The sequence below is a fragment of the Triturus cristatus genome, chromosome 7 (assembly GCF_964204655.1).
Source record: "Triturus cristatus chromosome 7, aTriCri1.1, whole genome shotgun sequence".
Lineage (NCBI taxonomy): Eukaryota > Metazoa > Chordata > Amphibia > Caudata > Salamandridae > Triturus > Triturus cristatus.
The window spans coordinates 1209394479-1209466567 of NC_140590.1; positions in this window are offsets into that span (position 1 = coordinate 1209394479).

Here is a 72089-nt window from a genome sequence, read left to right on the forward strand (position 1 = left end):
TGTGCTTGCGGGTTAGATGACTGTGCAGTAATATTTGTCTTTCTGAAGCAGGGTGTACCTTGTCCCTTTTTGGTGATTTTTGTACTGTGTTGCTTTTGTACCTGGTGGTGCGAATGGTCTTGTTTGTATCACGTATGAAAGGTGTGTGAATGGCCTGTAAAGCGGTTGGTGCCTTGATGTGGCTTTACAGCTCACGAGCTGCAAGTCATTGGTTTGGTTTTTTGTGAATTTAATTATTGACAGTGCATTTCATTTTTGTGAAATCTCTTGTTAATAAAATTTAATACACTGAACCATGACTTGCCCTCGTGCCAAATCCAACCAGTATGTGTGTGTGTTTGAGGAATAGATGGTTGTGCAGGAATCTTTGTCTTTTGTTTCTCTGCCAAGGTACACTTTCCATGTAAGAATAACCCACCAACTGTAGATATTGTCGAAAACCCTTGGGAGTTCATGGTGATGTCTCTCTAGTGATTTGAAATTTTTTTTGTTTATCCCCATTGTCCTGTAAACCTCAAATTGTCTGCCACATTTTCTTTGCAGTATTATTCCTAAATTCTCACGCTGTAGTAACAATAGGTAATCTGGTTTTGCAAGGGGGGTTACTTTGGTTTTTTGCCCAGGGCTCGGCGGCCATCTAGGGAAACCTTTCCAACCCACGCATTTCTGAAAACTAGACACCCGGCGGCTTCCAGGGAGGTATGGCTTGCGTGGATCCCCCAACGTTTCCTTACCTAGAATCCCCTGCAAACCTCAATTTTTGCCCAAAAAATCACTTTTTTCACACATTTTGGGGTGGGAAAGTAGTGGCATCACCGGGCTCACACAAATTTACCACCACCCAGCGTTCCCCCAGGTCTCCCGGTAAAAATGGTGCCTCACTTGTGTGGGAGGCCCAAGTACCCGCGGCAGGCAAGGGCCCCAAACGTAGTGAGGCGACCTCAAGATGGCCTATCGCCAAACCACCTGGTTTTGCAAGGGGGGTCACTTTGGTTTTTGGCCCGGTGCGCGGCGGCCATCTAGGGAAACCTACCAAACCCAGGCATTTTTGAAAACTAGACACCCGGCGGCTTCCAGGGAGGTATGGCTTGCGTGGATCCCCCAACGTTTCCTTACCCAGAATCCCCTGCAAACCTCAATTTTTGCCCAAAAAATCACTTTTTTCACACATTTTGGGGTGGGAAAGTAGTGGCATCACCGGGCTCACACAAATTTACCACCACCCAGCGTTCCCCCAGGTCTCCCGGTAAAAATGGTGCCTCACTTGTGTGGGAGGCCCAAGTACCCGCGGCAGGCAAGGGCCCCAAACGTAGTGAGGCGACCTCAAGATGGCCTATCGCCAAACCACCTGGTTTTGCAAGGGGGGTCACTTTGGTTTTTGGCCCGGTGCGCGGCGGCCATCTAGGGAAACCTACCAAACCCAGGCATTTTTGAAAACTAGACACCCGGCGGCTTCCAGGGAGGTATGGCTTGCGTGGATCCCCCAACGTTTCCTTACCCAGAATCCCCTGCAAACCTCAATTTTTGCCCAAAAAATCACTTTTTTCAAACATTTTGGGGTGGGAAAGTAGTGTCATCACCGGGCTCACACAAATTTACCACCACCCAGCGTTCCCCCAGGTCTCCCGGTAAAAATGGTGCCTCACTTGTGTGGGAGGCCCAAGTACCCGCGGCAGGCAAGGGCCCCAAACGTAGTGAGGCGACCTCAAGATGGCCTATCCCAAATGTCGCCTCACTACGTTTGGGGCCCTTGCCTGCCGCGGGTACTTGGGCCTCCCACACAAGTGAGGCACCATTTTTACCGGGAGACCTGGGGGAACGCTGGGTGGTGGTAAATTTGTGTGAGCCCGGTGATGCCACTACTTTCCCACCCCAAAATGTGTGAAAAAAGTGATTTTTTGGGCAAAAATTGAGGTTTGCAGGGGATTCTGGGTAAGGAAACGTTGGGGGATCCACGCAAGCCATACCTCCCTGGAAGCCGCCGGGTGTCTAGTTTTCAAAAATGCCTGGGTTTGGTAGGTTTCCCTAGATGGCCGCCGCGCACCGGGCCAAAAACCAAAGTGACCCCCCTTGCAAAACCAGGTGGTTTGGCGATAGGCCATCTTGAGGTCGCCTCACTACGTTTGGGGCCCTTGCCTGCCGCGGGTACTTGGGCCTCCCACACAAGTGAGGCACCATTTTTACCGGGAGACCTGGGGGAACGCTGGGTGGTGGTAAATTTGTGTGAGCCCAGTGATGCCACTACTTTCCCACCCCAAAATGTGGGAAAAAAGTGATTTTTTGAGCAAAAATTGAGGTTTGCAGGGGATTCTGGGTAAGGAAACGTTGGGGGATCCACGCAAGCCATACCTCCCTGGAAGCCGCCGGGTGTCTAGTTTTCAAAAATGCCTGGGTTTGGTAGGTTTCCCTAGATGGCCGCCGCGCACCGGGCCAAAAACCAAAGTGACCCCCCTTGCAAAACCAGGTGGTTTGGCGATAGGCCATCTTGAGGTCGCCTCACTACGTTTGGGGCCCTTGCCTGCCGCGGGTACTTGGGCCTCCCACACAAGTGAGGCACCATTTTTACCGGGAGACCTGGGGGAACGCTGGGTGGTGGTAAATTTGTGTGAGCCCGGTGATTCCACTACTTTCCCACCCCAAAATGTGTGACAAAAGTGATTTTTTGGGCAAAAATTGAGGTTTGCAGGGGATTCTGGGTAAGGAAACGTTGGGGGATCCACGCAAGCCATACCTCCCTGGAAGCCGCCGGGTGTCTAGTTTTCAAAAATGCCTGGGTTTGGTAGGTTTCCCTAGATGGCCGCCGCGCACCGGGCCAAAAACCAAAGTGACCCCCCTTGCAAAACCAGGTGGTTTGGCGATAGGCCATCTTGAGGTCGCCTCACTATGTTTGGGGCCCTTGCCTGCCGCGGGTACTTGGGCCTCCCACACAAGTGAGGCACCATTTTTACCGGGAGACCTGGGGGAACGCTGGGTGGTGGTAAATTTGTGTGAGCCCGGTGATGCCACTACTTTCCCACCCCAAAATGTGTGAAAAAAGTGATTTTTTGAGCAAAAATTGAGGTTTGCAGGGGATTCTGGGTAAGGAAACGTTGGGGGATCCACGCAAGCCATACCTCCCTGGAAGCCGCCGGGTGTCTAGTTTTCAAAAATGCCTGGGTTTGGTAGGTTTCCCTAGATGGCCGCCGCGCACCGGGCCAAAAACCAAAGTGACCCCCCTTGCAAAACCAGGTGGTTTGGCGATAGGCCATCTTGAGGTCGCCTCACTACGTTTGGGGCCCTTGCCTGCCGCAGGTACTTGGGCCTCCCACACAAGTGAGGCACCATTTTTACCGGGAGACCTAGGGGAACGCTGGGTGGTGGTAAATTTGTGTGAGCCCGGTGATGCCACTACTTTCCCACCCCAAAATGTGTGAAAAAAGTGATTTTTTGAGCAAAAATTGAGGTTTGCAGGGGATTCTGGGTAAGGAAACGTTGGGGGATCCACGCAAGCCATACCTCCCTGGAAGCCGCCGGGTGTCTAGTTTTCAAAAATGCCTGGGTTTGGTTGGTTTCCCTATATGGCCGCCGCGCACCGGGCCAAAAACCAAAGTGACCCCCCTTGCAAAACCAGGTGGTTTGGCGATAGGCCATCTTGAGGTCGCCTCACTACGTTTGGGGCCCTTGCCTGCCGCGGGTACTTGGGCCTCCCACACAAGTGAGGCACCATTTTTACCGGGAGACCTGGGGGAACGCTGGGTGGTGGTAAATTTGTGTGAGCCCGGTGATGCCACTACCTTCCCACCCCAAAATGTGTGAAAAAAGTGATTTTTTGAGCAAAAATTGAGGTTTGCAGGGGATTCTGGGTAAGGAAACGTTGGGGGATCCACGCAAGCCATACCTCCCTGGAAACCGCCGGGTGTCTAGTTTTCAGAAATGTATAGGTTTGCTAGGTTTCCCTATGTGCCGGCAGGGCTAGGGTACAAAATCTACAGCTAGTCACTTTGCCAAAAAAAGGGTCATTTTGCACTCCAAAACCACTTTGCGTTTTGCGCCATTTCCTGTCGCGGGCACTAGGCTGACCCGCACAAGTGAGGTACCATTTTTCTCGTATGACTTTGGGGAACGCGGGGTGGGTGGAAATTTGTGGATCCACGCAGATTCCAGAACTTTCCATCACAGAAATGTGGGGAAAATGTGTTTTTTTTGTCAATTTTTTACGTTTGCAAGGGATTCTGGGTAACAGACCATGGTGGGAGGCAGTCAAGTCACCCCATCCTGGATTCCCCTGGGTGTCTAGTTTTCAAAAATGTATAGGTTTGCTAGGTTTCCTTAGGTGCCGGCAGGGCTAGGGTACAAAATCTACAGCTAGTCACTTTGCCAAAAAAAGGGTCATTTTCACTCCAAAACCACGTTGCGTTTTGCGCCATTTCCTGTCGCGGGCACTAGGCCAACCTGCACAAGTGAGGTACCATTTTTCTCGTAGGACTTTGGGGAACACGGGGTGGGTGGAAATTTGTGGATCCACGCAGATTCCAGAACTTTCCATCACAGAAATGTGGGGAAAATGTGTTTTTTTTGTCAATTTTTTACGTTTGCAAGGGATTCTGGGTAACAGACCATGGTGGGAGGCAGTCAAGTCACCCCATCCTGGATTCCCCTGGGTGTCTATTTTTCAAAAATGTATAGGTTTGCTAGGTTTCCCTAGGTGCCGGCAGGGCTAGGGTACAAAATCTACAGCTAGTCACTTTGCCAAAAAAAGGGTCATTTTTCACTCCAAAACGACGTTGCGTTTTGCGCCATTTCCTGTCGCGGGCACTAGGCCAACCCGCACAAGTGAGGTACCATTTTTCTCGTATGACTTTGGGGAACGCGGGGTGGGTGGAAATTTGTGGATCCACGCAGATTCCAGAACTTTCCATCACAGAAATGTGGGGAAAATGTGGTTTTTTTGTCAATTTTTTACGTTTGCAAGGGATTCTGGGTAACAGACCATGGTGGGAGGCAGTCAAGTCACCCCATCCTGGATTCCCCTGGGTGTCTAGTTTTCAAAAATGTATAGGTTTGCTAGGTTTCCCTAGGTGCCGGCAGGGCTAGGGTACAAAATCTACAGCTAGTCACTTTGCCAAAAAAAGGGTCATTTTGCACTCCAAAACCACTTTGCGTTTTGCGCCATTTCCTGTCGCGGGCACTAGGCTGACCCGCACAAGTGAGGTACCATTTTTCTCGTATGACTTTGGGGAACGCGGGGTGGGTGGAAATTTGTGGATCCACGCAGATTCCAGAACTTTCCATCACAGAAATGTGGGGAAAATGTGTTTTTTTTGTCAATTTTTTACGTTTGCAAGGGATTCTGGGTAACAGACCATGGTGGGAGGCAGTCAAGTCACCCCATCCTGGATTCCCCTGGGTGTCTAGTTTTCAAAAATGTATAGGTTTGCTAGGTTTCCTTAGGTGCCGGCAGGGCTAGGGTACAAAATCTACAGCTAGTCACTTTGCCAAAAAAGGGTCATTTTTCACTCCAAAACCACGTTGCGTTTTGCGCCATTTCCTGTCGCGGGCACTAGGCCAACCCGCACAAGTGAGGTACCATTTTTCTCGTAGGACTTTGGGGAACGCGGGGTGGGTGGAAATTTGTGGATCCACGCAGATTCCAGAACTTTCCATCACAGAAATGTGGGGAAAATGTGTTTTTTTTGTCAATTTTTTACGTTTGCAAGGGATTCTGGGTAACAGACCATGGTGGGAGGCAGTCAAGTCACCCCATCCTGGATTCCCCTGGGTGTCTATTTTTCAAAAATGTATAGGTTTGCTAGGTTTCCCTAGGTGCCGGCAGGGCTAGGGTACAAAATCTACAGCTAGTCACTTTGCCAAAAAAAGGGTCATTTTTCACTCCAAAACCACGTTGCGTTTTGCGCCATTTCCTGTCGCGGGCACTAGGCCAACCCGCACAAGTGAGGTACCATTTTTCTCGTATGACTTTGGGGAACGCGGGGTGGGTGGAAATTTGTGGATCCACGCAGATTCCAGAACTTTCCATCACAGAAATGTGGGGAAAATTTGGTTTTTTTGTCAATTTTTTACGTTTGCAAGGGATTCTGGGTAACAGACCATGGTGGGAGGCAGTCAAGTCACCCCATCCTGGATTCCCCTGGGTGTCTAGTTTTCAAAAATGTATAGGTTTGCTAGGTTTCCCTAGGTGCCGGCAGGGCTAGGGTACAAAATCTACAGCTAGTCACTTTGCCAAAAAAAGGGTCATTTTTCACTCCAAAACCACGTTGCGTTTTGCGCCATTTCCTGTCGCGGGCACTAGGCCAACCCGCACAAGTGAGGTACCATTTTTCTCGTAGGACTTTGGGGAACGCGGGGTGGGTGGAAATTTGTGGATCCACGCAGATTCCAGAACTTTCCATCACAGAAATTTGGGGAAAATGTGTTTTTTTTGTTAATTATTTACGTTTGCAAGGGATTCTGGGTAACAGACCATGGTGGGAGGCAGTCAAGTCACCCCATCCTGGATTCCCCTGGGTGTCTAGTTTTCAAAAATGTATAGGTTTGCTAGGTTTCCCTAGGTGCCGGCAGGGCTAGGGTACAAAATCTACAGCTAGTCACTTTGCCAAAAAAAGGGTCATTTTTCACTCCAAAACCACGTTGCGTTTTGCGCCGATTCCTGTCGCGGGCACTAGGCCGACCCGCACAAGTGAGGTACCATTTTTCTCGTAGGACTTTGGGGAACGCGAGGTGGGTGGAAATTTGTGGATCCACGCAGATTCCAGAACTTTCCATCACAGAAATGTTGGGAAAATGTGTTTTTTTTGTAAATTTTTTACGTTTGCAAGGGATTCTGGGTAACAGACCATGGTGGGAGCCAGTCAAGTCACCCCATCCTGGATTCCCCTGGGTGTCTAGTTTTCAGAAATGTATAGGTTTGCTAGGTTTCCCTAGGTGCCAGCAGGGCTAGGGTACAAAATCTACAGCTAGTCACTTTGCCAAAAAAAGGGTCATTTTTCACTCCAAAACCATGTTGCGTTTTGCGCCGTTTCCTGTCGCGGGCACTAGGCCGACCCGCACAAGTGAGGTACCAATTTTCTCGTAGGACTTTGGGGAACGCGGGGTGGGTGGAAATTTGTGGATCCACGCAGATTCCCGAACTTTCCATCACAGAAATGTGGGGAAAATGTGTTTTTTTGTCAATTTTTTATGTTTGCAAGGGATTCTGGGTAACAGACCATGGTGGGAGGCAGTCAAGTCACCCCATCCTGGATTCCCCTGGGTGTCTAGTTTTCAGAAATGTATAGGTTTGCTAGGTTTCCCTAGGTGCCGGCAGGGCTAGGGTACAAAATCTACAGCTAGTCACTTTGCCAAAAAAAGGGTCATTTTTCACTCCAAAACCACGTTGCGTTTTGCGCCGTTTCCTGTCGCGGGCACTAGGCCGACCCGCACAAGTGAGGTACCATTTTTCTCGTAGGACTTTGGGGAACGCGGGGTGGGTGGAAATTTGTGGATCCACGCAGATTCCAGAACTTTCCATCACAGAAATGTGGGGAAAATGTGTTTTTTTTGTCAATTTTTTACGTTTGCAAGGGATTCTGGGTAACAGACCATGGTGGGAGGCAGTCAAGTCACCCCATCCTGGATTCCCCTGGGTGTCTAGTTTTCAGAAATGTATAGGTTTGCTAGGTTTCCCTAGGTGCCGGCAGAGCTAGGGTACAAAATCTACAGCTAGTCACTTTGCCAAAAAAAGGGTCATTTTTCACTCCAAAACCACGTTGCGTTTTGCGCCGTTTCCTGTCGCGGGCACTAGGCCGACCCGCACAAGTGAGGTACCATTTTTCTCGTAGGACTTTGGGGATCGCGGGGTGGGTGGAAATTTGTGGATCCACGCAGATTCCAGAACTTTCCATCACAGAAATGTGGGGAAAATGTGTTTTTTTTGTCAATTTTTTACGTTTGCTAGGGATTCTGGGTAACAGACCATGGTGGGAGGCAGTCAAGTCACCCCATCCTGGATTCCCCTGGGTGTCTAGTTTTCAAAAATGTATAGGTTTGCTAGGTTTCCCTAGTTGCCGGCAGGGCTAGGGTACAAAATCTACAGCTAGTCACTTTGCCAAAAAAAGGGTCATTTTTCACTCCAAAACCACGTTGCGTTTTGCGCCGTTTCCTGTCGCGGGCACTAGGCCGACCCGCACAAGTGAGGTACCATTTTTCTCGTAGGACTTTGGGGAACGCGGGGTGGGTGGAAATTTGTGGATCCACGCAGATTCCAGAACTTTCCATCACAGAAATGTGGGGAAAATGTGTTTTTTTTGTCAATTTTTTACGTTTGCAAGGGATTCTGGGTAACAGACCATGGTGGGAGGCAGTCAAGTCACCCCATCCTGGATTCCCCTGGGTGTCTAGTTTTCAGAAATGTATAGGTTTGCTAGGTTTCCCTAGGTGCCGGCAGGGCTAGGGTACAAAATCTACAGCTAGTCACTTTGCCAAAAAAAGGGTCATTTTTCACTCCAAAACCACGTTGCGTTTTGCGCCGTTTCCTGTCGCGGGCACTAGGCCGACCCGCACAAGTGAGGTACCATTTTTCTCGTAGGACTTTGGGGATCGCGGGGTGGGTGGAAATTTGTGGATCCACGCAGATTCCAGAACTTTCCATCACAGAAATGTGGGGAAAATGTGTTTTTTTTGTCAATTTTTTACGTTTGCTAGGGATTCTGGGTAACAGACCATGGTGGGAGGCAGTCAAGTCACCCCATCCTGGATTCCCCTGGGTGTCTAGTTTTCAAAAATGTATAGGTTTGCTAGGTTTCCCTAGTTGCCGGCAGGGCTAGGGTACAAAATCTACAGCTAGTCACTTTGCCAAAAAAAGGGTCATTTTTCACTCCAAAACCACGTTGCGTTTTGCGCCGTTTCCTGTCGCGGGCACTAGGCCGACCCGCACAAGTGAGGTACCATTTTTCTCGTAGGACTTTGGGGAATGCGGGGTGGGTGGAAATTTGTGGATCCACGCAGATTCCAGAACTTTCCATCACAGAAATGTGGGGAAAATGTGTTTTTTTTGTCAATTTTTTACGTTTGCAAGGGATTCTGGGTAACAGACCATGGTGGGAGGCAGTCAAGTCACCCCATCCTGGATTCCCCTGGGTGTCTAGTTTTCAGAAATGTATAGGTTTGCTAGGTTTCCCTAGGTGCCGGCAGGGCTAGGGTACAAAATCTACAGCTAGTCACTTTGCCAAAAAAAGGGTCATTTTTCACTGCAAAACCACGTTGCGTTTTGCGCCGTTTCCTGCCGCGGCCACTAGGCCGACCCGCACAAGTGAGGTACCATTTTTCTCGTAGGACTTTGGGGAACGCGGGGTGGGTGGAAATTTGTGGATCCACGCAGATTCCAGAACTTTCCATCACAGAAATGTGGGGAAAATGTGTTTTTTTTGTCAATTTTTTACGTTTGCAAGGGATTCTGGGTAACAGACCATGGTGGGAGACAGTCAAGTCACCCCATCCTGGATTCCCCTGGGTGTCTAGTTTTCAAAAATGTATAGGTTTGCTAGGTTTCCCTAGGTGCCGGCAGGGCTAGGGTTCAAAAACTACAGCTAGGCTCTTTGCAAAAAAAGTGTAAATTTTCAGTGTGAAAATGTGGTGTGTTCACCTTAGGTTTTGAGCCACTTCCTGTCGTGGGCACTATGCCTACCCACACAAGTGAGGTACCATTTTTCTCGGGAGACTTAGGGTAGTTCAAATTTGTAAAGCAACTGTTATTACCTATTGATTTTTGATGCATTTCTCCCTTCCAAATGAAAGACATTGTGTAAAAAAAAAGTCATTTTGAAAAATGACCAATAATTGTCATGCAAATATGAGTATTCCCAATTTCGAAAATGTGCAAATATGCACTGTTTCTGAACTCTGTAATTTGTTCCCATTCCAGAAATACATAGGTGACTTTCATACCAATTTTTCCAAGTATACATTTTCCCACAATAATTGCTATATACCCGGACCAAAAAAAAAAAACATTACAAAATGCTGCTCATTTTTCTACTCTGGGTTCGTTGGGCTCTTGATGAACCTACAAGTCCTATATGTCCCCACAACCAGGAAGGTCTACCGAATGTAACGGCACATTGCTTTCAAAGAGATGTCATAATTCGAAGAAGTTACAGGTAAAAACGTTGACTCATGAGGCTGCTTTTTTCAACAAATTTTTAATTTTTCCTATATTTGCCTGTAAATTTCTATAAAGAAACCTTGATGGATCTACGCAAATGACCCCTTGCTGAATTCAGAATTTTGTCTACTTTTTAAAAATGTATAGCTTTCCAGGATCCATTATTGTTTTGTTACCCTTTTCTACCGTTAACTGGAAGGAGGTTGAAAGCACAAAAAATAGCAAAAATAGGGTATGTCCCAGAAAAATGCCAAAACTGTGTAAAAAATTTTGGTTTTCTAACAAAAGTCTGTCATTCCCTAAAAGCTGGAGAAATTGTGATTTCAGCCCCACAAACCCTTTTTTGATACCATTTGCAGAGAAAAACCCAGAAGCTTTCATTTGCAGCCCGTTTTTCACATTTTTCACAAAAAAAAAAAAAATTGCTGTATTTTGACTAATTTCTGGGAACCCTCTAGGAGAATCCACAAACCCTGGGTACCTTTAGAATCCCCAAGATGTTGGAAGAAAAGGACGCAAATTTGGCATGGATACCTAATGTGGTCAAAAAAAAAGTTACAGGGGCCTAAGCGCGCACTACCTCAAATAGCCCAAAAAGGGCTTAGCACAGGAGGGGAAAAGGCCTAGCAGCGAAGGGGTTAAACATCTCATTTTATCTTTAAAAGTGATTTTCCACGTACAAATGTGAATTGTAGTTCAAAGAGGCAACATTTGAAAACAGACCATTTTTTTCGTTTCTGAAGCATGTCGTAAGGGGAGGTGGTTATCTCTTTCATCAAAAATCGGACGTTTTTGATTGAACAATAAAGGACTCCAAATGTTATTTTATTCACTTCCCGTGGAGGAGAAACACTTTTTAAGGCCACAGAGTGAGTAAATTGGCCATTTTGATTCACTTTTACCCATTCCTCAAATCTCGTGTTTAAGGCCCCTGGAAGCATGAAAATCACTTTAAACATCTCATTTTATCTTTAAAAGTGATTTTCCACGTACAAATGTGAATTGTAGTTCAAAGAGGCAACATTTGAAAACAGACCATTTTTTTAGTTTTTGAAGCATGTCGTAAGGGGGGGTGGTTATCTCCTTCATCAAAAATCGGATGTTTTGAATTGAACAATAAAGGCCTACAAATGTTATTTAATTCACTTTCTGGGGTGGAGAAAAACTTTTTAAGGCCTCAGAGTGAATAAATTGGCCATTTTCATTCACATTTACCCATTCCTCAAATCTTGTGTTTAGGGCCCCTGGAAGCTTGAAAATCACTTTAAACATATCATTTTATCTTTAAAAGTGATTTTCCACGTACAAATGTGAATTGTAGTTCAAAGAGGCAACATTTGAAAACAGACCATTTTTTTAGTTTCTGAAGCATGTCGTAAGGGGGGGTGGTTATCTCTTTCATCAAAAATCAGACGTTTTTGATTGAACAATAAAGGCCTTCAAATGTTATTTTATTCACTTCCCGTGGAGGAGAAACACTTTTTAAGGCCGCAGAGTGAGTAAATTGGCCATTTTCATTCACTTTTACCCATTCCTCAAATCTTGTGTTTAAGGCCCCTGGAAGCATGAAAATCACTTTAAACATCTCATTTTATCTTTAAAAGTGATTTTCCACGTACAAATGTGAATTGTAGCTCAAAGAGGCAACATTTGAAAACGGACCATTTTTACGTTTCTGAAGCATGTCATAAGGGGGGGTGGTTATCTCTTTCGTCAAAAATCGGGCGTTTTCGCTTGAACAATAAAGGCCTACAAATGTTATTTAGTTCACTTCCCGTGGAGGAGAAACACTTTTTAAGGCCGCAGAGTGAGTAAATTGGCCATATTCATTCACTTTTACCCATTCCTCAAATCTTGTGTTTAAGGCCCCTGGAAGCATGAAAATCACTTTAAACATCTCATTTTATCTTTAAAAGTGATTTTCCACGTACAAATGTGAATTGTAGTTCAAAGAGGCAACATTTGAAAACAGACCATTTTTTTAGTTTCTGAAGCATGTCGTAAGGGGGGGGTGGTTATCTCTTTCATCAAAAATCGGACGTTTTTGATTGAACAATAAAGTCCTCCAAATGTTATTTTATTCACTTCCCGTGGAGGAGAAACACTTTTTAAGGCCGCAGAGTGAGTAAATTGGCCATTTCCATTCACTTTTACCCATTCCTCAAATCTCGTGTTTAAGGCCCCTGGAAGCATGAAAATCACTTTAAACATCTCATTTTATCTTTAAAAGTGATTTTCCACGTACAAATGTGAATTGTAGTTCAAAGAGGCAACATTTGAAAACAGACCATTTTTTTAGTTTCTGAAGCATGTCGTAAGGGGGGGTGGTTATCTCTTTCATCAAAAATCGGACGTTTTTAATTGAACAATAAAGGCCTACAAATGTTATTTAATTCACTTTCTGGGGTGGAGAAAAACTTTTTAAGGCCTCAGAGTGAATAAATTGGCCATTTTCATTCACTTTTACCCATTCCTCAAATCTTGTGTTTAGGGCCCCTGGAAGCTTGAAAATCACTTTAAACATCTCATTTTATCTTTAAAAGTGATTTTCCACGTACAAATGTGAATTGTAGTTAAAAGAGGCAACATTTGATAACGGACCATTTTTTACGTTTCTGAAGCATGTCGTAAGGGGGGGTGGTTATCTCTTTCGTCAAAAATCGGGCGTTTTCGCTTGAACAATAAAGGCCTACAAATGTTATTTAGTTCACTTCCCGTGGAGGAGAAACACTTTTTAAGGCCGCAGAGTGAGTAAATTGGCCATATTCATTCACTTTTACCCATTCCTCAAATCTCGTGTTTAAGGCCCCTGGAAGCATGAAAATCACTTTAAACATCTCATTTTATCTTTAAAAGTGATTTTCCACGTACAAATGTGAATTGTAGTTCAAAGAGGCAACATTTGAAAACAGACCTTTTTTTAGTTTCTGAAGCATGTCGTAAGGGGGGGGGGTTATCTCCTTCATCAAAAATCGGACGTTTTTTATTGAACAATAAAGGCCTACAAATGTTATTTAATTCACTTTCTGGGGTGGAGAAAAACGTTTTAAGGCCTCAGAGTGAATAAATTGGCCATTTTCATTCACATTTACCCATTCCTCAAATCTTGTGTTTAAGGCCCCTGGAAGCATGAAAATCACTTTAAACATCTCATTTTATCTTTAATAGTGATTTTCCACGTACAAATGTGAATTGTAGTTCAAAGAGGCAACATTTGAAAACGGACCATTTTTTACGTTTCTGAAGCATGTCGTAAGGGGGGGTGGTTATCTCTTTCGTCAAAAATCGGGTGTTTTCGCTTGAACAATAAAGGCCTACAAATGTTATTTAGTTCACTTCCCGTGGAGGAGAAACACTTTTTAAGGCCGCAGAGTGAGTAAATTGGCCATATTCATTCACTTTTACCCATTCCTCAAATCTTGTGTTTAAGGCCCCTGGAAGCATGAAAATCACTTTAAACATCTCATTTTATCTTTAAAAGTGATTTTCCACGTACAAATGTGAATTGTAGTTCAAAGAGGCAACATTTGAAAACAGACCATTTTTTTAGTTTCTGAAGCATGTCGTAAGGGGGGGTGGTTATCTCTTTCATCAAAAATCGGACGTTTTTGATTGAACAATAAAGGCCTCCAAATGTTATTTTATTCACTTCCCGTGGAGGAGAAACACTTTTTAGGGCCGCAGAGTGAGTAAATTGGCCATTTTCATTCACTTTTACCCATTCCTCAAATCTCGTGTTTAAGGCCCCTGGAAGCATGAAAATCACTTTAAACATCTCATTTTATCTTTAAAAGTGATTTTCCACGTACAAATGTGAATTGTAGTTCAAAGAGGCAACATTTGAAAACAGACCATTTTTTTAGTTTCTGAAGCATGTCGTAAGGGGGGTGGTTATCTCTTTCATCAAAAATCGGACGTTTTTAATTGAACAATAAAGGCCTACAAATGTTATTTAATTCACTTTCTGGGGTGGAGAAAAACTTTTTAAGGCCTCAGAGTGAATAAATTGGCCATTTTCATTCATATTTACCCATTCCTCAAATCTTGTGTTTAGGGCCCCTGGAAGCTTGAAAATCACTTTAAACATCTCATTTTATCTTTAAAAGTGATTTTCCACGTACAAATGTGAATTGTAGTTAAAAGAGGCAACATTTGAAAACGGACCATTTTTACGTTTCTGAAGCATGTCATAAGGGGGGTGGTTATCTCTTTCGTCAAAAATCGGGCGTTTTCGCTTGAACAATAAAGGCCTACAAATGTTATTTAGTTCACTTCCCGTGGAGGAGAAACACTTGTTAAGGCCGCAGAGTGAGTAAATTGGCCATATTCATTCACTTTTACCCATTCCTCAAATCTTGTGTTTAAGGCCCCTGGAAGCATGAAAATCACTTTAAACATCTCATTTTATCTTTAAAAGTGATTTTCCACGTACAAATGTGAATTGTAGTTTAAAGAGGCAACATTTGAAAACAGACCATTTTTTTAGTTTCTGAAGCATGTCGTAAGGGGGGGTGGTTATCTCTTTCATCAAAAATCGGACGTTTTCGATTGAACAATAAAGGCCTCCAAATGTTATTTTATTCACTTCCCGTGGAGGAGAAACACTTTTTAAGGCCGCAGAGTGAGTAAATTGGCCATTTCCATTCACTTTTACCCATTCCTCAAATCTTGTGTTTAAGGCCCCTGGAAGCATGAAAATCACTTTAAACATCTCATTTTATCTTTAAAAGTGATTTTCCACGTACAAATGTGAATTGTAGTTTAAAGAGGCAACATTTGAAAACAGACCATTTTTTTAGTTTCTGAAGCATGTCGTAAGGGGGGGTGGTTATCTCTTTCATCAAAAATCGGACGTTTTCGATTGAACAATAAAGGCCTCCAAATGTTATTTTATTCACTTCCCGTGGAGGAGAAACACTTTTTAAGGCCGCAGAGTGAGTAAATAGGCCATTTCCATTCACTTTTACCCATTCCTCAAATCTCGTGTTTAAGGCCCCTGGAAGCATGAAAATCACTTTAAACATCTCATTTTATCTTTAAAAGTGATTTTCCACGTACAAATGTGAATTGTAGTTCAAAGAGGCAACATTTGAAAACAGACCATTTTTTTAGTTTCTGAAGCATGTCGTAAGGGGGGGTGGTTATCTCTTTCATCAAAAATCAGACGTTTTTAATTGAACAATAAATGCCTACAAATGTTATTTAATTCACTTTCTGGGGTGGAGAAAAACTTTTTAAGGCCTCAGAGTGAATAAATTGGCCATTTTCATTCACTTTTACCCATTCCTCAAATCTTGTGTTTAGGGCCCCTGGAAGCTTGAAAATCACTTTAAACATCTCATTTTATCTTTAAAAGTGATTTTCCACGTTCAAATGTGAATGGTAGTTAAAAGAGGCAACATTTGATAACGGGCCATTTTTTACATTTCTGAAGCATGTCGTAAGGGGGGGTGGTTATCTCTTTCGTCAAAAATCGGGCGTTTTCGCTTGAACAATAAAGGCCTACAAATGGTATTTAGTTCACTTCCCGTGGAGGAGAAACACTTTTTAAGGCCGCAGAGTGAGTAAATTGGCCATATTCATTCACTTTTACCCATTCCTCAAATCTTGTGTTTAAGGCCCCTGGAAGCATGAAAATCACTTTAAACATCTCATTTTATCTTTAAAAGTGATTTTCCACGTACAAATGTGAATTGTAGTTTAAAGAGGCAACATTTGAAAACAGACCATTTTTTTAGTTTCTGAAGCATGTCGTAAGGGGGGGTGGTTATCTCTTTCATCAAAAATCGGACGTTTTCGATTGAACAATAAAGGCCTCCAAATGTTATTTTATTCACTTCCCGTGGAGGAGAAACACTTTTTAAGGCCTCAGAGTGAATAAATTGGCCATTTTCATTCACATTTACCCATTCCTCAAATCTTGTGTTTAGGGCCCCTGGAAGCTTGAAAATCACTTTAAACATCTCATTTTATCTTTAAAAAGTGATTTTCCACGTACAAATGTGAATTGTAGTTCAAAGAGGCAACATTTGAAAACAGACCATTTTTTTAGTTTCTGAAGCATGTCGTAAGGGGGGGTGGTTTTCTCCTTCATCAAAAATCGGACGTTTTGAATTGAACAATAAAGGCCTACAAATGTTATTTAATTCACTTTCTGGGGTGGAGAAAAACTTTTTAAGGCCTCAGAGTGAATAAATTGGCCATTTTCATTCACATTTACCCATTCCTCAAATCTTGTGTTTAGGGCCCCTGGAAGCTTGAAAATCACTTTAAACATCTCATTTTATCTTTAAAAGTGATTTCCACGTACAAATGTGAATTGTAGTTAAAAGAGGCAACATTTGAAAACGGACCATTTTCACGTTTCTGAAGCATGTCATAAGGGGGGGTGGTTATCTCTTTCGTCAAAAATCGGGCGTTTTCGCTTGAACAATAAAGGCCTACAAATGTTATTTAGTTCACTTCCCGTGGAAGAGAAACACTTTTTAAGGCCGTAGAGTGAGTAAATTGGCCATATTCATTCACTTTTACCCATTCCTCAAATCTTGTGTTTAAGGCCCCTGGAAGCATGAAAATCACTTTAAACATCTAATTTTATCTTTAAAAGTGATTTTCCACGTACAAATGTGAATTGTAGTTCAAAGAGGCAACATTTGAAAACAGACCATTTTTTTAGTTTCTGAAGCATGTCGTAAGGGGGGGTGGGTATCTCTTTCATCAAAAATCGGACGTTTTTTATTGAACAATAAAGGCCTCCAAATGTTATTTTATTCACTTCCCGTGGAGGAGAAACACTTTTTAAGGCCGCAGAGTGAGTAAATTGGCCATATTCATTCACTTTTACCCATTCCTCAAATCTTGTGTTTAAGGCCCCTGGAAGCATGAAAATCACTTTAAACATCTCATTTTATCTTTAAAAGTGATTTTCCAAGTACAAATGTGAATTGTAGTTTAAAGAGGCAACATTTGAAAACAGACCATTTTTTTAGTTTCTGAAGCATGTCGTAAGGGGGGGTGGTTATCTCTTTCATCAAAAATCGGACGTTTTCGATTGAACAATAAAGGCCTCCAAATGTTATTTTATTCACTTCCCGTGGAGGAGAAACACTTTTTAAGGCCTCAGAGTGAATAAATTGGCCATTTTCATTCACATTTACCCATTCCTCAAATCTTGTGTTTAGGGCCCCTGGAAGCTTGAAAATCACTTTAAACATCTAATTTTATCTCTAAAAGTGATTATCCACGTACAAATGTGAATTGTCGTTTAAAGACGCAGCATTTGAAAATGGACCATTTTTTTCGTTTCTGAAGCATGTCGTAAGGGGGGGTGGTTATCTCTTTCACCAAAAAAAAGGCGTTTTTGATTGAACAATAAAGGCCTCCAAATTTTATTTTATTCACTTCCCGTGGAGGAGAAACACTTTTTAAGGCCGCAGAGTGAGTAAATTGGCCATTTTCATTCACTTTTACCCATTCCTCAAATCTCGTGTTTAAGGACCCTGGAAGCATGAAAATCACTTTAAACATCTCATTTTATCTTTAAAAGTGATTTTCCACGTACAAATGTGAATTGTAGTTCAAAGAGGCAACATTTGAAAACAGACCATTTTTTTAGTTTCTGAAGCATGTCGCAAGGGGGGGTGGTTATCTCCTTCATCAAAAATCGGACGTTTTGAATTGAACAATAAAGGCCTACAAATGTTATTTAATTCACTTTCTGGGGTGGAGAAAAACTTTTTAAGGCCTCAGAGTGAATAAATTGGCCATTTTCATTCACATTTACCCATTCCTCAAATCTTGTGTTTAGGGCCCCTGGAAGCTTGAAAATCACTTTAAACATCTCATTTTATCTTTAAAAGTGATTTTCCACGTACAAATGTGAATTGTAGTTAAAAGAGGCAACATTTGAAAACGGACCATTTTCACGTTTCTGAAGCATGTCATAAGGGGGGGTGGTTATCTCTTTCGTCAAAAATCGGGCGTTTTCGCTTGAACAATAAAGGCCTACAAATGTTATTTAATTCACTTTCTGGGGTGGAGAAAAACTTTTTAAGGCCTCAGAGTGAGTAAATTGGCCATATTCATTCACTTTTACCCATTCCTCAAATCTTGTGTTTAAGGCCCCTGGAAGCATGAAAATCACTTTAAACATCTCATTTTATCTTTAAAAGTGATTTTCCACGTACAAATGTGAATTGTAGTTCAAAGAGGCAACATTTGAAAACAGACCATTTTTTTAGTTTCTGAAGCATGTCGTAAGGGGGGGTGGTTATCTCTTTCATCAAAAATCGGACATTTTTGATTGAACAATAAAGGCCTACAAATGTTATTTAATTCACTTTCTGGGGTGGAGAAAAACTTTTTAAGGCCTCAGAGTGAATAAATTGGCCATTTTCATTCACATTTACCCATTCCTCAAATCTTGTGTTTAGGGCCCCTGGAACTTGAAAATCACTTTAAACATCTCCTTTTATCTTTAAAAGTGATTTTCCATGAACAAATGTGAATTGTAGTTCAAAGAGGCAACATTTGAAAACGGACCATTTTTTACGTTTCTGAAGCTTGTCGTAAGGGGGGGTGGTTATCTCTTTCGTCAAAAATCGGGCGTTTTCGCTTGAACAATAAAGGCCTACAAATGTTATTTAGTTCACTTCCCGTGGAGGAGAAACACTTTTTAAGGCCGCAGAGTGAGTAAATTGGCCATATTCATTCACTTTTACCCATTCCTCAAATCTCGTGTTTAAGGCCCCTGGAAGCATGAAAATCACTTTAAACATCTCATTTTATCTTTAAAAGTGATTTTCCACGTACAAATGTGAATTGTAGTTCAAAGAGGCAACATTTGAAAACAGACCTTTTTTTAGTTTCTGAAGCATGTCGTAAGGGGGGGTGGTTATCTCCTTCATCAAAAATCGGACGTTTTTTATTGAACAATAAAGGCCTACAAATGTTATTTAATTCACTTTCTGGGGTGGAGAAAAACGTTTTAAGGCCTCAGAGTGAATAAATTGGCCATTTTCATTCACATTTACCCATTCCTCAAATCTTGTGTTTAAGGCCCCTGGAAGCATGAAAATCACTTTAAACATCTCATTTTATCTTTAATAGTGATTTTCCACGTACAAATGTGAATTGTAGTTCAAAGAGGCAACATTTGAAAACGGACCATTTTTTACGTTTCTGAAGCATGTCGTAAGGGGGGGTGGTTATCTCTTTCGTCAAAAATCGGGTGTTTTCGCTTGAACAATAAAGGCCTACAAATGTTATTTAGTTCACTTCCCGTGGAGGAGCAACACTTTTTAAGGCCGCAGAGTGAGTAAATTGGCCATATTCATTCACTTTTACCCATTCCTCAAATCTTGTGTTTAAGGCCCCTGGAAGCATGAAAATCACTTTAAACATCTCATTTTATCTTTAAAAGTGATTTTCCACATACAAATGTGAATTGTAGTTCAAAGAGGCAACATTTGAAAACAGACCATTTTTTTAGTTTCTGAAGCATGTCGTAAGGGGGGTGGTTATCTCTTTCATCAAAAATCGGCCGTTTTTGATTGAACAATAAAGGCCTCCAAATGTTATTTTATTCACTTCCCGTGGAGGAGAAACACTTTTTAGGGCCGCAGAGTGAGTAAATTGGCCATTTTCATTCACTTTTACCCATTCCTCAAATCTCGTGTTTAAGGCCCCTGGAAGCATGAAAATCACTTTAAACATCTCATTTTATCTTTAAAAGTGATTTTCCACGTACAAATGTGAATTGTAGTTCAAAGAGGCAACATTTGAAAACAGACCATTTTTTTAGTTTCTGAAGCATGTCGTAAGGGGGGTGGTTATCTCTTTCATCAAAAATCGGACGTTTTTAATTGAACAATAAAGGCCTACAAATGTTATTTAATTCACTTTCTGGGGTGGAGAAACACTTTTTAAGGCCTCAGAGTGAATAAATTGGCCATTTTCATTCATATTTACCCATTCCTCAAATCTTGTGTTTAGGGCCCCTGGAAGCTTGAAAATCACTTTAAACATCTCATTTTATCTTTAAAAGTGATTTTCCACGTACAAATGTGAATTGTAGTTAAAAGAGGCAACATTTGAAAACGGACCATTTTTACGTTTCTGAAGCATGTCATAAGGGGGGTGGTTATCTCTTTCGTCAAAAATCGGGCGTTTTCGCTTGAACAATAAAGGCCTACAAATGTTATTTAGTTCACTTCCCGTGGAGGAGAAACACTTGTTAAGGCCGCAGAGTGAGTAAATTGGCCATATTCATTCACTTTTACCCATTCCTCAAATCTTGTGTTTAAGGCCCCTGGAAGCATGAAAATCACTTTAAACATCTCATTTTATCTTTAAAAGTGATTTTCCACGTACAAATGTGAATTGTAGTTTAAAGAGGCAACATTTGAAAACAGACCATTTTTTTAGTTTCTGAAGCATGTCGTAAGGGGGGGTGGTTATCTCTTTCATCAAAAATCGGACGTTTTCGATTGAACAATAAAGGCCTCCAAATGTTATTTTATTCACTTCCCGTGGAGGAGAAACACTTTTTAAGGCCGCAGAGTGAGTAAATTGGCCATTTCCATTCACTTTTACCCATTCCTCAAATCTCGTGTTTAAGGCCCCTGGAAGCATGAAAATCACTTTAAACATCTCATTTTATCTTTAAAAGTGATTTTCCACGTACAAATGTGAATTGTAGTTCAAAGAGGCAACATTTGAAAACAGACGATTTTTTTAGTTTCTGAAACATGTCGTAAGGGGGGGTGGTTATCTCTTTCATCAAAAATCGGACGTTTTTAATTGAACAATAAATGCCTACAAATGTTATTTAATTCACTTTCTGGGGTGGAGAAAAACTTTTTAAGGCCTCAGAGTGAATAAATTGGCCATTTTCATTCACTTTTACCCATTCCTCAAATCTTGTGTTTAGGGCCCCTGGAAGCTTGAAAATCACTTTAAACATCTCATTTTATCTTTAAAAGTGATTTTCCACGTTCAAATGTGAATGGTAGTTAAAAGAGGCAACATTTGATAACGGGCCATTTTTTACATTTCTGAAGCATGTCGTAAGGGGGGGTGGTTATCTCTTTCGTCAAAAATCGGGCGCTTTCGCTTGAACAATAAAGGCCTACAAATGTTATTTAGTTCACTTCCCGTGGAGGAGAAACACTTTTTAAGGCCGCAGAGTGAGTAAATTGGCCATATTCATTCACTTTTACCCATTCCTCAAATCTTGTGTTTAAGGCCCCTGGAAGCATGAAAATCACTTTAAACATCTCATTTTATCTTTAAAAGTGATTTTCCACGTACAAATGTGAATTGTAGTTCAAAGAGGCAACATTTGAAAACAGACCATTTTTTTAGTTTCTGAAGCATGTCGTAAGGGGAGGTGGTTATCTCTTCATCAAAAATCGGACATTTTTGATTGAACAATAAAGGCCTCCAAATGTTATTTTATTCACTTCCCGTGGAGGAGTAACACTTTTTAAGGCCGCAGAGTGAGTAAATTGGCCATATTCATTCACTTTTACCCATTCCTCAAATCTTGTGTTTAAGGCCCCTGGAAGCATGAAAATCACTTTAAACATCTCATTTTATCTTTAAAAGTGATTTTCCACGTACAAATGTGAATTGTAGTTTAAAGAGGCAACATTTGAAAACAGACCATTTTTTTAGTTTCTGAAGCATGTCGTAAGGGGGGGTGGTTATCTCTTTCATCAAAAATCGGACGTTTTCGATTGAACAATAAAGGCCTCCAAATGTTATTTTATTTACTTCCCGTGGAGGAGAAACACTTTTTAAGGCCTCAGAGTGAATAAATTGGCCATTTTCATTCACATTTACCCATTCCTCAAATCTTGTGTTTAGGGCCCCTGGAAGCTTGAAAATCACTTTAAACATCTCATTTTATCTTTAAAAAGTGATTTTCCACGTACAAATGTGAATTGTAGTTCAAAGAGGCAACATTTGAAAACAGACCATTTTTTTAGTTTCTGAAGCATGTCGTAAGGGGGGGTGGGTATCTCCTTCATCAAAAATCGGACGTTTTGAATTGAACAATAAAGGCCTACAAATGTTATTTTATTCACTTCCCGTGGAGGAGAAACACTTTTTAAGGCCGCAGAGTGAATAAATTGGCCATTTTCATTCACATTTACCCATTCCTCAAATCTTGTGTTTAGGGCCCCTGGAAGCTTGAAAATCACTTTAAACATCTCATTTTATCTTTAAAAGTGATTTTCCACGTACAAATGTGAATTGTAGTTCAAAGAGGCAACATTTGAAAACAGACCATTTTTTTAGTTTCTGAAGCATGTCGTAAGGGGGGGTGGTTATCTCTTTCATCAAAAATCGGACGTTTTTGATTGAACAATAAAGGCCTACAAATGTTATTTTATTCACTTCCCGTGGAGGAGAAAAACTTTTTAAGGCCTCAGAGTGAATAAATTGGCCATTTTCATTCACTTTTACCCATTCCTCAAATCTTGTGTTTAGGGCCCCTGGAAGCTTGAAAATCACTTTAAACGTCTCATTTTATCTTTAAAAGTGATTTTCCACGTTCAAATGTGAATTGTAGTTAAAAGAGGCAACATTTGATAACGGACCATTTTTTACGTTTCTGAAGCATGTCGTAAGGGGGGGGTTATCTCTTTCGTCAAAAATCGGGCGTTTTCGCTTGAACAATAAAGGCCTACAAATGTTATTTAGTTCACTTCCCGTGGAGGAGAAACACTTTTTAAGGCCGTAGAGTGAGTAAATTGGCCATATTCATTCACTTTTACCCATTCCTCAAATCTTGTGTTTAAGGCCCCTGGAAGCATGAAAATCACTTTAAACATCTCATTTTATCTTTAAAAGTGATTTTCCACGTACAAATGTGAATTGTAGTTCAAAGAGGCAACATTTGAAAACAGACCGTTTTTTTAGTTTCTGAAGCATGTCGTAAGGGGGGGTGGTTATCTCCTTCATCAAAAATCGGACGTTTTGAATTGAACAATAAAGGCCTACAAATGTTATTTAATTCACTTTCTGGGGTGGAGAAAAACTTTTTAAGGCCTCAGAGTGAATAAATTGGCCATTTTCATTCACTTTTACCCATTCCTCAAATCTTGTGTTTAGGGCCCCTGGAAGCTTGAAAATCACTTTAAACATCTCATTTTATCTTTAAAAGTGATTTTCCACGTACAAATGTGAATTGTAGTTAAAAGAGGCAACATTTGAAAACGGACCATTTTCACGTTTCTGAAGCATGTCATAAGGGTGGGTGGTTATCTCTTTCGTCAAAAATCGGGCGTTTTCGCTTGAACAATAAAGGCCTACAAATGTTATTTAGTTCACTTCCCGTGGAGGAGAAACACTTTTTAAGGCCGCAGAGTGAGTAAATTGGCCATATTCATTCACTTTTACCCATTCCTCAAATCTTGTGTTTAGGGCCCCTGGAAGCTTGAAAATCACTTTAAACGTCTCATTTTATCTTTAAAAGTGATTTTCCACGTTCAAATGTGAATTGTAGTTAAAAGAGGCAACATTTGAAAACGGACCATTTTCACGTTTCTGAAGCATGTCATAAGGGGGGGTGGTTATCTCTTTCGTCAAAAATCGGGCGTTTTCGCTTGAACAATAAAGGCCTACAAATGTTATTTAGTTCACTTCCCGTGGAGGAGAAACACTTTTTAAGGCCGCAGAGTGAGTAAATTGGCCATATTCATTCACTTTTACCCATTCCTCAAATCTTGTGTTTAAGGCCCCTGGAAGCATGAAAATCACTTTAAACATCTCATTTTATCTTTAAAAGTGATTTTCCACGTACAAATGTGAATTGTAGTTCAAAGAGGCAACATTTGAAAACAGACCATTTTTTTAGTTTCTGAAGCATGTCGTAAGGGGGGGTGGTTATCTCTTTCATCAAAAATCGGACGTTTTTGATTGAACAATAAAGGCCTCCAAATGTTATTTTATTCACTTCCCGTGGAGGAGAAACACTTTTTAAGGCCGCAGAGTGAGTACATTGGCAATTTTCATTCACTTTTACCCATTCCTCAAATCTTGTGTTTAGGGCCCCTGGAAGCTTGAAAATCACTTTAAACATCTCATTTTATCTTTAAAAGTGATTTTCCACGTACAAATGTGAATTGTAGTTCAAAGAGGCAACATTTGAAAACGGGCCATTTTTTACGTTTCTGAAGCTTGTCGTAAGGGGGGTGGTTATCTCTTTCGTCAAAAATCGGGCGTTTTCGCTTGAACAATAAAGGCCTACAAATGTTATTTAGTTCACTTCCCGTGGAGGAGAAACACTTTTTAAGGCCGCAGACTGAGTAAATTGGCCATATTCATTCACTTTTACCCATTCCTCAAATCTTGTGTTTAAGGCCCCTGGAAGCATGAAAATCACTTTAAACATCTCATTTTATCTTTAATAGTGATTTTCCACGTACAAATGTGAATTGTAGTTCAAAGAGGCAACATTTGAAAACAGACCATTTTTTACGTTTCTGAAGCATGTCGTAAATCGGGTGTTTTCGCTTGAACAATAAAGGCCTACAAATGTTATTTAGTTCACTTCCCGTGGAGGAGAAACACTTTTTAAGGCCGCTGAGTGAGTAAATTGGCCATATTCATTCACTTTTACCCATTCCTCAAATCTTGTGTTTAACGCCCCTGGAAGCATGAAAATCACTTTAAACATCTCATTTTATCTTTAAAAGTGATTTTCCACGTACAAATGTGAATTGTAGTTCAAAGAGGCAACATTTGAAAACAGACCTCTTTTTTAGTTTCTGAAGCATGTCGTAAGGGGGGGTGGTTATCTCTTTCATCAAAAATCGGACGTTTTTGATTGAACAATAAAGGCCTCCAAATGTTATTTTATTCACTTCCCGTGGAGGAGAAACACTTTTTAAGGCCGCAGAGTGAGTAAATTGGCCATTTTCACTCACTTTTACCCATTCCTCAAATCTCGTGTTTAAGGCCCCTGGAAGCACGAAAATCACTTTAAACATCTCATTTTATCTTTAAAAGTGATTTTCCACGTACAAATGTGATTTGTAGTTCAAAGAGGCAACATTTGAAAACAGACCATTTTTTTAGTTTCTGAAGCATGTCGTAAGGGGGGGTGGTTATCTCTTTCATCAAAAATCGGACGTTTTTAATTGAACAATAAAGGCCTACAAATGTTATTTAATTCACTTTCTGGGGTGGAGAAAAACTTTTTAAGGCCTCAGAGTGAATAAATTGGCCATTTTTATTCACTTTTACCCATTCCTCAAATCTTGTGTTTAGGGCCCCTGGAAGCTTGAAAATCACTTTAAACATCTCATTTTATCTTTAAAAGTGATTTTCCATGTACAAATGTGAATTGTAGTTAAAAGAGGCAACATTTGATAACGGATCATTTTTTACGTTTCTGAAGCATGTCGTAAGGGGGGGGTGGTTATCCCTTTCGTCAAAAATTGGGCGTTTTTGCTTGAACAATAAAGGCCTACAAATGTTATTTAGTTCACTTCCCGTGGAGGAGAAACACTTTTTAAGGCCGCAGAGTGAGTAAATTGGCCATATTCATTCACTTTTACCCATTCCTCAAATCTTGTGTTTAAGGCCCCTGGAAGCATGAAAATCACTTTAAACATCTCATTTTATCTTTAGAAGTGATTTTCCACGTACAAATGTGAATTGTAGTTCAAAGAGGCAACATTTGAAAACAGACCAGTTTTTTTAGTTTCTGAAGCATGTCGTAAGGGGGGGTGGTTATCTCTTTCATCAAAAATCGGACGTTTTTGATTGAACAATAAAGGCCTACAAATGTTATTTAATTCACTTTCTGGGGTGGAGAAAAACTTTTTAAGGCCTCAGAGTGAATACATTGGCCATTTTCATTCACATTTACCCATTCCTCAAATCTTGTGTTTAGGGCCCCTGGAAGCTTGAAAATCACTTTAAACATCTCATTTTATCTTTAAAAGTGATTTTCCACGCACAAAAGTGAATTGTAGTTCAAAGAGGCAACATTTGAAAACAGACCATTTTTTACGTTTCTGAAGCTAGTCGTAAGGGGGGGTCGTTATCTCTTTTGTCAAAAATCGGGCGTTTTCGCTTGAACAATAAAGGCCTACAAATGTTATTTAGTTCACTTCCCGTGGAGGAGAAACACTTTTTAAGGCCGCAGAGTGAGTAAATTGGCCATATTCATTCACTTTTACCCATTCCTCAAATCTTGTGTTTAAGGCCCCTGGAAGCATGAAAATCACTTTAAACATCTCATTTTATCTTTAAAAGTGATTTTCCATGTACAAATGTGAATTGTAGTTCAAAGAGGCAACATTTGAAAACAGACCATTTTTTTAGTTTCTGAAGCATGTCGTAAGGGGGGGTGGTTATCTCTTTCATCAAAAATCGGACGTTTTTGATTGAACAATAAAGGCCTCCAAATGTTATTTTATTCACTTCCCGTGGAGGAGAAACACTTTTTAAGGCCGCAGAGTGAGTAAATTGGCCATTTTCATTCACTTTTACCCATTCCTCAAATCTCGTGTTTAAGGCCCCTGGAAGCATGAAAATCACTTTAAACATCTCATTTTATCTTTAAAAGTGATTTTCCACGTGCAAATGTGAATTGTAGTTCAAAGAGGCAACATTTGAAAACAGACCATTTTTTTAGTTTCTGAAGCATGTCGTAAGGGGGGGTGGTTATCTCTTTCATCAAAAATCGGACGTTTTTAATTGAACAAAAAAGGCCTACAAATGTTATTTAATTTACTTTCTGGGGTGGAGAAAAACTTTTTAAGGCCTCAGAGTGAATAAATTGGCCATTTTCATTCATATTTACCCATTCCTCAAATCTTGTGTTTAGGGCCCCTGGAAGCTTGAAAATCACTTTAAACATCTCATTTTATCTTTAAAAGTGATTTTCCACGTACAAATGTGAATTGTAGTTAAAAGAGGCAACATTTGAAAACGGAACATTTTTACGTTTCTGAAGCATGTCATAAGGGGGGGTGGTTATCTCTTTCGTCAAAAATCGGGCGTTTTCGCTTGAACAATAAAGGCCTACAAATGTTATTCAGTTCACTTCCCGTGGAGGAGAAACACTTCTTGAGGCCGCAGAGTGAGTAAATTGGCCATATTCATTCACTTTTACCCATTCCTCAAATCTTGTGTTTAAGGCCCCTGGAAGCATGAAAATCACTTTAAATATCTCATTTTATCTTTAAAAGTGATTTTCCACGTACAAATGTGAATTGTAGTTCAAAGAGGCAACATTTGAAAACAGACCATTTTTTTAGTTTCTGAAGCATGTCGTAAGGGGGGGTGGTTATCTCTTTCATCAAAAATCGGACGTTTTTGATTGAACAATAAAGGCCTACAAATGTTATTTTATTCACTTCCCGTGGAGGAGAAAAACTTTTTAAGGCCTCAGAGTGAATAAATTGGCCATTTTCATTCACTTTTACCCATTCCTCAAATCTTGTGTTTAGGGCCCCTGGAAGCTTGAAAATCACTTTAAACGTCTCATTTTATCTTTAAAAGTGATTTTCCACGTTCAAATGTGAATTGTAGTTAAAAGAGGCAACATTTGAAAACGGACCATTTTCACGTTTCTGAAGCATGTCATAAGGGGGGGTGGTTATCTCTTTCGTCAAAAATCGGGCGTTTTCGCTTGAACAATAAAGGCCTACAAATGTTATTTAGTTCACTTCCCGTGGAGGAGAAACACTTTTTAAGGCCGCAGAGTGAGTAAATTGGCCATATTCATTCACTTTTACCCATTCCTCAAATCTTGTGTTTAAGGCCCCTGGAAGCATGAAAATCACTTTAAACATCTCATTTTATCTTTAAAAGTGATTTTCCACGTACAAATGTGAATTGTAGCTCAAAGAGGCAACATTTGAAAACAGACCATTTTTTTAGTTTCTGAAGCATGTCGTAAGGGGGGGTGGTTATCTCTTTCATCAAAAATCGGACGTTTTTGATTGAACAATAAAGGCCTCCAAATGTTATTTTATTTACTTCCCGTGGAGGAGAAACACTTTTTAAGGCCGCAGAGTGAGTACATTGGCAATTTTCATTCACTTTTACCCATTCCTCAAATCTTGTGTTTAGGGCCCCTGGAAGCTTGAAAATCACTTTAAACATCTCATTTTATCTTTAAAAGTGATTTTCCATGTTCAAATGTGAATTGTAGTTCAAAGAGGCAACATTTGAAAACGGGCCATTTTTTACGTTTCTGAAGCTTGTCGTAAGGGGGGGTGGTTATCTCTTTCATCAAAAATCGGGCGTTTTCGCTTGAACAATAAAGGCCTACAAATGTCATTTAGTTCACTTCCCGTGGAGGAGAAACACTTTTTAAGGCCGCAGACTGAGTAAATTGGCCATATTCATTCACTTTTACCCATTCCTCAAATCTTGTGTTTAAGGCCCCTGGAAGCATGAAAATCACTTTAAACATCTCATTTTATCTTTAATAGTGATTTTCCACGTACAAATGTGAATTGTAGTTCAAAGAGGCAACATTTGAAAACAGACCATTTTTTACGTTTCTGAAGCATGTCGTAAATCGGGTGTTTTCGCTTGAACAATAAAGGCCTACAAATGTTATTTAGTTCACTTCCCGTGGAGGAGAAACACTTTTTAAGGCCGCTGAGTGAGTAAATTGGCCATATTCATTCACTTTTACCCATTCCTCAAATCTTGTGTTTAAGGCCCCTGGAAGCATGAAAATCACTTTAAACATCTCATTTTATCTTTAAAAGTGATTTTCCACGTACAAATGTGAATTGTAGGTCAAAGAGGCAACATTTGAAAACAGATCATTTTTTTAGTTTCTGAAACATGTCGTAAGGGGGGGTGGTTATCTCTTTCATCAAAAATCGGACGTTTTTGATTGAACAATAAAGGCCTCCAAATGTTATTTTATTCACTTCCCGTGGAGGAGAAACACTTTTTAAGGCCGCAGAGTGAGTAAATTGGCAATTTTCATTCACTTTTACCCATTCCTCAAATCTTGTGTTTAGGGCCCCTGGAAGCTTGAAAATCACTTTAAACATCTCATTTTATCTTTAAAAGTGATTTTCCACGTACAAATGTGAATTGTAGTTAAAAGAGGCAACATTTGATAACGGACCATTTTTTACGTTTCTGAAGCATGTCGTAAGGGGGGGGTGGTTATCCCTTTCGTCAAAAATTGGGCGTTTTCGCTTGAACAATAAAGGCCTACAAATGTTATTTAGTTCACTTCCCGTGGAGGAGAAACACTTTTTAAGGCCGCAGAGTGAGTAAATTGGCCATATTCATTCACTTTTACCCATTCCTCAAATCTTGTGTTTAAGGCCCCTGGAAGCATGAAAATCACTTTAAACATCTCATTTTATCTTTAAAAGTGATTTTCCACGTACAAATGTGAATTGTAGTTAAAAGAGGCAACATTTGAAAACGGACCATTTTTTACGTTTCTGAAGCATGTCGTAAGGGGGGGTGGTTATCTCTTTCGTCAAAAATCGGGCGTTTTCGCTTGAACAATAAAGGCCTACAAATGTTATTTAGTTCACTTCCCGTGGAGGAGAAACACTTTTTAAGGCCGCAGAGTGAGTAAATTGGCCATATTCATTCACTTTTACCCATTCCTCAAATCTTGTGTTTAAGGCCCCTGGAAGCATGAAAATCACTTTAAACATCTCATTTTATCTTTAAAAGTGATTTTCCACGTACAAATGTGAATTGTAGTTCAAAGAGGCAACATTTGAAAACAGACCATTTTTTTTGTTTCTGAAGCATGTTGTAAGGGGGGGTGGTTATCTCTTTCATCAAAAATCGGACGTTTTTGATTGAACAATAAAGGCCTACAAATGTTATTTAATTCACTTTCTGGGGTGGAGAAAAACTTTTTAAGGCCTCAGAGTGAATAAATTGGCCATTTTCATTCACATTTACCCATTCCTCAAATCTTGTGTTTAAAGCCCCTGGAAGCATGAAAATCACTTTAAACATCTCATTTTATCTTTAAAAGTGATTTTCCACGTACAAATGTGAATTGTAGTTCAAAGAGGCAACATTTGAAAACAGACCATTTTTTTAGTTTCTGAAGCATGTTGTAAGGGGGGGTGGTTATCTCTTTCATCAAAAATCGGACGATTTTGATTGAACAATAAAGGCCTCCAAATGTTATTTTCTTCACTTCCCGTGGAGGAGAAACACTTTTTAAGGCCGCAGAGTGAGTAAATTGGCCATTTCCATTCACTTTTACCCATTCCTCAAATCTCGTGTTTAAGGCCCCTGGAAGCATGAAAATCACTTTAAACATCTCATTTTATCTTTAAAAGTGATTTTCCACGTACAAATGTGAATTGTAGTTCAAAGAGGCAACATTTGAAAACAGACCTTTTTTTAGTTTCTGAAGCATGTCGTAAGGGGGGGGGTTATCTCTTTCATCAAAAATCGGACGTTTTTAATTGAACAATAAAGGCCTACAAATGTTATTTAATTCACTTTCTGGGGTGGAGAAAAACTTTTTAAGGCCTCAGAGTGAATAAATTGGCCATTTTTATTCACTTTTACCCATTCCTCAAATCTTGTGTTTAGGGCCCCTGGAAGCTTGAAAATCACTTTAAACATCTCATTTTATCTTTAAAAGTGATTTTCCACGTACAAATGTGAATTGTAGTTAAAAGAGGCAACATTTGATAACGGACCATTTTTTACGTTTCTGAAGCATGTCGTAAGGGGGGGGTGGTTATCCCTTTCGTCAAAAATTGGGCGTTTTCGCTTGAACAATAAAGGCCTACAAATGTTATTTAGTTCACTTCCCGTGGAGGAGAAACACTTTTTAAGGCCGCAGAGTGAGTAAATTGGCCATATTCATTCACTTTTACCCATTCCTCAAATCTTGTGTTTAAGGCCCCTGGAAGCATGAAAATCACTTTAAACATCTCATTTTATCTTTAAAAGTGATTTTCCACGTACAAATGTGAATTGTAGTTCAAAGAGGCAACATTTGAAAACAGACCATTTTTTTAGTTTCTGAAGCATGTCGTAAGGGGGGGTGGTTATCTCTTTCATCAAAAATCGGACGTTTTTGATTGAACAATAAAGGCCTACAAATGTTATTTAATTCACTTTCTGGGGTGGAGAAAAACTTTTTAAGGCCTCAGAGTGAATACATTGGCCATTTTCATTCACATTTACCCATTCCTCAAATCTTGTGTTTAGGGCCCCTGGAAGCTTGAAAATCACTTTAAACATCTCATTTTATCTTTAAAAGTGATTTTCCACGTACAAATGTGAATTGTAGTTCAAAGAGGCAACATTTGAAAACAGACCATTTTTTACGTTTCTGAAGCTAGTCGTAAGGGGGGGTGGTTATCTCTTTTGTCAAAAATCGGGCGTTTTCGCTTGAACAATAAAGGCCTACAAATGTTATTTAGTTCACTTCCCGTGGAGGAGAAACACTTTTTAAGGCCGCAGAGTGAGTAAATTGGCCATATTCATTCACTTTTACCCATTCCTCAAATCTTGTGTTTAAGGCCCCTGGAAGCATGAAAATCACTTTAAACATCTCATTTTATCTTTAAAAGTGATTTTCCACGTACAAATGTGAATTGTAGTTCAAAGAGGCAACATTTGAAAACAGACCATTTTTTTAGTTTCTGAAGCATGTTGTAAGGGGGGGTGGTTATCTCTTTCATCAAAAATCGGACGTTTTTGATTGAACAATAAAGGCCTCCAAATGTTATTTTATTCACTTCCCGTGGAGGAGAAACACTTTTTAAGGCCGCAGAGTGAGTAAATTGGCCATTTCCGTTCACTTTTACCCATTCCTCAAATCTCGTGTTTAAGGCCCCTGGAAGCATGAAAATCACTTTAAACATCTCATTTTATCTTTAAAAGTGATTTTCCACGTACAAATGTGAATTGTAGTTCAAAGAGGCAACATTTGAAAACAGACCTTTTTTTAGTTTCTGAAGCATGTCGTAAGGGGGGGGGTTATCTCTTTCATCAAAAATCGGACGTTTTTAATTGAACAATAAAGGCCTACAAATGTTATTTAATTCACTTTCTGGGGTGGAGAAAAACTTTTTAAGGCCTCAGAGTGAATAAATTGGCCATTTTTATTCACTTTTACCCATTCCTCAAATCTTGTGTTTAGGGCCCCTGGAAGCTTGAAAATCACTTTAAACATCTCATTTTATCTTTAAAAGTGATTTTCCACGTACAAATGTGAATTGTAGTTAAAAGAGGCAACATTTGATAACGGACCATTTTTTACGTTTCTGAAGCATGTCGTAAGGGGGGGGTGGTTATCCCTTTCGTCAAAAATTGGGCGTTTTCGCTTGAACAATAAAGGCCTACAAATGTTATTTAGTTCACTTCCCGTGGAGGAGAAACACTTTTTAAGGCCGCAGAGTGAGTAAATTGGCCATATTCATTCACTTTTACCCATTCCTCAAATCTTGTGTTTAAGGCCCCTGGAAGCATGAAAATCACTTTAAACATCTCATTTTATCTTTAAAAGTGATTTTCCACGTACAAATGTGAATTGTAGTTCAAAGAGGCAACATTTGAAAACAGACCATTTTTTTAGTTTCTGAAGCATGTCGTAAGGGGGGGTGGTTATCTCTTTCATCAAAAATCGGACGTTTTTGATTGAACAATAAAGGCCTACAAATGTTATTTAATTCACTTTCTGGGGTGGAGAAAAACTTTTTAAGGCCTCAGAGTGAATACATTGGCCATTTTCATTCACATTTACCCATTCCTCAAATCTTGTGTTTAGGGCCCCTGGAAGCTTGAAAATCACTTTAAACATCTCCTTTTATCTTTAAAAGTGATTTTCCACGTACAAATGTGAATTGTAGTTCAAAGAGGCAACATTTGAAAACAGACCATTTTTTACGTTTCTGAAGCTTGTCGTAAGGGGGGGTGGTTATCTCTTTCGTCAAAAATCGGGCGTTTTCGCTTGAACAATAAAGGCCTACAAATGTTATTTAGTTCACTTCCCGTGGAGGAGAAACACTTTTTAAGGCCGCAGAGTGAGTAAATTGGCCATATTCATTCACTTTTACCCATTCCTCAAATCTTGTGTTTAAGGCCCCTGGAAGCATGAAAATCACTTTAAACATCTCATTTTATCTTTAAAAGTGATTTTCCACGTACAAATGTGAATTGTAGTTCAAAGAGGCAACATTTGAAAACAGACCTTTTTTTAGTTTCTGAAGCATGTCGTAAGGGGGGGTGGTTATCTCCTTCATCAAAAATCGGACGTTTTGAATTGAACAATAAAGGCCTACAAATGTTGTTTAATTCACTTTCTGGGGTGGAGAAAAACCTTTTAAGGCCTCAGAGTGAATAAATTGGCCATTTTCATTCACATTTACCCATTCCTCAAATCTTGTGTTTAGGGCCCCTGGAAGCTTGAAAATCACTTTAAACATCTCATTTTATCTTTAAAAGTGATTTTCCACGTACAAATGTGAATTGTAGTTCAAAGAGGCAACATTTGAAAACAGACCATTTTTTTAGTTTCTGAAGCATGTCGTAAGGGGGGGTGGTTATCTCTTTCATCAAAAATCGGACGTTTTTTATTGAACAATAAAGGCCTACAAATGTTATTTAATTCACTTTCTGGGGTGGAGAAAAACGTTTTAAGGCCTCAGAGTGAATAAATTGGCCATTTTCATTCACATTTACCCATTCCTCAAATCTTGTGTTTAAGGCCCCTGGAAGCATGAAAATCACTTTAAACATCTCATTTTATCTTTAATAGTGATTTTCCACGTACAAATGTGAATTGTAGTTCAAAGAGGCAAGATTTGAAAACGGACCATTTTTTACGTTTCTGAAGCATGTCGTAAGGGGGGGTGGTTATCTCTTTCGTCAAAAATCGGGTGTTTTCGCTTGAACAATAAAGGCCTACAAATGTTATTTAGTTCACTTCCCGTGGAGGAGAAAGACTTTTTAAGGCCGCAGACTGAGTAAATTGGCCATTTCCATTCACTTTTACCCATTCCTCAAATCTTGTGTTTAGGGCCCCTGGAAGCTTGAAAATCACTTTAAACATCTCATTTTATCTTTAAAAGTGATTTTCCACGTACAAATGTGAATTGTAGTTAAAAGAGGCAACATTTGATAACGGACCATTTTTTACGTTTCTGAAGCATGTCGTAAGGGGGGGGTGGTTATCCCTTTCGTCATAAATCGGGCGTTTTCGCTTGAACAATAAAGGCCTACAAATGTTATTTAGTTCACTTCCCGTGGAGGAGAAACACTTTTTAAGGCCGCAGAGTGAGTAAATAGGCCATTTTCATTCACTTTTACCCATTCCTCAAATCTCGTGTTTAAGGCCCCTGGAAGCATGAAAATCACTTTAAACATCTCATTTTATCTTTAAAAGTGATTTTCCACGTACAAATGTGAATTGTAGTTCAAAGAGGCAACATTTGAAAACAGACCATTTTTTTAGTTTCTGAAGCATGTCGTAAGGGGGGGTGGTTATCTCTTTCGTCAAAAATCGGGCGTTTTCGCTTGAACAATAAAGGCCTACAAATGTTATTTAGTTCACTTCCCGTGGAGGAGAAACACTTTTTAAGGCCGCAGAGTGAGTAAATTGGCCATATTCATTCACTTTTACCCATTCCTCAAATCTTGTGTTTAAGGCCCCTGGAAGCATGAAAATCACTTTAAACATCTCATTTTATCTTTAAAAGTGATTTTCCATGTACAAATGTGAATTGTAGTTCAAAGAGGCAACATTTGAAAACGGACCATTTTTTACGTTTCTGAAGCTTGTCGTAAGGGGGGTGGTTATCTCTTTCGTCAAAAATCTGGCGTTTTCGCTTGAACAATAAAGGCCTACAAATGTTATTTAGTTCACTTCCCGTGGAGGAGAAAGACTTTTTAAGGCCGCAGACTGAGTAAATTGGCCATATTCATTCACTTTTACCCATTCCTCAAATCTTGTGTTTAGGGCCCCTGGAAGCTTGAAAATCACTTTAAACATCTCATTTTATCTTTAAAAGTGATTTTCCACGTACAAATGTGAATTGTAGTTAAAAGAGGCAACATTTGATAACGGACCATTTTTTACGTTTCTGAAGCATGTCGTAAGGGGGGGGTGGTTATCCCTTTCGTCATAAATCGGGCGTTTTCGCTTGAACAATAAAGGCCTACAAATGTTATTTAGTTCACTTCCCGTGGAGGAGAAACACTTTTTAAGGCCGCAGAGTGAGTAAATAGGCCATTTTCATTCACTTTTACCCATTCCTCAAATCTCGTGTTTAAGGCCCCTGGAAGCATGAAAATCACTTTAAACATCTCATTTTATCTTTAAAAGTGATTTTCCACGTACAAATGTGAATTGTAGTTCAAAGAGGCAACATTTGAAAACAGACCATTTTTTTAGTTTCTGAAGCATGTCGTAAGGGGGGGTGGTTATCTCTTTCGTCAAAAATCGGGCGTTTTCGCTTGAACAATAAAGGCCTACAAATGTTATTTAGTTCACTTCCCGTGGAGGAGAAACACTTTTTAAGGCCGCAGAGTGAGTAAATTGGCCATATTCATTCACTTTTACCCATTCCTCAAATCTTGTGTTTAAGGCCCCTGGAAGCATGAAAATCACTTTAAACATCTCATTTTATCTTTAAAAGTGATTTTCCACGTACAAATGTGAATTGTAGTTAAAAGAGGCAACATTTGAAAACGGACCATTTTTTTAGTTTCTGAAGCATGTCGTAAGGGGGGGTGGTTATCTCTTTCATCAAAAATCGGACGTTTTTGATTGAACAATAAAGGCCTACAAATGTTATTTAATTCACTTTCTGGGGTGGAGAAAAACTTTTTAAGGCCTCAGAGTGAATAAATTGGCCATTTTCATTCACTTTTACCCATTCCTCAAATCTTGTGTTTAGGGCCCCTGGAAGCTTGAAAATCACTTTAAACATCTCATTTTATCTTTAAAAGTGATTTTCCACGTACAAATGTGAATTGTAGTTAAAAGAGGCAACATTTGATAACGGACCATTTTTTACGTTTCTGAAGCATGTCGTAAGGGGGGGGTGGTTATCCCTTTCGTCAAAAATTGGGCGTTTTCGCTTGAACAATAAAGGCCTACAAATGTTATTTAGTTCACTTCCCGTGGAGGAGAAACACTTTTTAAGGCCGCAGAGTGAGTAAATTGGCCATATTCATTCACTTTTACCCATTCCTCAAATCTTGTGTTTAAGGCCCCTGGAAGCATGAAAATCACTTTAAACATCTCATTTTATCTTTAAAAGTGATTTTCCACGTACAAATGTGAATTGTAGTTAAAAGAGGCAACATTTGAAAACGGACCATTTTTTACGTTTCTGAAGCATGTCGTAAGGGGGGGTGGTTATCTCTTTCGTCAAAAATCGGGCGTTTTCGCTTGAACAATAAAGGCCTACAAATGTTATTTAGTTCACTTCCCGTGGAGGAGAAACACTTTTTAAGGCCGCAGAGTGAGTAAATTGGCCATATTCATTCACTTTTACCCATTCCTCAAATCTTGTGTTTAAGGCCCCTGGAAGCATGAAAATCACTTTAAACATCTCATTTTATCTTTAAAAGTGATTTTCCACGTACAAATGTGAATTGTAGTTCAAAGAGGCAACATTTGAAAACAGACCATTTTTTTTGTTTCTGAAGCATGTTGTAAGGGGGGGTGGTTATCTCTTTCATCAAAAATCGGACGTTTTTGATTGAACAATAAAGGCCTACAAATGTTATTTAATTCACTTTCTGGGGTGGAGAAAAACTTTTTAAGGCCTCAGAGTGAATAAATTGGCCATTTTCATTCACATTTACCCATTCCTCAAATCTTGTGTTTAAAGCCCCTGGAAGCATGAAAATCACTTTAAACATCTCATTTTATCTTTAAAAGTGATTTTCCACGTACAAATGTGAATTGTAGTTCAAAGAGGCAACATTTGAAAACAGACCATTTTTTTAGTTTCTGAAGCATGTTGTAAGGGGGGGTGGTTATCTCTTTCATCAAAAATCGGACGATTTTGATTGAACAATAAAGGCCTCCAAATGTTATTTTCTTCACTTCCCGTGGAGGAGAAACACTTTTTAAGGCCGCAGAGTGAGTAAATTGGCCATTTCCATTCACTTTTACCCATTCCTCAAATCTCGTGTTTAAGGCCCCTGGAAGCATGAAAATCACTTTAAACATCTCATTTTATCTTTAAAAGTGATTTTCCACGTACAAATGTGAATTGTAGTTCAAAGAGGCAACATTTGAAAACAGACCTTTTTTTAGTTTCTGAAGCATGTCGTAAGGGGGGGGGTTATCTCTTTCATCAAAAATCGGACGTTTTTAATTGAACAATAAAGGCCTACAAATGTTATTTAATTCACTTTCTGGGGTGGAGAAAAACTTTTTAAGGCCTCAGAGTGAATAAATTGGCCATTTTTATTCACTTTTACCCATTCCTCAAATCTTGTGTTTAGGGCCCCTGGAAGCTTGAAAATCACTTTAAACATCTCATTTTATCTTTAAAAGTGATTTTCCACGTACAAATGTGAATTGTAGTTAAAAGAGGCAACATTTGATAACGGACCATTTTTTACGTTTCTGAAGCATGTCGTAAGGGGGGGGTGGTTATCCCTTTCGTCAAAAATTGGGCGTTTTCGCTTGAACAATAAAGGCCTACAAATGTTATTTAGTTCACTTCCCGTGGAGGAGAAACACTTTTTAAGGCCGCAGAGTGAGTAAATTGGCCATATTCATTCACTTTTACCCATTCCTCAAATCTTGTGTTTAAGGCCCCTGGAAGCATGAAAATCACTTTAAACATCTCATTTTATCTTTAAAAGTGATTTTCCACGTACAAATGTGAATTGTAGTTCAAAGAGGCAACATTTGAAAACAGACCATTTTTTTAGTTTCTGAAGCATGTCGTAAGGGGGGGTGGTTATCTCTTTCATCAAAAATCGGACGTTTTTGATTGAACAATAAAGGCCTACAAATGTTATTTAATTCACTTTCTGGGGTGGAGAAAAACTTTTTAAGGCCTCAGAGTGAATACATTGGCCATTTTCATTCACATTTACCCATTCCTCAAATCTTGTGTTTAGGGCCCCTGGAAGCTTGAAAATCACTTTAAACATCTCATTTTATCTTTAAAAGTGATTTTCCACGTACAAATGTGAATTGTAGTTCAAAGAGGCAACATTTGAAAACAGACCATTTTTTACGTTTCTGAAGCTAGTCGTAAGGGGGGGTGGTTATCTCTTTTGTCAAAAATCGGGCGTTTTCGCTTGAACAATAAAGGCCTACAAATGTTATTTAGTTCACTTCCCGTGGAGGAGAAACACTTTTTAAGGCCGCAGAGTGAGTAAATTGGCCATATTCATTCACTTTTACCCATTCCTCAAATCTTGTGTTTAAGGCCCCTGGAAGCATGAAAATCACTTTAAACATCTCATTTTATCTTTAAAAGTGATTTTCCACGTACAAATGTGAATTGTAGTTCAAAGAGGCAACATTTGAAAACAGACCATTTTTTTAGTTTCTGAAGCATGTTGTAAGGGGGGGTGGTTATCTCTTTCATCAAAAATCGGACGTTTTTGATTGAACAATAAAGGCCTCCAAATGTTATTTTATTCACTTCCCGTGGAGGAGAAACACTTTTTAAGGCCGCAGAGTGAGTAAATTGGCCATTTCCATTCACTTTTACCCATTCCTCAAATCTCGTGTTTAAGGCCCCTGGAAGCATGAAAATCACTTTAAACATCTCATTTTATCTTTAAAAGTGATTTTCCACGTACAAATGTGAATTGTAGTTCAAAGAGGCAACATTTGAAAACAGACCTTTTTTTAGTTTCTGAAGCATGTCGTAAGGGGGGGGGTTATCTCTTTCATCAAAAATCGGACGTTTTTAATTGAACAATAAAGGCCTACAAATGTTATTTAATTCACTTTCTGGGGTGGAGAAAAACTTTTTAAGGCCTCAGAGTGAATAAATTGGCCATTTTTATTCACTTTTACCCATTCCTCAAATCTTGTGTTTAGGGCCCCTGGAAGCTTGAAAATCACTTTAAACATCTCATTTTATCTTTAAAAGTGATTTTCCACGTACAAATGTGAATTGTAGTTAAAAGAGGCAACATTTGATAACGGACCATTTTTTACGTTTCTGAAGCATGTCGTAAGGGGGGGGTGGTTATCCCTTTCGTCAAAAATTGGGCGTTTTCGCTTGAACAATAAAGGCCTACAAATGTTATTTAGTTCACTTCCCGTGGAGGAGAAACACTTTTTAAGGCCGCAGAGTGAGTAAATTGGCCATATTCATTCACTTTTACCCATTCCTCAAATCTTGTGTTTAAGGCCCCTGGAAGCATGAAAATCACTTTAAACATCTCATTTTATCTTTAAAAGTGATTTTCCACGTACAAATGTGAATTGTAGTTCAAAGAGGCAACATTTGAAAACAGACCATTTTTTTAGTTTCTGAAGCATGTCGTAAGGGGGGGTGGTTATCTCTTTCATCAAAAATCGGACGTTTTTGATTGAACAATAAAGGCCTACAAATGTTATTTAATTCACTTTCTGGGGTGGAGAAAAACTTTTTAAGGCCTCAGAGTGAATACATTGGCCATTTTCATTCACATTTACCCATTCCTCAAATCTTGTGTTTAGGGCCCCTGGAAGCTTGAAAATCACTTTAAACATCTCCTTTTATCTTTAAAAGTGATTTTCCACGTACAAATGTGAATTGTAGTTCAAAGAGGCAACATTTGAAAACAGACCATTTTTTACGTTTCTGAAGCTTGTCGTAAGGGGGGGTGGTTATCTCTTTCGTCAAAAATCGGGCGTTTTCGCTTGAACAATAAAGGCCTACAAATGTTATTTAGTTCACTTCCCGTGGAGGAGAAACACTTTTTAAGGCCGCAGAGTGAGTAAATTGGCCATATTCATTCACTTTTACCCATTCCTCAAATCTTGTGTTTAAGGCCCCTGGAAGCATGAAAATCACTTTAAACATCTCATTTTATCTTTAAAAGTGATTTTCCACGTACAAATGTGAATTGTAGTTCAAAGAGGCAACATTTGAAAACAGACCTTTTTTTAGTTTCTGAAGCATGTCGTAAGGGGGGGTGGTTATCTCCTTCATCAAAAATCGGACGTTTTGAATTGAACAATAAAGGCCTACAAATGTTGTTTAATTCACTTTCTGGGGTGGAGAAAAACCTTTTAAGGCCTCAGAGTGAATAAATTGGCCATTTTCATTCACATTTACCCATTCCTCAAATCTTGTGTTTAGGGCCCCTGGAAGCTTGAAAATCACTTTAAACATCTCATTTTATCTTTAAAAGTGATTTTCCACGTACAAATGTGAATTGTAGTTCAAAGAGGCAACATTTGAAAACAGACCATTTTTTTAGTTTCTGAAGCATGTCGTAAGGGGGGGTGGTTATCTCTTTCATCAAAAATCGGACGTTTTTTATTGAACAATAAAGGCCTACAAATGTTATTTAATTCACTTTCTGGGGTGGAGAAAAACGTTTTAAGGCCTCAGAGTGAATAAATTGGCCATTTTCATTCACATTTACCCATTCCTCAAATCTTGTGTTTAAGGCCCCTGGAAGCATGAAAATCACTTTAAACATCTCATTTTATCTTTAATAGTGATTTTCCACGTACAAATGTGAATTGTAGTTCAAAGAGGCAAGATTTGAAAACGGACCATTTTTTACGTTTCTGAAGCATGTCGTAAGGGGGGGTGGTTATCTCTTTCGTCAAAAATCGGGTGTTTTCGCTTGAACAATAAAGGCCTACAAATGTTATTTAGTTCACTTCCCGTGGAGGAGAAAGACTTTTTAAGGCCGCAGACTGAGTAAATTGGCCATTTCCATTCACTTTTACCCATTCCTCAAATCTTGTGTTTAGGGCCCCTGGAAGCTTGAAAATCACTTTAAACATCTCATTTTATCTTTAAAAGTGATTTTCCACGTACAAATGTGAATTGTAGTTAAAAGAGGCAACATTTGATAACGGACCATTTTTTACGTTTCTGAAGCATGTCGTAAGGGGGGGGTGGTTATCCCTTTCGTCATAAATCGGGCGTTTTCGCTTGAACAATAAAGGCCTACAAATGTTATTTAGTTCACTTCCCGTGGAGGAGAAACACTTTTTAAGGCCGCAGAGTGAGTAAATAGGCCATTTTCATTCACTTTTACCCATTCCTCAAATCTCGTGTTTAAGGCCCCTGGAAGCATGAAAATCACTTTAAACATCTCATTTTATCTTTAAAAGTGATTTTCCACGTACAAATGTGAATTGTAGTTCAAAGAGGCAACATTTGAAAACAGACCATTTTTTTAGTTTCTGAAGCATGTCGTAAGGGGGGGTGGTTATCTCTTTCGTCAAAAATCGGGCGTTTTCGCTTGAACAATAAAGGCCTACAAATGTTATTTAGTTCACTTCCCGTGGAGGAGAAACACTTTTTAAGGCCGCAGAGTGAGTAAATTGGCCATATTCATTCACTTTTACCCATTCCTCAAATCTTGTGTTTAAGGCCCCTGGAAGCATGAAAATCACTTTAAACATCTCATTTTATCTTTAAAAGTGATTTTCCATGTACAAATGTGAATTGTAGTTCAAAGAGGCAACATTTGAAAACGGACCATTTTTTACGTTTCTGAAGCTTGTCGTAAGGGGGGTGGTTATCTCTTTCGTCAAAAATCTGGCGTTTTCGCTTGAACAATAAAGGCCTACAAATGTTATTTAGTTCACTTCCCGTGGAGGAGAAAGACTTTTTAAGGCCGCAGACTGAGTAAATTGGCCATATTCATTCACTTTTACCCATTCCTCAAATCTTGTGTTTAGGGCCCCTGGAAGCTTGAAAATCACTTTAAACATCTCATTTTATCTTTAAAAGTGATTTTCCACGTACAAATGTGAATTGTAGTTAAAAGAGGCAACATTTGATAACGGACCATTTTTTACGTTTCTGAAGCATGTCGTAAGGGGGGGGTGGTTATCCCTTTCGTCATAAATCGGGCGTTTTCGCTTGAACAATAAAGGCCTACAAATGTTATTTAGTTCACTTCCCGTGGAGGAGAAACACTTTTTAAGGCCGCAGAGTGAGTAAATAGGCCATTTTCATTCACTTTTACCCATTCCTCAAATCTCGTGTTTAAGGCCCCTGGAAGCATGAAAATCACTTTAAACATCTCATTTTATCTTTAAAAGTGATTTTCCACGTACAAATGTGAATTGTAGTTCAAAGAGGCAACATTTGAAAACAGACCATTTTTTTAGTTTCTGAAGCATGTCGTAAGGGGGGGTGGTTATCTCTTTCGTCAAAAATCGGGCGTTTTCGCTTGAACAATAAAGGCCTACAAATGTTATTTAGTTCACTTCCCGTGGAGGAGAAACACTTTTTAAGGCCGCAGAGTGAGTAAATTGGCCATATTCATTCACTTTTACCCATTCCTCAAATCTTGTGTTTAAGGCCCCTGGAAGCATGAAAATCACTTTAAACATCTCATTTTATCTTTAAAAGTGATTTTCCACGTACAAATGTGAATTGTAGTTCAAAGAGGCAACAATTGAAAACAGACCATTTTTTTAGTTTCTGAAGCATGTCGTAAGGGGGGGTGGTTATCTCTTTCATCAAAAATCGGACGTTTTTGATTGAACAATAAAGGCCTACAAATGTTATTTAATTCACTTTCTGGGGTGGAGAAAAACTTTTTAAGGCCTCAGAGTGAATAAATTGGCCATTTTCATTCACATTTACCCATTCCTCAAATCTTGTGTTTAGGGCCCCTGGAACTTGAAAATCACTTTAAACATCTCATTTTATCTTTAAAAGTGATTTTCCACGTACAAATGTGAATTGTAGTTCAAAGAGGCAACATTTGAAAACGGACCTTTTTTTACGTTTCTGAAGCTTGTCGGAAGGGGGGTGGTTATCTCTTTCGTCAAAAATCGGGCGTTTTCGCTTGAACAATAAAGGCCTACAAATGTTATTTAGTTCACTTCCCGTGGAGGAGAAACACTTTTTAAGGCCGCAGAGTGAGTAAATTGGCCATATTCATTCACTTTTACCCATTCCTCAAATCTTGTGTTTAAGGCCCCTGGAAGCATGAAAATCACTTTAAACATCTCATTTTATCTTTAAAAGTGATTTTCCATGTACAAATGTGAATTGTAGTTCAAAGAGGCAACATTTGAAAACGGACCATTTTTTACGTTTCTGAAGCTTGTCGTAAGGGGGGGTGGTTATCTCTTTCGTCAAAAATCGGGCGTTTTCGCTTGAACAATAAAGGCCTACAAATGTTATTTAGTTCACTTCCCGTGGAGGAGAAACACTTTTTAAGGCCGCAGAGTGAGTAAATTGGCCATATTCATTCACTTTTACCCATTCCTCAAATCTTGTGTTTAAGGCCCCTGGAAGCATGAAAATCACTTTAAACATCTCATTTTATCTTTAAAAGTGATTTTCCACGTACAAATGTGAATTGTAGTTCAAAGAGGCAACATTTGAAAACAGACCATTTTTTTAGTTTCTGAAGCATGTCGTAAGGGGGGGTGGTTATCTCTTTCATCAAAAATCGGACGTTTTTGATTGAACAATAAAGGCCTCCAAATGTTATTTTATTCACTTCCCGTGGAGGAGAAACACTTTTTAAGGCCGCAGAGTGAGTAAATTGGCCATTTTCATTCACTTTTACCCATTCCTCAAATCTCGTGTTTAAGGCCCCTGGAAGCATGAAAATCACTTTAAACATCTCATTTTATCTTTAAAAGTGATTTTCCACGTACAAATGTGAATTGTAGTTAAAAGAGGCAACATTTGAAAACGGACCATTTTTACGTTTCTGAAGCATGTCATAAGGGGGGGTGGTTATCTCTTTCGTCAAAAATCGGGCGTTTTCGCTTGAACAATAAAGGCCTACAAATGTTATTTAGTTCACTTCCCGTGGAGGAGAAACACTTTTTAAGGCCGCAGAGTGAGTAAATTGGCCATATTCATTCACTTTTACCCATTCCTCAAATCTTGTGTTTAAGGCCCCTGGAAGCATGAAAATCACTTTAAACATCTCATTTTATCTTTAAAAGTGATTTTCCACGTACAAATGTGAATTGTAGTTCAAAGAGGCAACATTTGAAAACAGACCATTTTTTTAGTTTCTGAAGCATGTCGTAAGGGGGGGTGGTTATCTCTTTCATCAAAAATCGGACGTTTTTGATTGAACAATAAAGGCCTCCAAATGTTATTTTATTCACTTCCCGTGGAGGAGAAACACTTTTTAAGGCCGCAGAGTGAGTAAATTGGCAATTTTCATTCACTTTTACCCATTCCTCAAATCTTGTGTTTAGGGCCCCTGGAAGCTTGAAAATCACTTTAAACATCTCATTTTATCTTTAAAAGTGATTTTCCACGTACAAATGTGAATTGTAGTTAAAAGAGGCAACATTTGAAAACGGACCATTTTTTACGTTTCTGAAGCATGTCGTAAGGGGGGGTGGTTATCTCTTTCGTCAAAAATCGGGCGTTTTCGCTTGAACAATAAAGGCCTACAAATGTTATTTAGTTCACTTCCCGTGGAGGAGAAACACTTTTTAAGGCCGCAGAGTGAGTAAATTGGCCATATTCATTCACTTTTACCCATTCCTCAAATCTTGTCTTTAAGGCCCCTGGAAGCATGAAAATCACTTTAAACATCTCATTTTATCTTTAAAAGTGATTTTCCACGTACAAATGTGATTTGTAGTTCAAAGAGGCAACATTTGAAAACAGACCATTTTTTTAGTTTCTGAAGCATGTTGTAATGGGGGGTGGTTATCTCTTTCATCAAAAATCGGACGTTTTTGATTGAACAATAAAGGCCTCCAAATGTTATTTTATTCACTTCCCGTGGAGGAGAAACACTTTTTAAGGCCGCAGAGTGAGTAAATTGGCCATTTCCATTCACTTTTACCCATTCCTCAAATCTTGTGTTTAGGGCCCCTGGAAGCTTGAAAATCACTTTAAACATCTCATTTTATCTTTAAAAGTGATTTTCCACGTACAAATGTGAATTGTAGTTCAAAGAGGCAACATTTGAAAACAGACCATTTTTTACGTTTCTGAAGCTAGTCGTAAGGGGGGGTGGTTATCTCTTTTGTCAAAAATCGGGCGTTTTCGCTTGAACAATAAAGGCCTACAAATGTTATTTAGTTCACTTCCCGTGGAGGAGAAACACTTTTTAAGGCCGCAGAGTGAGTAAATTGGCCATATTCATTCACTTTTACCCATTCCTCAAATCTTGTGTTTAAGGCCCCTGGAAGCATGAAAATCACTTTAAACATCTCATTTTATCTTTAAAAGTGATTTTCCACGTACAAATGTGAATTGTAGTTCAAAGAGGCAACATTTGAAAACAGACCATTTTTTTAGTTTCTGAAGCATGTTGTAAGGGGGGGTGGTTATCTCTTTCATCAAAAATCGGACGTTTTTGATTGAACAATAAAGGCCTCCAAATGTTATTTTATTCACTTCCCGTGGAGGAGAAACACTTTTTAAGGCCGCAGAGTGAGTAAATTGGCCATTTCCATTCACTTTTACCCATTCCTCAAATCTCGTGTTTAAGGCCCCTGGAAGCATGAAAATCACTTTAAACATCTCATTTTATCTTTAAAAGTGATTTTCCACGTACAAATGTGAATTGTAGTTCAAAGAGGCAACATTTGAAAACAGACCTTTTTTTAGTTTCTGAAGCATGTCGTAAGGGGGGGGGTTATCTCTTTCATCAAAAATCGGACGTTTTTAATTGAACAATAAAGGCCTACAAATGTTATTTAATTCACTTTCTGGGGTGGAGAAAAACTTTTTAAGGCCTCAGAGTGAATAAATTGGCCATTTTTATTCACTTTTACCCATTCCTCAAATCTTGTGTTTAGGGCCCCTGGAAGCTTGAAAATCACTTTAAACATCTCATTTTATCTTTAAAAGTGATTTTCCACGTACAAATGTGAATTGTAGTTAAAAGAGGCAACATTTGATAACGGACCATTTTTTACGTTTCTGAAGCATGTCGTAAGGGGGGGGTGGTTATCCCTTTCGTCAAAAATTGGGCGTTTTCGCTTGAACAATAAAGGCCTACAAATGTTATTTAGTTCACTTCCCGTGGAGGAGAAACACTTTTTAAGGCCGCAGAGTGAGTAAATTGGCCATATTCATTCACTTTTACCCATTCCTCAAATCTTGTGTTTAAGGCCCCTGGAAGCATGAAAATCACTTTAAACATCTCATTTTATCTTTAAAAGTGATTTTCCACGTACAAATGTGAATTGTAGTTCAAAGAGGCAACATTTGAAAACAGACCATTTTTTTAGTTTCTGAAGCATGTCGTAAGGGGGGGTGGTTATCTCTTTCATCAAAAATCGGACGTTTTTGATTGAACAATAAAGGCCTACAAATGTTATTTAATTCACTTTCTGGGGTGGAGAAAAACTTTTTAAGGCCTCAGAGTGAATACATTGGCCATTTTCATTCACATTTACCCATTCCTCAAATCTTGTGTTTAGGGCCCCTGGAAGCTTGAAAATCACTTTAAACATCTCCTTTTATCTTTAAAAGTGATTTTCCACGTACAAATGTGAATTGTAGTTCAAAGAGGCAACATTTGAAAACAGACCATTTTTTACGTTTCTGAAGCTTGTCGTAAGGGGGGGTGGTTATCTCTTTCGTCAAAAATCGGGCGTTTTCGCTTGAACAATAAAGGCCTACAAATGTTATTTAGTTCACTTCCCGTGGAGGAGAAACACTTTTTAAGGCCGCAGAGTGAGTAAATTGGCCATATTCATTCACTTTTACCCATTCCTCAAATCTTGTGTTTAAGGCCCCTGGAAGCATGAAAATCACTTTAAACATCTCATTTTATCTTTAAAAGTGATTTTCCACGTACAAATGTGAATTGTAGTTCAAAGAGGCAACATTTGAAAACAGACCTTTTTTTAGTTTCTGAAGCATGTCGTAAGGGGGGGTGGTTATCTCCTTCATCAAAAATCGGACGTTTTGAATTGAACAATAAAGGCCTACAAATGTTGTTTAATTCACTTTCTGGGGTGGAGAAAAACCTTTTAAGGCCTCAGAGTGAATAAATTGGCCATTTTCATTCACATTTACCCATTCCTCAAATCTTGTGTTTAGGGCCCCTGGAAGCTTGAAAATCACTTTAAACATCTCATTTTATCTTTAAAAGTGATTTTCCACGTACAAATGTGAATTGTAGTTCAAAGAGGCAACATTTGAAAACAGACCATTTTTTTAGTTTCTGAAGCATGTCGTAAGGGGGGGTGGTTATCTCTTTCATCAAAAATCGGACGTTTTTTATTGAACAATAAAGGCCTACAAATGTTATTTAATTCACTTTCTGGGGTGGAGAAAAACGTTTTAAGGCCTCAGAGTGAATAAATTGGCCATTTTCATTCACATTTACCCATTCCTCAAATCTTGTGTTTAAGGCCCCTGGAAGCATGAAAATCACTTTAAACATCTCATTTTATCTTTAATAGTGATTTTCCACGTACAAATGTGAATTGTAGTTCAAAGAGGCAAGATTTGAAAACGGACCATTTTTTACGTTTCTGAAGCATGTCGTAAGGGGGGGTGGTTATCTCTTTCGTCAAAAATCGGGTGTTTTCGCTTGAACAATAAAGGCCTACAAATGTTATTTAGTTCACTTCCCGTGGAGGAGAAAGACTTTTTAAGGCCGCAGACTGAGTAAATTGGCCATTTCCATTCACTTTTACCCATTCCTCAAATCTTGTGTTTAGGGCCCCTGGAAGCTTGAAAATCACTTTAAACATCTCATTTTATCTTTAAAAGTGATTTTCCACGTACAAATGTGAATTGTAGTTAAAAGAGGCAACATTTGATAACGGACCATTTTTTACGTTTCTGAAGCATGTCGTAAGGGGGGGGTGGTTATCCCTTTCGTCATAAATCGGGCGTTTTCGCTTGAACAATAAAGGCCTACAAATGTTATTTAGTTCACTTCCCGTGGAGGAGAAACACTTTTTAAGGCCGCAGAGTGAGTAAATAGGCCATTTTCATTCACTTTTACCCATTCCTCAAATCTCGTGTTTAAGGCCCCTGGAAGCATGAAAATCACTTTAAACATCTCATTTTATCTTTAAAAGTGATTTTCCACGTACAAATGTGAATTGTAGTTCAAAGAGGCAACATTTGAAAACAGACCATTTTTTTAGTTTCTGAAGCATGTCGTAAGGGGGGGTGGTTATCTCTTTCGTCAAAAATCGGGCGTTTTCGCTTGAACAATAAAGGCCTACAAATGTTATTTAGTTCACTTCCCGTGGAGGAGAAACACTTTTTAAGGCCGCAGAGTGAGTAAATTGGCCATATTCATTCACTTTTACCCATTCCTCAAATCTTGTGTTTAAGGCCCCTGGAAGCATGAAAATCACTTTAAACATCTCATTTTATCTTTAAAAGTGATTTTCCATGTACAAATGTGAATTGTAGTTCAAAGAGGCAACATTTGAAAACGGACCATTTTTTACGTTTCTGAAGCTTGTCGTAAGGGGGGTGGTTATCTCTTTCGTCAAAAATCTGGCGTTTTCGCTTGAACAATAAAGGCCTACAAATGTTATTTAGTTCACTTCCCGTGGAGGAGAAAGACTTTTTAAGGCCGCAGACTGAGTAAATTGGCCATATTCATTCACTTTTACCCATTCCTCAAATCTTGTGTTTAGGGCCCCTGGAAGCTTGAAAATCACTTTAAACATCTCATTTTATCTTTAAAAGTGATTTTCCACGTACAAATGTGAATTGTAGTTAAAAGAGGCAACATTTGATAACGGACCATTTTTTACGTTTCTGAAGCATGTCGTAAGGGGGGGGTGGTTATCCCTTTCGTCATAAATCGGGCGTTTTCGCTTGAACAATAAAGGCCTACAAATGTTATTTAGTTCACTTCCCGTGGAGGAGAAACACTTTTTAAGGCCGCAGAGTGAGTAAATAGGCCATTTTCATTCACTTTTACCCATTCCTCAAATCTCGTGTTTAAGGCCCCTGGAAGCATGAAAATCACTTTAAACATCTCATTTTATCTTTAAAAGTGATTTTCCACGTACAAATGTGAATTGTAGTTCAAAGAGGCAACATTTGAAAACAGACCATTTTTTTAGTTTCTGAAGCATGTCGTAAGGGGGGGTGGTTATCTCTTTCGTCAAAAATCGGGCGTTTTCGCTTGAACAATAAAGGCCTACAAATGTTATTTAGTTCACTTCCCGTGGAGGAGAAACACTTTTTAAGGCCGCAGAGTGAGTAAATTGGCCATATTCATTCACTTTTACCCATTCCTCAAATCTTGTGTTTAAGGCCCCTGGAAGCATGAAAATCACTTTAAACATCTCATTTTATCTTTAAAAGTGATTTTCCACGTACAAATGTGAATTGTAGTTAAAAGAGGCAACATTTGAAAACGGACCATTTTTTTAGTTTCTGAAGCATGTCGTAAGGGGGGGTGGTTATCTCTTTCATCAAAAATCGGACGTTTTTGATTGAACAATAAAGGCCTACAAATGTTATTTAATTCACTTTCTGGGGTGGAGAAAAACTTTTTAAGGCCTCAGAGTGAATAAATTGGCCATTTTCATTCACTTTTACCCATTCCTCAAATCTTGTGTTTAGGGCCCCTGGAAGCTTGAAAATCACTTTAAACATCTCATTTTATCTTTAAAAGTGATTTTCCACGTACAAATGTGAATTGTAGTTAAAAGAGGCAACATTTGATAACGGACCATTTTTTACGTTTCTGAAGCATGTCGTAAGGGGGGGGTGGTTATCCCTTTCGTCAAAAATTGGGCGTTTTCGCTTGAACAATAAAGGCCTACAAATGTTATTTAGTTCACTTCCCGTGGAGGAGAAACACTTTTTAAGGCCGCAGAGTGAGTAAATTGGCCATATTCATTCACTTTTACCCATTCCTCAAATCTTGTGTTTAAGGCCCCTGGAAGCATGAAAATCACTTTAAACATCTCATTTTATCTTTAAAAGTGATTTTCCACGTACAAATGTGAATTGTAGTTAAAAGAGGCAACATTTGAAAACGGACCATTTTTTACGTTTCTGAAGCATGTCGTAAGGGGGGGTGGTTATCTCTTTCGTCAAAAATCGGGCGTTTTCGCTTGAACAATAAAGGCCTACAAATGTTATTTAGTTCACTTCCCGTGGAGGAGAAACACTTTTTAAGGCCGCAGAGTGAGTAAATTGGCCATATTCATTCACTTTTACCCATTCCTCAAATCTTGTGTTTAAGGCCCCTGGAAGCATGAAAATCACTTTAAACATCTCATTTTATCTTTAAAAGTGATTTTCCACGTACAAATGTGAATTGTAGTTCAAAGAGGCAACATTTGAAAACAGACCATTTTTTTTGTTTCTGAAGCATGTTGTAAGGGGGGGTGGTTATCTCTTTCATCAAAAATCGGACGTTTTTGATTGAACAATAAAGGCCTACAAATGTTATTTAATTCACTTTCTGGGGTGGAGAAAAACTTTTTAAGGCCTCAGAGTGAATAAATTGGCCATTTTCATTCACATTTACCCATTCCTCAAATCTTGTGTTTAAAGCCCCTGGAAGCATGAAAATCACTTTAAACATCTCATTTTATCTTTAAAAGTGATTTTCCACGTACAAATGTGAATTGTAGTTCAAAGAGGCAACATTTGAAAACAGACCATTTTTTTAGTTTCTGAAGCATGTTGTAAGGGGGGGTGGTTATCTCTTTCATCAAAAATCGGACGATTTTGATTGAACAATAAAGGCCTCCAAATGTTATTTTCTTCACTTCCCGTGGAGGAGAAACACTTTTTAAGGCCGCAGAGTGAGTAAATTGGCCATTTCCATTCACTTTTACCCATTCCTCAAATCTCGTGTTTAAGGCCCCTGGAAGCATGAAAATCACTTTAAACATCTCATTTTATCTTTAAAAGTGATTTTCCACGTACAAATGTGAATTGTAGTTCAAAGAGGCAACAATTGAAAACAGACCATTTTTTTAGTTTCTGAAGCATGTCGTAAGGGGGGGTGGTTATCTCTTTCATCAAAAATCGGACGTTTTTGATTGAACAATAAAGGCCTACAAATGTTATTTAATTCACTTTCTGGGGTGGAGAAAAACTTTTTAAGGCCTCAGAGTGAATAAATTGGCCATTTTCATTCACATTTACCCATTCCTCAAATCTTGTGTTTAGGGCCCCTGGAACTTGAAAATCACTTTAAACATCTCATTTTATCTTTAAAAGTGATTTTCCACGTACAAATGTGAATTGTAGTTCAAAGAGGCAACATTTGAAAACGGACCTTTTTTTACGTTTCTGAAGCTTGTCGGAAGGGGGGTGGTTATCTCTTTCGTCAAAAATCGGGCGTTTTCGCTTGAACAATAAAGGCCTACAAATGTTATTTAGTTCACTTCCCGTGGAGGAGAAACACTTTTTAAGGCCGCAGAGTGAGTAAATTGGCCATATTCATTCACTTTTACCCATTCCTCAAATCTTGTGTTTAAGGCCCCTGGAAGCATGAAAATCACTTTAAACATCTCATTTTATCTTTAAAAGTGATTTTCCATGTACAAATGTGAATTGTAGTTCAAAGAGGCAACATTTGAAAACGGACCATTTTTTACGTTTCTGAAGCTTGTCGTAAGGGGGGGTGGTTATCTCTTTCGTCAAAAATCGGGCGTTTTCGCTTGAACAATAAAGGCCTACAAATGTTATTTAGTTCACTTCCCGTGGAGGAGAAACACTTTTTAAGGCCGCAGAGTGAGTAAATTGGCCATATTCATTCACTTTTACCCATTCCTCAAATCTTGTGTTTAAGGCCCCTGGAAGCATGAAAATCACTTTAAACATCTCATTTTATCTTTAAAAGTGATTTTCCACGTACAAATGTGAATTGTAGTTCAAAGAGGCAACATTTGAAAACAGACCATTTTTTTAGTTTCTGAAGCATGTCGTAAGGGGGGGTGGTTATCTCTTTCATCAAAAATCGGACGTTTTTGATTGAACAATAAAGGCCTCCAAATGTTATTTTATTCACTTCCCGTGGAGGAGAAACACTTTTTAAGGCCGCAGAGTGAGTAAATTGGCCATTTTCATTCACTTTTACCCATTCCTCAAATCTCGTGTTTAAGGCCCCTGGAAGCATGAAAATCACTTTAAACATCTCATTTTATCTTTAAAAGTGATTTTCCACGTACAAATGTGAATTGTAGTTAAAAGAGGCAACATTTGAAAACGGACCATTTTTACGTTTCTGAAGCATGTCATAAGGGGGGGTGGTTATCTCTTTCGTCAAAAATCGGGCGTTTTCGCTTGAACAATAAAGGCCTACAAATGTTATTTAGTTCACTTCCCGTGGAGGAGAAACACTTTTTAAGGCCGCAGAGTGAGTAAATTGGCCATATTCATTCACTTTTACCCATTCCTCAAATCTTGTGTTTAAGGCCCCTGGAAGCATGAAAATCACTTTAAACATCTCATTTTATCTTTAAAAGTGATTTTCCACGTACAAATGTGAATTGTAGTTCAAAGAGGCAACATTTGAAAACAGACCATTTTTTTAGTTTCTGAAGCATGTCGTAAGGGGGGGTGGTTATCTCTTTCATCAAAAATCGGACGTTTTTGATTGAACAATAAAGGCCTCCAAATGTTATTTTATTCACTTCCCGTGGAGGAGAAACACTTTTTAAGGCCGCAGAGTGAGTAAATTGGCAATTTTCATTCACTTTTACCCATTCCTCAAATCTTGTGTTTAGGGCCCCTGGAAGCTTGAAAATCACTTTAAACATCTCATTTTATCTTTAAAAGTGATTTTCCACGTACAAATGTGAATTGTAGTTAAAAGAGGCAACATTTGAAAACGGACCATTTTTTACGTTTCTGAAGCATGTCGTAAGGGGGGGTGGTTATCTCTTTCGTCAAAAATCGGGCGTTTTCGCTTGAACAATAAAGGCCTACAAATGTTATTTAGTTCACTTCCCGTGGAGGAGAAACACTTTTTAAGGCCGCAGAGTGAGTAAATTGGCCATATTCATTCACTTTTACCCATTCCTCAAATCTTGTCTTTAAGGCCCCTGGAAGCATGAAAATCACTTTAAACATCTCATTTTATCTTTAAAAGTGATTTTCCACGTACAAATGTGATTTGTAGTTCAAAGAGGCAACATTTGAAAACAGACCATTTTTTTAGTTTCTGAAGCATGTTGTAATGGGGGGTGGTTATCTCTTTCATCAAAAATCGGACGTTTTTGATTGAACAATAAAGGCCTCCAAATGTTATTTTATTCACTTCCCGTGGAGGAGAAACACTTTTTAAGGCCGCAGAGTGAGTAAATTGGCCATTTCCATTCACTTTTACCCATTCCTCAAATCTTGTGTTTAGGGCCCCTGGAAGCTTGAAAATCACTTTAAACATCTCATTTTATCTTTAAAAGTGATTTTCCACGTACAAATGTGAATTGTAGTTAAAAGAGGCAACATTTGATAACGGACCATTTTTTACGTTTCTGAAGCATGTCGTAAGGGGGGGGTGGTTATCCCTTTCGTCATAAATCGGGCGTTTTCGCTTGAACAATAAAGGCCTACAAATGTTATTTAGTTCACTTCCCGTGGAGGAGAAACACTTTTTAAGGCCGCAGAGTGAGTAAATAGGCCATTTTCATTCACTTTTACCCATTCCTCAAATCTCGTGTTTAAGGCCCCTGGAAGCATGAAAATCACTTTAAACATCTCATTTTATCTTTAAAAGTGATTTTCCACGTACAAATGTGAATTGTAGTTCAAAGAGGCAACATTTGAAAACAGACCATTTTTTTAGTTTCTGAAGCATGTTGTAAGGGGGGGTGGTTATCTCTTTCGTCAAAAATCGGGCGTTTTCGCTTGAACAATAAAGGCCTACAAATGTTATTTAGTTCACTTCCCGTGGAGGAGAAACACTTTTTAAGGCCGCAGAGTGAGTAAATTGGCCATATTCATTCACTTTTACCCATTCCTCAAATCTTGTGTTTAAGGCCCCTGGAAGCATGAAAATCACTTTAAACATCTCATTTTATCTTTAAAAGTGATTTTCCACGTACAAATGTGAATTGTAGTTCAAAGAGGCAACATTTGAAAACGGACCATTTTTTACGTTTCTGGAGCATGTCGTAAGGGGGGGTGGTTATCTCTTTCATCAAAAATCGGGCGTTTTTGCTTGAACAATAAAGGCCTACAAATGTTATTTTATTCACTTCCCGTGGAGGAGAAACACTTTTTAAGGCCGCAGAGTGAGTAAATTGGCCATTTTCATTCACTTTTACCCATTCCTCAAATCTCGTGTTTAAGGCCCCTGGAAGCATGAAAATCACTTTAAACATCTCATTTTATCATTAAAAGTGATTTTCCATGTACAAATGTGAATTGTAGTTCAAAGAGGCAACATTTGAAAACAGACCATTTTTTTAGTTTCTGAAGCATGTCGTAAGGGGGGGTGATTATCTCTTTCATCAAAAATCGGACGTTTTTAATTGAACAATAAAGGCCTACAAATGTTATTTAATTCACTTTCTGGGGTGGAGAAAAACTTTTTAAGGCCTCAGAGTGAATAAATTGGCCATTTTCATTCACATTTACCCATTCCTCAAATCTTGTGTTTAGGGCCCCTGGAAGCTTGAAAATCACTTTAAACATCTCATTTTATCTTTAAAAGTGATTTTCCACGTACAAATGTGAATTGTAGTTCAAAGAGGCAACATTTGAAAACGGACCATTTTTTACGTTTCTGAAGCTTGTCGTAAGGGGGGGTGGTTATCTCTTTCGTCAAAAATCGGGCGTTTTCGCTTGAACAATAAAGGCCTACAAATGTTATTTAGTTCACTTCCCGTGGAGGAGAAACACTTTTTAAGGCCGCAGAGTGAGTAAATTGGCCATATTCATTCACTTTTACCCATTCCTCAAATCTTGTGTTTAAGGCCCCTGGAAGCATGAAAATCACTTTAAACATCTCATTTTATCTTTAAAAGTGATTTTCCACGTACAAATGTGAATTGTAGTTCAAAGAGGCAACATTTGAAAACAGACCATTTTTTTAGTTTCTGAAGCATGTTGTAAGGGGGGGTGGTTATCTCTTTCATCAAAAATCGGACGTTTTTGATTGAACAATAAAGGCCTCCAAATGTTATTTTATTCACTTTCCGTGGAGGAGAAACACTTTTTAAGGCCGCAGAGTGAGTAAATTGGCCATTTCCATTCACTTTTACCCATTCCTCAAATCTCGTGTTTAAGGCCCCTGGAAGCATGAAAATCACTTTAAACATCTCATTTTATCTTTAAAAGTGATTTTCCACGTACAAATGTGAATTGTAGTTCAAAGAGGCAACATTTGAAAACAGACCTTTTTTTAGTTTCTGAAGCATGTCGTAAGGGGGGGGGGTTATCTCTTTCATCAAAAATCGGACGTTTTTAATTGAACAATAAAGGCCTACAAATGTTATTTAATTCACTTTCTGGGGTGGAGAAAAACTTTTTAAGGCCTCAGAGTGAATAAATTGGCCATTTTTATTCACTTTTACCCATTCCTCAAATCTTGTGTTTAGGGCCCCTGGAAGCTTGAAAATCACTTTAAACATCTCATTTTATCTTTAAAAGTGATTTTCCACGTACAAATGTGAATTGTAGTTAAAAGAGGCAACATTTGATAACGGACCATTTTTTACGTTTCTGAAGCATGTCGTAAGGGGGGGGGTGGTTATCCCTTTCGTCAAAAATTGGGCGTTTTCGCTTGAACAATAAAGGCCTACAAATGTTATTTAGTTCACTTCCCGTGGAGGAGAAACACTTTTTAAGGCCGCAGAGTGAGTAAATTGGCCATATTCATTCACTTTTACCCATTCCTCAAATCTTGTGTTTAAGGCCCCTGGAAGCATGAAAATCACTTTAAACATCTCATTTTATCTTTAAAAGTGATTTTCCACGTACAAATGTGATTTGTAGTTCAAAGAGGCAACATTTGAAAACAGACCATTTTTTTAGTTTCTGAAGCATGTTGTAAGGGGGAGTGGTTATCTCTTTCATCAAAAATCGGACGTTTTTGATTGAACAATAAAGGCCTCCAAATGTTATTTTATTCACTTCCCGTGGAGGAGAAACACTTTTTAAGGCCGCAGAGTGAGTAAATTGGCCATTTCCATTCACTTTTACCCATTCCTCAAATCTTGTGTTTAGGGCCCCTGGAAGCTTGAAAATCACTTTAAACATCTCATTTTATCTTTAAAAGTGATTTTCCACGTACAAATGTGAATTGTAGTTAAAAGAGGCAACATTTGATAACGGACCATTTTTTACGTTTCTGAAGCATGTCGTAAGGGGGGGGTGGTTATCCCTTTCGTCATAAATCGGGCGTTTTCGCTTCAACAATAAAGGCCTACAAATGTTATTTAGTTCACTTCCCGTGGAGGAGAAACACTTTTTAAGGCCGCAGAGTGAGTAAATAGGCCATTTTCATTCACTTTTACCCATTCCTCAAATCTCGTGTTTAAGGCCCCTGGAAGCATGAAAATCACTTTAAACATCTCATTTTATCTTTAAAAGTGATTTTCCACGTACAAATGTGAATTGTAGTTCAAAGAGGCAACATTTGAAAACAGACCATTTTTTTAGTTTCTGAAGCATGTTGTAAGGGGGGGTGGTTATCTCTTTCGTCAAAAATCGGGCGTTTTCGCTTGAACAATAAAGGCCTACAAATGTTATTTAGTTCACTTCCCGTGGAGGAGAAACACTTTTTAAGGCCGCAGAGTGAGTAAATTGGCCATATTCATTCACTTTTACCCATTCCTCAAATCTTGTGTTTAAGGCCCCTGGAAGCATGAAAATCACTTTAAACATCTCATTTTATCTTTAAAAGTGATTTTCCACGTACAAATGTGAATTGTAGTTCAAAGAGGCAACATTTGAAAACGGACCATTTTTTACGTTTCTGGAGCATGTCGTAAGGGGGGGTGGTTATCTCTTTCGTCAAAAATCGGGCGTTTTTGCTTGAACAATAAAGGCCTACAAATGTTATTTTATTCACTTCCCGTGGAGGAGAAACACTTTTTAAGGCCGCAGAGTGAGTAAATTGGCCATTTTCATTCACTTTTACCCATTCCTCAAATCTCGTGTTTAAGGACCCTGGAAGCATGAAAATCACTTTAAACATCTCATTTTATCTTTAAAAGTGATTTTCCATGTACAAATGTGAATTGTAGTTCAAAGAGGCAACATTTGAAAACAGACCATTTTTTTAGTTTCTGAAGCATGTCGTAAGGGGGGGTGATTATCTCTTTCATCAAAAATCGGACGTTTTTAATTGAACAATAAAGGCCTACAAATGTTATTTAATTCACTTTCTGGGGTGGAGAAAAACTTTTTAAGGCCTCAGAGTGAATAAATTGGCCATTTTCATTCACATTTACCCATTCCTCAAATCTTGTGTTTAGGGCCCCTGGAAGCTTGAAAATCACTTTAAACATCTCATTTTATCTTTAAAAGTGATTTTCCACGTACAAATGTGAATTGTAGTTCAAAGAGGCAACATTTGAAAACGGACCATTTTTTACGTTTCTGAAGCTTGTCGTAAGGGGGGGTGGTTATCTCTTTCGTCAAAAATCGGGCGTTTTCGCTTGAACAATAAAGGCCTACAAATGTTATTTAGTTCACTTCCCGTGGAGGAGAAACACTTTTTAAGGCCGCAGAGTGAGTAAATTGGCCATATTCATTCACTTTTACCCATTCCTCAAATCTTGTGTTTAAGGCCCCTGGAAGCATGAAAATCACTTTAAACATCTCATTTTATCTTTAAAAGTGATTTTCCACGTACAAATGTGAATTGTAGTTCAAAGAGGCAACATTTGAAAACAGACCATTTTTTTAGTTTCTGAAGCATGTTGTAAGGGGGGGTGGTTATCTCTTTCATCAAAAATCGGACGTTTTTGATTGAACAATAAAGGCCTCCAAATGTTATTTTATTCACTTTCCGTGGAGGAGAAACACTTTTTAAGGCCGCAGAGTGAGTAAATTGGCCATTTCCATTCACTTTTACCCATTCCTCAAATCTCGTGTTTAAGGCCCCTGGAAGCATGAAAATCACTTTAAACATCTCATTTTATCTTTAAAAGTGATTTTCCACGTACAAATGTGAATTGTAGTTCAAAGAGGCAACATTTGAAAACAGACCTTTTTTTAGTTTCTGAAGCATGTCGTAAGGGGGGGGGGTTATCTCTTTCATCAAAAATCGGACGTTTTTAATTGAACAATAAAGGCCTACAAATGTTATTTAATTCACTTTCTGGGGTGGAGAAAAACTTTTTAAGGCCTCAGAGTGAATAAATTGGCCATTTTTATTCACTTTTACCCATTCCTCAAATCTTGTGTTTAGGGCCCCTGGAAGCTTGAAAATCACTTTAAACATCTCATTTTATCTTTAAAAGTGATTTTCCACGTACAAATGTGAATTGTAGTTAAAAGAGGCAACATTTGATAACGGACCATTTTTTACGTTTCTGAAGCATGTCGTAAGGGGGGGGTGGTTATCCCTTTCATCAAAAATTGGGCGTTTTCGCTTGAACAATAAAGGCCTACAAATGTTATTTAGTTCACTTCCCGTGGAGGAGAAACACTTTTTAAGGCCGCAGAGTGAGTAAATTGGCCATATTCATTCACTTTTACCCATTCCTCAAATCTTGTGTTTAAGGCCCCTGGAAGCATGAAAATCACTTTAAACATCTCATTTTATCTTTAAAAGTGATTTTCCACGTACAAATGTGAATTGTAGTTCAAAGAGGCAACATTTGAAAACAGACCTTTTTTTAGTTTCTGAAGCATGTCGTAAGGGGGGGTGGTTATCTCCTTCATCAAAAATCGGACGTTTTGAATTGAACAATAAAGGCCTACAAATGTTGTTTAATTCACTTTCTGGGGTGGAGAAAAACCTTTTAAGGCCTCAGAGTGAATAAATTGGCCATTTTCATTCACATTTACCCATTCCTCAAATCTTGTGTTTAGGGCCCCTGGAAGCTTGAAAATCACTTTAAACATCTCATTTTATCTTTAAAAGTGATTTTCCACGTACAAATGTGAATTGTAGTTCAAAGAGGCAACATTTGAAAACAGACCATTTTTTTAGTTTCTGAAGCATGTCGTAAGGGGGGGTGGTTATCTCTTTCATCAAAAATCGGACGTTTTTTATTGAACAATAAAGGCCTACAAATGTTATTTAATTCACTTTCTGGGGTGGAGAAAAACGTTTTAAGGCCTCAGAGTGAATAAATTGGCCATTTTCATTCACATTTACCCATTCCTCAAATCTTGTGTTTAAGGCCCCTGGAAGCATGAAAATCACTTTAAACATCTCATTTTATCTTTAATAGTGATTTTCCACGTACAAATGTGAATTGTAGTTCAAAGAGGCAAGATTTGAAAACGGACCATTTTTTACGTTTCTGAAGCATGTCGTAAGGGGGGGTGGTTATCTCTTTCGTCAAAAATCGGGTGTTTTCGCTTGAACAATAAAGGCCTACAAATGTTATTTAGTTCACTTCCCGTGGAGGAGAAAGACTTTTTAAGGCCGCAGACTGAGTAAATTGGCCATTTCCATTCACTTTTACCCATTCCTCAAATCTTGTGTTTAGGGCCCCTGGAAGCTTGAAAATCACTTTAAACATCTCATTTTATCTTTAAAAGTGATTTTCCACGTACAAATGTGAATTGTAGTTAAAAGAGGCAACATTTGATAACGGACCATTTTTTACGTTTCTGAAGCATGTCGTAAGGGGGGGGTGGTTATCCCTTTCGTCATAAATCGGGCGTTTTCGCTTGAACAATAAAGGCCTACAAATGTTATTTAGTTCACTTCCCGTGGAGGAGAAACACTTTTTAAGGCCGCAGAGTGAGTAAATAGGCCATTTTCATTCACTTTTACCCATTCCTCAAATCTCGTGTTTAAGGCCCCTGGAAGCATGAAAATCACTTTAAACATCTCATTTTATCTTTAAAAGTGATTTTCCACGTACAAATGTGAATTGTAGTTCAAAGAGGCAACATTTGAAAACAGACCATTTTTTTAGTTTCTGAAGCATGTCGTAAGGGGGGGTGGTTATCTCTTTCGTCAAAAATCGGGCGTTTTCGCTTGAACAATAAAGGCCTACAAATGTTATTTAGTTCACTTCCCGTGGAGGAGAAACACTTTTTAAGGCCGCAGAGTGAGTAAATTGGCCATATTCATTCACTTTTACCCATTCCTCAAATCTTGTGTTTAAGGCCCCTGGAAGCATGAAAATCACTTTAAACATCTCATTTTATCTTTAAAAGTGATTTTCCATGTACAAATGTGAATTGTAGTTCAAAGAGGCAACATTTGAAAACGGACCATTTTTTACGTTTCTGAAGCTTGTCGTAAGGGGGGGTGGTTATCTCTTTCGTCAAAAATCTGGCGTTTTCGCTTGAACAATAAAGGCCTACAAATGTTATTTAGTTCACTTCCCGTGGAGGAGAAAGACTTTTTAAGGCCGCAGACTGAGTAAATTGGCCATATTCATTCACTTTTACCCATTCCTCAAATCTTGTGTTTAGGGCCCCTGGAAGCTTGAAAATCACTTTAAACATCTCATTTTATCTTTAAAAGTGATTTTCCACGTACAAATGTGAATTGTAGTTAAAAGAGGCAACATTTGATAACGGACCATTTTTTACGTTTCTGAAGCATGTCGTAAGGGGGGGGTGGTTATCCCTTTCGTCATAAATCGGGCGTTTTCGCTTGAACAATAAAGGCCTACAAATGTTATTTAGTTCACTTCCCGTGGAGGAGAAACACTTTTTAAGGCCGCAGAGTGAGTAAATTGGCCATATTCATTCACTTTTACCCATTCCTCAAATCTTGTGTTTAAGGCCCCTGGAAGCATGAAAATCACTTTAAACATCTCATTTTATCTTTAAAAGTGATTTTCCACGTACAAATGTGAATTGTAGTTCAAAGAGGCAACATTTGAAAACAGACCATTTTTTTAGTTTCTGAAGCATGTCGTAAGGGGGGTGGTTATCTCTTTCATCAAAAATCGGACGTTTTTGATTGAACAATAAAGGCCTCCAAATGTTATTTTATTCACTTCCCGTGGAGGAGAAACACTTTTTAAGGCCGCAGAGTGAGTAAATTGGCCATTTTCATTCACTTTTACCCATTCCTCAAATCTCGTGTTTAAGGCCCCTGGAAGCATGAAAATCACTTTAAACATCTCATTTTATCTTTAAAAGTGATTTTCCACGTACAAATGTGAATTGTAGTTAAAAGAGGCAACATTTGAAAACGGACCATTTTTACGTTTCTGAAGCATGTCATAAGGGGGGGTGGTTATCTCTTTCATCAAAAATCGGGCGTTTTCGCTTGAACAATAAAGGCCTACAAATGTTATTTAGTTCACTTCCCGTGGAGGAGAACCACTTTTTAAGGCCGCAGAGTGAGTAAATTGGCCATATTCATTCACTTTTACCCATTCCTCAAATCTTGTGTTTAAGGCCCCTGGAAGCATGAAAATCACTTTAAACATCTCATTTTATCTTTAAAAGTGATTTTCCACGTACAAATGTGAATTGTAGTTCAAAGAGGCAACATTTGAAAACAGACCATTTTTTTAGTTTCTGAAGCATGTCGTAAGGGGGGGTGGTTACCTCTTTCATCAAAAATCGGACGTTTTTGATTGAACAATAAAGGCCTCCAAATGTTATTTTATTCACTTCCCGTGGAGGAGAAACACTTTTTAAGGCCGCAGAGTGAGTAAATTGGCAATTTTCATTCACTTTTACCCATTCCTCAAATCTTGTGTTTAGGGCCCCTGGAAGCTTGAAAATCACTTTAAACTTCTCATTTTATCTTTAAAAGTGATTTTCCACGTACAAATGTGAATTGTAGTTAAAAGAGGCAACATTTGAAAACGGACCATTTTTTACGTTTCTGAAGCATGTCGTAAGGGGGGGTGGTTATCTCTTTCGTCAAAAATCGGGCGTTTTCGCTTGAACAATAAAGGCCTACAAATGTTATTTAGTTCACTTCCCGTGGAGGAGAAACACTTTTTAAGGCCGCAGAGTGAGTAAATTGGCCATATTCATTCACTTTTACCCATTCCTCAAATCTTGTCTTTAAGGCCCCTGGAAGCATGAAAATCACTTTAAACATCTCATTTTATCTTTAAAAGTGATTTTCCACGTACAAATGTGATTTGTAGTTCAAAGAGGCAACATTTGAAAACAGACCATTTTTTTAGTTTCTGAAGCATGTTGTAAGGGGGGGTGGTTATCTCTTTCATCAAAAATCGGACGTTTTTGATTGAACAATAAAGGCCTCCAAATGTTATTTTATTCACTTCCCGTGGAGGAGAAACACTTTTTAAGGCCGCAGAGTGAGTAAATTGGCCATATTCATTCACTTTTACCCATTCCTCAAATCTTGTGTTTAAGGCCCCTGGAAGCATGAAAATCACTTTAAACATCTCATTTTATCTTTAAAAGTGATTTTCCACGTACAAATGTGAATTGTAGTTCAAAGAGGCAACAATTGAAAACAGACCATTTTTTTAGTTTCTGAAGCATGTCGTAAGGGGGGGTGGTTATCTCTTTCATCAAAAATCGGACGTTTTTGATTGAACAATAAAGGCCTACAAATGTTATTTAATTCACTTTCTGGGGTGGAGAAAAACTTTTTAAGGCCTCAGAGTGAATAAATTGGCCATTTTCATTCACATTTACCCATTCCTCAAATCTTGTGTTTAGGGCCCCTGGAACTTGAAAATCACTTTAAACATCTCATTTTATCTTTAAAAGTGATTTTCCACGTACAAATGTGAATTGTAGTTAAAAGAGGCAACATTTGATAACGGACCATTTTTTACGTTTCTGAAGCATGTCGTAAGGGGGGGTGGTTATCCCTTTCGTCAAAAATTGGGCGTTTTCGCTTGAACAATAAAGGCCTACAAATGTTATTTAGTTCACTTCCCGTGGAGGAGAAACACTTTTTAAGGCCGCAGAGTGAGTAAATTGGCCATATTCATTCACTTTTACAAATTCCTCAAATCTTGTGTTTAAGGCCCCTGGAAGCATGAAAATCACTTTAAACATCTCATTTTATCTTTAAAAGTGATTTTCCACGTACAAATGTGAATTGTAGTTCAAAGAGGCAACATTTGAAAACAGACCATTTTTTTAGTTTCTGAAGCATGTCGTAAGGGGGGGTGGTTATCTCTTTCATAAAAAATCGGACGTTTTTGATTGAACAATAAAGGCCTACAAATGTTATTTAATTCACTTTCTGGGGTGGAGAAAAACTTTTTAAGGCCTCAGAGTGAATACATTGGCCATTTTCATTCACATTTACCCATTCCTCAAATCTTGTGTTTAGGGCCCCTGGAAGCTTGAAAATCACTTTAAACATCTCATTTTATCTTTAAAAGTGATTTTCCACGTACAAATGTGAATTGTAGTTCAAAGAGGCAACATTTGAAAACAGACCATTTTTTACGTTTCTGAAGCTAGTCGTAAGGGGGGGTGGTTATCTCTTTCATCAAAAATCGGACGTTTTTGATTGAACAATAAAGGCCTCCAAATGTTATTTTATTCACTTCCCGTGGAGGAGAAACACTTTTTAAGGCCGCAGAGTGAGTAAATTGGCCATTTTCATTCACTTTTACCCATTCCTCAAATCTCGTGTTTAAGGCCCCTGGAAGCATGAAAATCACTTTAAACATCTCATTTTATCTTTAAAAGTGATTTTCCACGTACAAATGTGAATTGTAGTTAAAAGAGGCAACATTTGAAAACGGACCATTTTTACGTTTCTGAAGCATGTCATAAGGGGGGGTGGTTATCTCTTTCGTCAAAAATCGGGCGTTTTCGCTTGAACAATAAAGGCCTACAAATGTTATTTAGTTCACTTCCCGTGGAGGAGAAACACTTTTTAAGGCCGCAGAGTGAGTAAATTGGCCATATTCATTCACTTTTACCCATTCCTCAAATCTTGTGTTTAAGGCCCCTGGAAGCATGAAAATCACTTTAAACATCTCATTTTATCTTTAAAAGTGATTTTCCACGTACAAATGTGAATTGTAGTTCAAAGAGGCAACATTTGAAAACAGACCATTTTTTTAGTTTCTGAAGCATGTCGTAAGGGGGGGTGGTTATCTCTTTCATCAAAAATCGGACGTTTTTGATTGAACAATAAAGGCCTCCAAATGTTATTTTATTCACTTCCCGTGGAGGAGAAACACTTTTTAAGGCCGCAGAGTGAGTAAATTGGCAATTTTCATTCACTTTTACCCATTCCTCAAATCTTGTGTTTAGGGCCCCTGGAAGCTTGAAAATCACTTTAAACATCTCATTTTATCTTTAAAAGTGATTTTCCACGTACAAATGTGAATTGTAGTTAAAAGAGGCAACATTTGAAAACGGACCATTTTTTACGTTTCTGAAGCATGTCGTAAGGGGGGGTGGTTATCTCTTTCGTCAAAAATCGGGCGTTTTCGCTTGAACAATAAAGGCCTACAAATGTTATTTAGTTCACTTCCCGTGGAGGAGAAACACTTTTTAAGGCCGCAGAGTGAGTAAATTGGCCATATTCATTCACTTTTACCCATTCCTCAAATCTTGTCTTTAAGGCCCCTGGAAGCATGAAAATCACTTTAAACATCTCATTTTATCTTTAAAAGTGATTTTCCACATACAAATGTGAATTGTAGTTCAAAGAGGCAACATTTGAAAACAGACCATTTTTTTAGTTTCTGAAGCATGTCGTAAGGGGGGGTGGTTATCTCTTTCATCAAAAATCGGACGTTTTTGATTGAACAATAAAGGCCTACAAATGTTATTTAATTCACTTTCTGGGGTGGAGAAAAACTTTTTAAGGCCTCAGAGTGAATAAATTGGCCATTTTCATTCACATTTACCCATTCCTCAAATCTTGTGTTTAGGGCCCCTGGAAGCTTGAAAATCACTTTAAACATCTCATTTTATCTTTAAACGTGATTTTCCACGTACAATGTGAATTGTAGTTCAAAGAGGCAACATTTGAAAACAGACCATTTTTTACGTTTCTGAAGCTTGTCGTAAGGGGGGGTGGTTATCTCTTTCGTCAAAAATCGGGCGTTTTCGCTTGAACAATAAAGGCCTACAAATGTTATTTAGTTCACTTCCCGTGGAGGAGAAACACTTTTTAAGGCCGCAGACTGAGTAAATTGGCCATATTCATTCACTTTTACCCATTCCTCAAATCTTGTGTTTAAGGCCCCTGGAAGCATGAAAATCACTTTAAACATCTCATTTTATCTTTAATAGTGATTTTCCACGTACAAATGTGAATTGTAGTTCAAAGAGGCAACATTTGAAAACAGACCATTTTTTACGTTTCTGAAGCATGTCGTAAATCGGGTGTTTTCGCTTGAACAATAAAGGCCTACAAATGTTATTTAGTTCACTTCCCGTGGAGGAGAAACACTTTTTAAGGCCGCTGAGTGAGTAAATTGGCCATATTCATTCACTTTTACCCATTCCTCAAATCTTGTGTTTAAGGCCCCTGGAAGCATGAAAATCACTTTAAACATCTCATTTTATCTTTAAAAGTGATTTTCCACGTACAAATGTGAATTGTAGGTCAAAGAGGCAACATTTGAAAACAGACCATTTTTTTAGTTTCTGAAACATGTCGTAAGGGGGGGTGGTTATCTCTTTCATCAAAAATCGGACGTTTTTGATTGAACAATAAAGGCCTCCAAATGTTATTTTATTCACTTCCCGTGGAGGAGAAACACTTTTTAAGGCCGCAGAGTGAGTAAATTGGCAATTTTCATTCACTTTTACCCATTCCTCAAATCTTGTGTTTAGGGCCCCTGGAAGCTTGAAAATCACTTTAAACATCTCATTTTATCTTTAAAAGTGATTTTCCACGTACAAATGTGAATTGTAGTTAAAAGAGGCAACATTTGAAAACGGACCATTTTTTACGTTTCTGAAGCATGTCGTAAGGGGGGGTGGTTATCTCTTTCGTCAAAAATCGGGCGTTTTCGCTTGAACAATAAAGGCCTACAAATGTTATTTAGTTCACTTCCCGTGGAGGAGAAACACTTTTTAAGGCCGCAGAGTGAGTAAATTGGCCGTATTCATTCACTTTTACCCATTCCTCAAATCTTGTGTTTAAGGCCCCTGGAAGCATGAAAATCACTTTAAACATCTCATTTTATCTTTAAAAGTGATTTTCCACGTACAAATGTGAATTGTATTTCAAAGAGGCAACATTTGAAAACAGACCATTTTTTTAGTTTCTGAAGCATGTCGTAAGGGGGGTGGTTATCTCTTTCATCAAAAATCGAGCGTTTTTAATTAAACAATAAAGGCCTACAAATGTTATTTAATTCACTTTCTGGGGTGGAGAAAAACTTTTTAAGGCCTCAGAGTGAATAAATTGGCCATTTTCATTCACATTTACCCATTCCTCAAATCTTGTGTTTAAAGCCCCTGGAAGCATGAAAATCACTTTAAACATCTCATTTTATCTTTAAAAGTGATTTTCCACGTACAAATGTGAATTGTAGTTCAAAGAGGCAACATTTGAAAACAGACCATTTTTTTAGTTTCTGAAGCATGTTGTAAGGGGGGGTGGTAATCTCTTTCATCAAAAATCGGACGTTTTTGATTGAACAATAAAGGCCTACAAATGTTATTTTCTTCACTTCCCGTGGAGGAGAAACACTTTTTAAGGCCGCAGAGTGAGTAAATTGGCCATTTCCATTCACTTTTACCCATTCCTCAAATCTCGTGTTTAAGGCCCCTGGAAGCATGAAAATCACTTTAAACATCTCATTTTATCTTTAAAAGTGATTTTCCACGTACAAATGTGAATTGTAGTTCAAAGAGGCAACATTTGAAAACAGACCTTTTTTTAGTTTCTGAAGCATGTCGTAAGGGGGGGGTTATCTCTTTCATCAAAAATCGGACGTTTTTAATTGAACAATAAAGGCCTACAAATGTTATTTAATTCACTTTCTGGGGTGGAGAAAAACTTTTTAAGGCCTCAGAGTGAATAAATTGGCCATTTTTATTCACTTTTACCCATTCCTCAAATCTTGTGTTTAGGGCCCCTGGAAGCTTGAAAATCACTTTAAACATCTCATTTTATCTTTAAAAGTGATTTTCCACGTACAAATGTGAATTGTAGTTAAAAGAGGCAACATTTGATAACGGACCATTTTTTACGTTTCTGAAGCATGTCGTAAGGGGGGGGGTGGTTATCCCTTTCGTCAAAAATTGGGCGTTTTCGCTTGAACAATAAAGGCCTACAAATGTTATTTAGTTCACTTCCCGTGGAGGAGAAACACTTTTTAAGGCCGCAGAGTGAGTAAATTGGCCATATTCATTCACTTTTACCCATTCCTCAAATCTTGTGTTTAAGGCCCCTGGAAGCATGAAAATCACTTTAAACATCTCATTTTATCTTTAAAAGTGATTTTCCACGTACAAATGTGAATTGTAGTTAAAAGAGGCAACATTTGAAAACGGACCATTTTTTACGTTTCTGAAGCATGTCGTAAGGGGGGGTGGTTATCTCTTTCGTCAAAAATCGGGCGTTTTCGCTTGAACAATAAAGGCCTACAAATGTTATTTAGTTCACTTCCCGTGGAGGAGAAACACTTTTTAAGGCCGCAGAGTGAGTAAATTGGCCATATTCATTCACTTTTACCCATTCCTCAAATCTTGTGTTTAAGGCCCCTGGAAGCATGAAAATCACTTTAAACATCTCATTTTATCTTTAAAAGTGATTTTCCACGTACAAATGTGAATTGTAGTTCAAAGAGGCAACATTTGAAAACAGACCATTTTTTTAGTTTCTGAAGCATGTCGTAAGGGGGGGTGGTTATCTCTTTCATCAAAAATCGGACGTTTTTGATTGAACAATAAAGGCCTACAAATGTTATTTAATTCACTTTCTGGGGTGGAGAAAAACTTTTTAAGGCCTCAGAGTGAATACATTGGCCATTTTCATTCACATTTACCCATTCCTCAAATCTTGTGTTTAGGGCCCCTGGAAGCTTGAAAATCACTTTAAACATCTCATTTTATCTTTAAAAGTGATTTTCCGCGTACAAATGTGAATTGTAGTTCAAAGAGGCAACATTTGAAAACAGACCATTTTTTACGTTTCTGAAGCTAGTCGTAAGGGGGGGTGGTTATCTCTTTTGTCAAAAATCGGGCGTTTTCGCTTGAACAATAAAGGCCTACAAATGTTATTTAGTTCACTTCCCGTGGAGGAGAAACACTTTTTAAGGCCGCAGAGTGAGTAAATTGGCCATATTCATTCACTTTTACCCATTCCTCAAATCTTGTGTTTAAGGCCCCTGGAAGCATGAAAATCACTTTAAACATCTCATTTTATCTTTAAAAGTGATTTTCCACGTACAAATGTGAATTGTAGTTCAAAGAGGCAACATTTGAAAACAGACCATTTTTTTTAGTTTCTGAAGCATGTCGTAAGGGGGGGTGGTTATCTCTTTCATCAAAAATCGGACGTTTTTGATTGAACAATAAAGGCCTCCAAATGTTATTTTATTCACTTCCCGTGGAGGAGAAACACTTTTTAAGGCCGCAGAGTGAGTAAATTGGCCATTTTCATTCACTTTTACCCATTCCTCAAATCTCGTGTTTAAGGCCCCTGGAAGCATGAAAATCACTTTAAACATCTCATTTTATCTTTAAAAGTGATTTTCCACGTACAAATGTGAATTGTAGTTCAAAGAGGCAACATTTGAAAACAGACCATTTTTTTAGTTTCTGAAGCATGTCGTAAGGGGGGGTGGTTATCTCTTTCATCAAAAATCGGACGTTTTTAATTGAACAATAAAGGCCTACAAATGTTATTTAATTTACTTTCTGGGGTGGAGAAAAACTTTTTAAGGCCTCAGAGTGAATAAATTGGCCATTTTCATTCATATTTACCCATTCCTCAAATCTTGTGTTTAGGGCCCCTGGAAGCTTGAAAATCACTTTAAACATCTCATTTTATCTTTAAAAGTGATTTTCCACGTACAAATGTGAATTGTAGTTCAAAGAGGCAACATTTGAAAACAGACCATTTTTTTAGTTTCTGAAGCATGTCGTAAGGGGAGGTGGTTATCTCTTTCATCAAAAATCGGACGTTTTTGATTGAACAATAAAGGCCTCCAAATGTTATTTTATTCACTTCCCGTGGATGAGAAACACTTTTTAAGGCCGTAGAGTGAGTAAATTGGCCATATTCATTAACTTTTACCCATTCCTCAAATCTTGTGTTTAAGGCCCCTGGAAGCATGAAAATCACTTTAAACATCTCATTTTATCTTTAAAAGTGATTTTCCACGTACAAATGTGAATTGTAGTTCAAAGAGGCAACATTTGAAAACAGACCATTTTTTTAGTTTCTGAAGCATGTCGTAAGGGGGGGTGGGTATCTCTTTCATCAAAAATCGGACATTTTTGATTGAACAATAAAGGCCTACAAATGTTATTTAATTCACTTTCTGGGGTGGAGAAAAACTTTTTAAGGCCTCAGAGTGAATAAATTGGCCATTTTCATTCACATTTACCCATTCCTCAAATCTTGTGTTTAGGGCCCCTGGAAGCTTGAAAATCACTTTAAACATCTCATTTTATCTTTAAAAGTGATTTTCCACGTACAAATGTGAATTGTAGTTCAAAGAGGCAACATTTGAAAACGGACCATTTTTTACGTTTCTGAAGCTTGTCGTAGGGGGGGGTGGTTATCTCTTTCGTCAAAAATCGGGCGTTTTCGCTTGAACAATAAAGGCCTACAAATGTTATTTAGTTCACTTCCCGTGGAGGAGAAACACTTTTTAAGGCCGCAGAGTGAGTAAATTGGCCATATTCATTCACTTTTACCCATTCCTCAAATCTTGTGTTTAAGGCCCCTGGAAGCATGAAAATCACTTTAAACATCTCATTTTATCTTTAAAAGTGATTTTCCACGTACAAATGTGAATTGTAGTTCAAAGAGGCAACATTTGAAAACAGACCATTTTTTTAGTTTCTGAAGCATGTCGTAAGGGGAGGTGGTTATCTCTTTCATCAAAAATCGGACGTTTTTGATTGAACAATAAAGGCCTCCAAATGTTATTTTATTCACTTCCCGTGGAGGAGAAACACTTTTTAAGGCCGCAGAGTGAGTAAATTGGCCATTTTGATTCACTTTTACCCATTCCTCAAATCTCGTGTTTAAGGCCCCTGGAAGCATGAAAATCACTTTAAACATCTCATTTTATCTTTAAAAGTGATTTTCCACGTACAAATGTGAATTGTAGTTCAAAGAGGCAACATTTGAAAACAGACCATTTTTTTAGTTTCTGAAGCATGTCGAAAGGGGGGGTGGTTATCTCCTTCATCAAAAATCGGACGTTTTGAATTGAACAATAAAGGCCTACAAATGTTATTTAATTCACTTTCTGGGGTGGAGAAAAACTTTTTAAGGCCTCAGAGTGAATAAATTGGCCATTTTCATTCACATTTACCTATTCCTCAAATCTTGTGTTTAGGGCCCCTGGAAGCTTGAAAATCACTTTAAACATCTCATTTTATCTTTAAAAGTGATTTTCCACGTACAAATGTGAATTGTAGTTAAAAGAGGCAACATTTGAAAATGGACCATTTTTACGTTTCTGAAGCATGTCATAAGGGGGGGTGGTTATCTCTTTCGTCAAAAATCGGGCGTTTTCGCTTGAACAATAAAGGCCTACAAATGGTTTTTAGTTCACTTCCCGTGGAGAAGAAACACTTTTTAAGGCCGCAGAGTGAGTAAATTGGCCATATTCATTCACTTTTACCCATTCCTCAAATCTTGTGTTTAAGGCCCCTGGAAGCATGAAAATCACTTTAAACATCTCATTTTATCTTTAAAAGTGATTTTCCACGTACAAATGTGAATTGTAGTTCAAAGAGGCATCATTTGAAAACGGACCATTTTTTACGTTTCTGAAGCATGTCGTAAATCGGGTGTTTTCGCTTGAACAATAAAGGCCTACAAATGTTATTTAGTTCACTTCCCGTGGAGGAGAAACACTTTTTAAGGCCGCTGAGTGAGTAAATTGGCCATATTCATTCACTTTTACCCATTCCTCAAATCTTGTGTTTAAGGCCCCTGGAAGCTTGAAAATCACTTTAAACATCTCATTTTATCTTTAAAAGTGATTTTCCACGTACAAATGTGAATTGTAGTTAAAAGAGGCAACATTTGAAAACGGACCATTTTTACGTTTCTGAAGCATGTCATAAGGGGGGGTGGTTATCTCTTTCGTCAAAAATCGGGCGTTTTTGATTGAACAATAAAGGCCTCCAAATGTTATTTTATTCACTTCCCGTGGAGGAGAAACACTTTTTAAGGCCGCAGAGTGAGTACATTGGCAATTTTCATTCACTTTTACCCATTCCTCAAATCTTGTGTTTAGGGCCCCTGGAAGCTTGAAAATCACTTTAAACATCTCATTTTATCTTTAAAAGTGATTTTCCACGTTCAAATGTGAATTGTAGTTCAAAGAGGCAACATTTGAAAACGGGCCATTTTTTACGTTTCTGAAGCTTGTCGTAAGGGGGGGTGGTTATCTCTTTCGTCAAAAATCGGGCGTTTTCGCTTGAACAATAAAGGCCTACAAATGTTATTTAGTTCACTTCCCGTGGAGGAGAAACACTTTTTAAGGCCGCAGACTGAGTAAATTGGCCATATTCATTCACTTTTACCCATTCCTCAAATCTTGTGTTTAAGGCCCCTGGAAGCATGAAAATCACTTTAAACATCTCATTTTATCTTTAATAGTGATTTTCCACGTAGAAATGTGAATTGTAGTTCAAAGAGGCAACATTTGAAAACAGACCATTTTTTACGTTTCTGAAGC